Source organism: Pseudorca crassidens, chromosome 3 (genome assembly GCF_039906515.1).
Source record: "Pseudorca crassidens isolate mPseCra1 chromosome 3, mPseCra1.hap1, whole genome shotgun sequence".
NCBI classification, from domain to species: Eukaryota; Metazoa; Chordata; class Mammalia; order Artiodactyla; family Delphinidae; genus Pseudorca; species Pseudorca crassidens.
Genome location: NC_090298.1, coordinates 174511632 through 174583720, shown reverse-complemented (window position 1 = coordinate 174583720; position 72089 = coordinate 174511632).

Sequence of the window (72089 nt, the reverse complement as noted above, 5' to 3'; positions counted from 1 at the left end):
AGGTGAGTTGGGGTGCTGCATAAAACCAGAGATTGAAATGAGCACAGATAAAGTTCCTTAAGCCAAATATGAAATAGACAAGAGCTACTCCTTGCTCAACGAAATGGACTCAACACCGCATATTAAACGCCTAAGAATGTACCTGACTAGTAAGTATCTTAAAACCTATGGATTGCTATGTCTCCGAAAGAGAATCAAGCATGTGTACAGGGGCATAAACGCAGCAGTGATAGGATTGGAGAGGTTCGGTGAGCAAATGAAGACCCTTTGAAGTCATATTGCATGGTACCCATTACACGGGTTTCAACTACCCAGGTTTAAGGTATTCTACCTTCAGCTAAAACATGCATGTGGAAACTAGAGTATGATCAACCATGTGATCGGGAAACGTGTTCAAATATGTCTCAGTTTTCGTACCCTGGTACTCGGGTGCAACATTCCAGACGCTTTACTAACACCCTCCCGGCTTTGAGAGTCAGTCTCTTTAACCTCCTTTTTGGCCCAGTTTGCAATTTCTGTGGAAGATGAACAGGAATAGCGAGAACCAATGAGAGACTAGCTGGAGGTGTCTGGACGGGCAAATTTAACTCTCATTTCCCACCAGGAAGAGGAATTAACCAAAGGCTCAGTGTGCCGTGCCGGAACCAGATTAGGGCCTGAAGCCATCCTGCGGTGTTGCGGCCAGCTCAAAAGAAAGCGAGTTGAAGAAAGGAGCTCAGGGGCACTGTAATTCACAAACCTGCAGAGTTATAAATGACAGCTATCGTCCAAAAATATACTGAAGTAAGGCTGCCAAGAGGACTTGAAAGCGGGGCAGAATTGCAGGAAACCGATTTCAGGAGGTAGACTGGAATTGCATTGAAAGCATAGGAAAAGAGGCAGAACGTCCACAATGATGCACTTGGCCAAAAAGGGCGTATGCATTTTTTCCTGAATATATTCAGGAAAAAACGCATACGCCCTTTTTGGCCAACCAAGCAAGCTTGCAAAGGAAATCTGCACTACAATGAAGTCTCACTTCCCCCCGGTCAAAAGGGCCATCTGAAAAAAGTGTAAAATCCAGAAAGGCAGGACAGGCCATGGAGAACTGGGAGCCTTTTTATGCTGATGGGAGGGATGTAAATTGCCAACAGCCACTCGGGAGAAGTGTATGGTGTTTCCTGAAACATCTAAAAAACAAAGCAACAGAGCCTAGGGCACTTCCACTTATGGTCCTATAGCTTAGGGAAATTAAAATCAAAAAGACACAGCCACCCCAAAGTTTGGGACGCCTCTGTTTACAGGAACCTCATTTACCGTACAAGTTCAATATCACAGAAAGTGAAAAATGGATAAAGAAGTTGTGGTACTTACGTACAATGCAGTATCACTCAACAATGAAATCTATGTCATCAGGCCCGTAGCAGCATAATGAGTGGATTCAGGTACGATGATTCTAACTGAAATAAGTCACACAGAAAAAGAAACATCATAAGATATCACTAATACACAGAATGTAAACTTGGCTACACAGGAACTGAATTCCAAAACAGAACAGGGTCTCAAATTTAGAAAACCAACTTATGCTTGCTTAAGCGGAAAGGTGAGTTGGGGTGCTGCATAAAACCAGAGATTGAAATGAGCACAGATAAAGTTCCTTAAGCCAAATATGGAATAGACAAGAGCTACTCCTTGCTCAACGAAATGGACTCAACACCGCATATTAAACGCCTAAGAATGTACCTGACTAGTAAGTATCTTAAAACCTATGGATTGCTATGTCTCCGAAAGAGAATCAAGCATGTGTACAGGGGCATAAACGCAGCAGTGATAGGATTGGAGAGGTTCGGTGAGCAAATGAAGACCCTTTGAAGTCATATTGCATGGTACCCATTCCACGGGTTTCAACTACCCAGGTTTAAGGTATTCTACCTTCAGCTAAAACATGCATGTGGAACCCAGAGTATGATCAACCATGTGAATGGGAGACGTGTTCAAATATGTCTCAGTTTTCGTACCCTGGTACTCGGGTGCAACATTCCAGACGCTTTACTAACACCCTCCCGACTTGGAGAGTCAGTCCCTTTAACCTCCTGTTTGGCCCAGTTTGCAATTTCTGTGGAAGATGAACAGGAATAGCGAGAACCAATGAGAGACTAGCTGGAGGTGTCTGGACGGGCAAATTTAACTCTCATTTCCCACCAGGAAGAGGAATTAACCAAAGGCTCAGCTTGCCGTGCCGGAACCAGATTAGGGCCTGAAGCCATCCTGCGGTGTTGCGGCCAGCTCAAAAGAAAGCGAGTTGAAGAAAGGAGCTCAGGGTCACTGTAATTCACAAACCTGCAGAGTTATAAATGACAGCTATCGTCCAAAAATATACTGAAGTAAGGCTGCCAAGAGGACTTGAAAGCGGGGCAGAATTGCAGGAAACCGATTTCAGGAGGTAGACTGGAATTGCATTGAAAGCATAGGAAAAGAGGCAGAACGTCCACAATGATGCACTTGGCCAAAAAGGGTGTATGCGTTTTTTCCTGAATATATTCAGGAAGAAACGCATACGCACTTTTTGGCCAACCAAGCAAGCTTGCAAAGGAAATCTGCACTACAATGAAGTCTCACTTCCCCCCGGTCAAAAGGGCCATCTGAAAAAAGTGTAAAATCCAGAAAGGCAGGACAGGCCATGGAGAACTGGGAGCCTTGTTATGCTGATGGGTGGGATGTAAATTGCCAACAGCCACTGGGGAGAAGTGTATGGTGTTTCCTGAAACATCTAAAAAACAAAGCAACAGAGCCTAGGGCACTTCCACTTATGGTCCTATAGCTTAGGGAAATTAAAATCAAAAAGACACAGCCACCCCAAAGTTTGGGACGCCTCTGTTTACAAGAACCTCATTTACCTTACAAGTTCAATATCACAGAAAGTGAAAAATGGATAAAGAAGTTGTGGTACTTACGTACAATGCAGTATCACTCAACAATGAAATCTATGTCATCAGGCCCGTAGCAGCATAATGAGTGGAGTCAGGTACGATGATTCTAACTGAAATAAGTCACACAGAAAAAGAAACATCATAAGATATCAATAATACACAGAATGTAAACTTGGCTACACAGGAACTGAATTCCAAAACAGAACAGGGTCTCAAATTTAGAAAACCAACTTATGCTTGCTTAAGGGGAAAGGTGAGTTGGGGTGCTGCATAAAACCAGAGATTGAAATGAGCACAGATAAAGTTCCTTAAGCCAAATATGGAATAGACAAGAGCTACTCCTTGCTCAACGAAATGGACTCAACACCGCATATTAAATGCCTAAGAATGTACCTGACTAGTAAGTATCTTAAAACCTATGGATTGCTATGTCTCCAAAAGAGAATCAAGCGTCTGTACAGGGGGATAAACGCAGCAGTGATAGGATTGGAGAAGTTCGGTGAGCAAATGAAGACCCTTTGAAGTCATATTGCATGGTACCCATTACACGGGTCTCAACTCTCCAGGTTTAAGGTATTCTTCCTTCAGCTAAAACATGCATGTGGAACCCAGAGTATGATCAACCGTGTGAACGGGAGACGTGTTCAAATATGTCTCAGTTTTCCTCCCCTGGTACTCGGGTGCAACATTCCAGACGCTTTACTAACACCCTCCCGACTTGGAGAGTCAGTCCCTTTAACCTCCTGTTTGGCCCAGTTTGCAATTTCTGCGGAAGATGAACAGGAATAGCGAGAACCAATGAGAGACTAGCTGGAGGTGTCTGGACGGGCAAATTTAACTCTCATTTCCCACCAGGAAGAGGAATTAACCAAAGGCTCAGCTTGCCGTGCCGGAACAAGATTAGGGCCTGAAGCCATCCTGCGGTGTTGCGGCCAGCTCAAAAGAAAGCGAGTTGAAGAAAGGAGCTCAGGGACACTGTAATTCACAAACCTGCAGAGTTATAAATGACAGCTATCGTCCAAAAATATAACTGAAGTAAGGCTGCCAAGAGGACTTGAAAGCGGGGCAGAATTGCAGGAAACCGATTTCAGGAGGTAGACTGGAATTGCATTGAAAGCATAGGAAAAGAGGCAGAACGTCCACAATGATGTACTTGGCCAAAAAGGGCGTATGCGTTTTTTCCTGAATATATTCAGGAAAAAACGCATACGCCCTTTTTGGCCAACCAAGCAAGCTTGCAAAGGAAATCTGCACTACAATGAAGTCTCACTTCCCCCCGGTCAAAAGGGCCATCTGAAAAAAGTGTAAAATCCAGAAAGGCAGGACAGGCCATGGAGAACTGGGAGCCTTGTTATGCTGATGGGCGGGATGTAAATTGCCAACAGCCACTGGGGAGAAGTGTATGGTGTTTCCTGAAACATCTAAAAAACAAAGCAACAGAGCCTAGGGCACTTCCACTTATGGTCCTATAGCTTAGGGAAATTAAAATCAAAAAGACACAGCCACCCCAAAGTTTGGGACGCCTCTGTTTACAAGAACCTCGTTTACAGTACAAGTTCAACATCGCAGAAAGTGAAAAATGGATAAAGAAGTTGTGGTATTTACTTACAAAGCAATATCACTCAGCAATGAAATCTATGTCATCAGGCCCTTAGCAGCACAATGAGTGGATTCAGGTATGATGATTCTAACTGATATAAGTCACACAGAAAAAGAAACATCATAAGATATCAGTAATACACGGAATGTAAACTTGGCTACACAGGAACTGAATTACAGAACAGAACAGGGTCTCAAATTTAGAAAACCAACTTATGCTTGCTTAAGGGTAAAGGTGAGTTGGGGTGCTGCATAAAACCAGAGATTGAAATGAGCACAGATAAAGTTCCTTAAGCCAAATATGGAATAGACAAGAGCTACTCCTTGCTCAACGAAATGGACTCAACACCGCATATTAAACGCCTAAGAATGTACCTGACTAGTAAGTATCTTAAAACCTATGGATTGCTATGTCTCCGAAAGAGAATCAAGCATGTGTACAGGGGCATAAACGCAGCAGTGATAGGATTGGAGAGGTTCGGTGAGCAAATGAAGACCCTTTGAAGTCATATTGCATGGTACCCATTCCACGGGTTTCAACTACCCAGGTTTAAGGTATTCTACCTTCAGCTAAAACATGCATGTGGAACCCAGAGTATGATCAACCGTGTGAACGGGAGACGTGTTCAAATATGTGTCAGTTTTCCTCCCCTGGTACTCGGGTGCAACATTCCAGACGCTTTACTAACACCCTCCCGACTTGGAGAGTCAGTCCCTTTAACCTCCTGTTTGGCCCAGTTTGCAATTTCTGCGGAAGATGAACAGGAATAGCGAGAACCAATGAGAGACTAGCTGGAGGTGTCTGGACGGGCAAATTTAACTCTCATTTCCCACCAGGAAGAGGAATTAACCAAAGGCTCAGCGTGCCGTGCCGGAACCAGATTAGGGCCTGAAGCCATCCTGCGGTGTTGCGGCCAGCTCAAAAGAAAGTGAGTTGAAGAAAGGAGCTCAGGGGCACTGTAATTCACAAACCTGCAGAGTTATAAATGACAGCTATCGTCCAAAAATATACTGAAGTAATGCTGCCAAGAGGACTTGAAAGCGGGGCAGAATTGCAGGAAACCGATTTCAGGAGGTAGACTGGAATTGCATTGAAAGCATAGGAAAAGAGGCAGAATGTCCACAATGATGCACTTGGCCAAAAAGGGCATATGCGTTTTTTCCTGAATATATTCAGGAAAAAACGCATATGCCCTTTTTGGCCAACCAAGCAAGCTTGCAAAGGAAATCTGCACTACAATGAAGTCTCACTTCCCCCCGGTCAAAAGGGCCATCTGAAAAAAGTGTAAAATCCAGAAAGGCAGGACAGGCCATGGAGAACTGGGAGCCTTGTTATGCTGATGGGCGGGATGTAAATTGCCAACAGACACTCGGGAGAAGTGTATGGTGTTTCCTGAAACATCTAAAAAACAAAGCAACAGAGCCTAGGGCACTTCCACTTATGGTCCTATAGCTTAGGGAAATTAAAATCAAAAAGACACAGCCACCCCAAAGTTTGGGACGCCTCTGTTTACAAGAACCTCGTTTACAGTACAAGTTCAACATCGCAGAAAGTGAAAAATGGATAAAGAAGTTGTGGTATTTACTTACAAAGCAATATCACTCAGCAATGAAATCTATGTCATCAGGCCCTTAGCAGCACAATGAGTGGATTCAGGTATGATGATTCTAACTGAAATAAGTCACACAGAAAAAGAAACATCATAAGATATCAGTAATACACGGAATGTAAACTTGGCTACACAGGAACTGAATTACAGAACAGAACAGGGTCTCAAATTTAGAAAACCAACTTATGCTTGCTTAAGGGTAAAGGTGAGTTGGGGTGCTGCATAAAACCAGAGATTGAAATGAGCACAGATAAAGTTCCTTAAGCCAAATATGGAATAGACAAGAGCTACTCCTTGCTCAACGAAATGGACTCAACACCGCATATTAAACGCCTAAGAATGTACCTGACTAGTAAGTATCTTAAAACCTATGGATTGCTATGTCTCCGAAAGAGAATCAAGCATGTGTACAGGGGCATAAACGCAGCAGTGATAGGATTGGAGAGGTTCGGTGAGCAAATGAAGACCCTTTGAAGTCATATTGCATAGTACCCATTCCACGGGTTTCAACTACCCAGGTTTAAGGTATTCTTCCTTCAGCTAAAACATGCATGTGGAAACTAGAGTATGATCAACCATGTGATCGGGAAACGTGTTCAAATATGTCTCAGTTTTCGTACCCTGGTACTCGGGTGCAACATTCCAGACGCTTTACTAACACCCTCCCGACTTGGAGAGTCAGTCCCTTTAACCTCCTGTTTGGCCCAGTTTGCAATTTCTGTGGAAGATGAACAGGAATAGCGAGAACCAATGAGAGACTAGCTGGAGGTGTCTGGACGGGCAAATTTAACTCTCATTTCCCACCAGGAAGAGGAATTAACCAAAGGCTCAGCGTGCCGTGCCGGAACCAGATTAGGGCCTGAAGCCATCCTGCGGTGTTGCGGCCAGCTCAAAAGAAAGCGAGTTGAAGAAAGGAGCTCAGGGGCACTGTAATTCACAAACCTGCAGAGTTATAAATGACAGCTATCGTCCAAAAATATACTGAAGTAAGGCTGCCAAGAGGACTTGAAAGCGGGGCAGAATTGCAGGAAACCGATTTCAGGAGGTAGACTGGAATTGCATTGAAAGCATAGGAAAAGAGGCAGAACGTCCACAATGATGCACTTGGCCAAAAAGGGCGTATGCGTTTTTTCCTGAATATATTCAGGAAAAAACGCATACGCCCTTTTTGGCCAACCAAGCAAGCTTGCAAAGGAAATCTGCACTACAATGAAGTCTCACTTCCCCCCGGTCAAAAGGGCCATCTGAAAAAAGTGTAAAATCCAGAAAGGCAGGACAGGCCATGGAGAACTGGGAGCCTTGTTATGCTGATGGGCGGGATGTAAATTGCCAACAGACACTCGGGAGAAGTGTATGGTGTTTCCTGAAACATCTAAAAAACAAAGCAACAGAGCCTAGGGCACTTCCACTTATGGTCCTATAGCTTAGGGAAATTAAAATCAAAAAGACACAGCCACCCCAAAGTTTGGGACGCCTCTGTTTACAAGAACCTCGTTTACAGTACAAGTTCAACATCGCAGAAAGTGAAAAATGGATAAAGAAGTTGTGGTATTTACTTACAAAGCAATATCACTCAGCAATGGAATCTATGTCATCAGGCCCTTAGCAGCACAATGAGTGGATTCAGGTATGATGATTCTAACTGATATAAGTCACACAGAAAAAGAAACATCATAAGATATCAGTAATACACGGAATGTAAACTTGGCTACACAGGAACTGAATTACAGAACAGAACAGGGTCTCAAATTTAGAAAACCAACTTATGCTTGCTTAAGGGTAAAGGTGAGTTGGGGTGCTGCATAAAACCAGAGATTGAAATGAGCACAGGTAAAGTTCCTTAAGCCAAATATGGAATAGACAAGAGCTACTCCTTGCTCAACGAAATGGACTCAACACCGCATATTAAACGCCTAAGAATGTACCTGACTAGTAAGTATCTTAAAACCTATGGATTGCTATGTCTCCGAAAGAGAATCAAGCATGTGTACAGGGGCATAAACGCAGCAGTGATAGGATTGGAGAGGTTCGGTGAGCAAATGAAGACCCTTTGAAGTCATATTGCATAGTACCCATTCCACGGGTTTCAACTACCCAGGTTTAAGGTATTCTTCCTTCAGCTAAAACATGCATGTGGAAACTAGAGTATGATCAACCATGTGATCGGGAAACGTGTTCAAATATGTCTCAGTTTTCGTACCCTGGTACTCGGGTGCAACATTCCAGACGCTTTACTAACACCCTCCCGACTTGGAGAGTCAGTCCCTTTAACCTCCTGTTTGGCCCAGTTTGCAATTTCTGTGGAAGATGAACAGGAATAGCGAGAACCAATGAGAGACTAGCTGGAGGTGTCTGGACGGGCAAATTTAACTCTCATTTCCCACCAGGAAGAGGAATTAACCAAAGGCTCAGCGTGCCGTGCCGGAACCAGATTAGGGCCTGAAGCCATCCTGCGGTGTTGCGGCCAGCTCAAAAGAAAGCGAGTTGAAGAAAGGAGCTCAGGGGCACTGTAATTCACAAACCTGCAGAGTTATAAATGACAGCTATCGTCCAAAAATATACTGAAGTAAGGCTGCCAAGAGGACTTGAAAGCGGGGCAGAATTGCAGGAAACCGATTTCAGGAGGTAGACTGGAATTGCATTGAAAGCATAGGAAAAGAGGCAGAACGTCCACAATGATGCACTTGGCCAAAAAGGGTGTATGCGTTTTTTCCTGAATATATTCAGGATAAAACTCATACGCCCTTTTTGGCCAACCAAGCAAGCTTGCAAAGGAAATCTGCACTACAATGAAGTCTCACTTCCCCCCGGTCAAAAGGGCCATCTGAAAAAAGTGTAAAATCCAGAAAGGCAGGACAGGCCATGGAGAACTGGGAGCCTTGTTATGCTGATGGGTGGGATGTAAATTGCCAGCAGACACTCGGGAGAAGTGTATGGTGTTTCCTGAAACATCTAAAAAACAAAGCAACAGGGCCTAGGGCACTTCCACTTATGGTCCTATAGCTTAGGGAAATTAAAATCAAAAAGACACAGCCACCCCAAAGTTTGGGACGCCTCTGTTTACAAGAACCTCGTTTACCGTACAAGTTCAATATCACAGAAAGTGAAAAATGGATAAAGAACTTGTGGTACTTACGTACAATGCAGTATCACTCAGCAATGAAATCTATGTCATTAGGCCCGTAGCAGCATAATGAGTGGATTCAGGTACGATGATTCTAACTGAAATAAGTCACACAGAAAAAGAAACATCATAAGATATCACTAATACACGGAATGTAAACTTGGCTACACAGGAACTGAATTCCAAAACAGAACAGGGTCTCAAATTTAGAAAACCAACTTATGCTTGCTTAAGGGTAAAGGTGAGTTGGGGTGCTGCATAAAACCAGAGATTGAAATGAGCACAGATAAAGTTCCTTAAGCCAAATATGGAATAGACAAGAGCTACTCCTTGCTCAACGAAATGGACTCAACACCGCATATTAAATGCCTAAGAATGTACCTGACTAGTAAGTATCTTAAAACCTATGGATTGCTATGTCTCCAAAAGAGAATCAAGCATGTGTACAGGGGCATAAACGCAGCAGTGATAGGATTGGAGAGGTTCGGTGAGCAAATGAAGACCCTTTGAAGTCATATTGCATGGTACCCATTCCACGGGTCTCAACTCTCCAGGTTTAAGGTATTCTTCCTTCAGCTAAAACATGCATGTGGAACCCAGAGTATGATCAACCGTGTGAACGGGAGACGTGTTCAAATATGTCTCAGTTTTGGTCCCCTGGTACTCGGGTGCAACATTCCTGACGCTTTACTAACTCTTCCCACTTGGAGAGTCAGGGCCTTTAACCTCCTGTTTGGCCCAGTTTGCAATTTCTGCGGAAGATGAACAGGAATAGGGAGAACCAATGAGAGACTAGCTGGAGGTGTCTCGACGGGCAAATTTAACTCTTATTTCCCACCAGGAAGAGGAAATAACCAAAGGCTCAGCGTGCCGTGCCGGAACAAGATTAGGGCCTGAAGCCATCCTGCGTTGTTGCTGCAAGCTCAAAAGAAAGAGAGTTGAAGAAAGGAGCTCAGGGGCACTGTAATTCACAAACCTGCAGAGTTATAAATGACAGCTATCGTCCAAAAATATACTGAAGTAAGGCTGCCAAGAGGACTTGAAAGCGGGGCAGAATTGCAGGAAACCGATTTCAGGAGGTAGACTGGAATTGCATTGAAAGCATAGGAAAAGAGGCAGAACGTCCACAATGATGCACTTGGCCAAAAAGGGCGTATGCGTTTTTTCCTGAATATATTCAGGAAAAAACGCATACGCCCTTTTTGGCCAACCAAGCAAGCTTGCAAAGGAAATCTGCACTACAATGAAGTCTCACTTCCCCCCGGTCAAAAGGGCCATCTGAAAAAAGTGTAAAATCCAGAAAGGCAGGACAGGCCATGGAGAACTGGGAGCCTTGTTATGCTGATGGGCGGGATGTAAATTGCCAACAGACACTCGGGAGAAGTGTATGGTGTTTCCTGAAACATCTAAAAAACAAAGCAACAGAGCCTAGGGCACTTCCACTTATGGTCCTATAGCTTAGGGAAATTAAAATCAAAAAGACACAGCCACCCCAAAGTTTGGGACGCCTCTGTTTACAAGAACCTCGTTTACCGTACAAGTTCAATATCACAGAAAGTGAAAAATGGATAAAGAACTTGTGGTACTTACGTACAATGCAGTATCACTCAGCAATGAAATCTATGTCATTAGGCCCGTAGCAGCATAATGAGTGGATTCAGGTACGTTGATTCTAACTGAAATAAATCACACAGAAAAAGAAACATCATAAGATATCAGTAATACACGGAATGTAAACTTGGCTACACAGGAACTGAAGTCCAGAACAGAACAGGGTCACAAATTTAGAAAACCAACTTATGCTTGCTTAAGGGTAAAGGTGAGTTGGGGTGCTGCATAAAACCAGAGATTGAAATGAGCACAGATAAAGTTCCTTAAGCCAAATATGAAATAGACAAGAGCTACTCCTTGCTCAACGAAATGGACTCAACACCGCATATTAAACGCCTAAGAATGTACCTGACTAGTAAGTATCTTAAAACCTATGGATTGCTATGTCTCCGAAAGAGAATCAAGCATGTGTACAGGGGCATAAACGCAGCAGTGATAGGATTGGAGAGGTTCGGTGAGCAAATGAAGACCCTTTGAAGTCATATTGCATGGTACCCATTACACGGGTTTCAACTACCCAGGTTTAAGGTATTCTACCTTCAGCTAAAACATGCATGTGGAAACTAGAGTATGATCAACCATGTGATCGGGAAACGTGTTCAAATATGTCTCAGTTTTCGTACCCTGGTACTCGGGTGCAACATTCCAGACGCTTTACTAACACCCTCCCGGCTTTGAGAGTCAGTCTCTTTAACCTCCTTTTTGGCCCAGTTTGCAATTTCTGTGGAAGATGAACAGGAATAGCGAGAACCAATGAGAGACTAGCTGGAGGTGTCTGGACGGGCAAATTTAACTCTCATTTCCCACCAGGAAGAGGAATTAACCAAAGGCTCAGTGTGCCGTGCCGGAACCAGATTAGGGCCTGAAGCCATCCTGCGGTGTTGCGGCCAGCTCAAAAGAAAGCGAGTTGAAGAAAGGAGCTCAGGGGCACTGTAATTCACAAACCTGCAGAGTTATAAATGACAGCTATCGTCCAAAAATATACTGAAGTAAGGCTGCCAAGAGGACTTGAAAGCGGGGCAGAATTGCAGGAAACCGATTTCAGGAGGTAGACTGGAATTGCATTGAAAGCATAGGAAAAGAGGCAGAACGTCCACAATGATGCACTTGGCCAAAAAGGGCGTATGCATTTTTTCCTGAATATATTCAGGAAAAAACGCATACGCCCTTTTTGGCCAACCAAGCAAGCTTGCAAAGGAAATCTGCACTACAATGAAGTCTCACTTCCCCCCGGTCAAAAGGGCCATCTGAAAAAAGTGTAAAATCCAGAAAGGCAGGACAGGCCATGGAGAACTGGGAGCCTTTTTATGCTGATGGGAGGGATGTAAATTGCCAACAGCCACTCGGGAGAAGTGTATGGTGTTTCCTGAAACATCTAAAAAACAAAGCAACAGAGCCTAGGGCACTTCCACTTATGGTCCTATAGCTTAGGGAAATTAAAATCAAAAAGACACAGCCACCCCAAAGTTTGGGACGCCTCTGTTTACAGGAACCTCATTTACCGTACAAGTTCAATATCACAGAAAGTGAAAAATGGATAAAGAAGTTGTGGTACTTACGTACAATGCAGTATCACTCAACAATGAAATCTATGTCATCAGGCCCGTAGCAGCATAATGAGTGGATTCAGGTACGATGATTCTAACTGAAATAAGTCACACAGAAAAAGAAACATCATAAGATATCACTAATACACAGAATGTAAACTTGGCTACACAGGAACTGAATTCCAAAACAGAACAGGGTCTCAAATTTAGAAAACCAACTTATGCTTGCTTAAGCGGAAAGGTGAGTTGGGGTGCTGCATAAAACCAGAGATTGAAATGAGCACAGATAAAGTTCCTTAAGCCAAATATGGAATAGACAAGAGCTACTCCTTGCTCAACGAAATGGACTCAACACCGCATATTAAACGCCTAAGAATGTACCTGACTAGTAAGTATCTTAAAACCTATGGATTGCTATGTCTCCGAAAGAGAATCAAGCATGTGTACAGGGGCATAAACGCAGCAGTGATAGGATTGGAGAGGTTCGGTGAGCAAATGAAGACCCTTTGAAGTCATATTGCATGGTACCCATTCCACGGGTTTCAACTACCCAGGTTTAAGGTATTCTACCTTCAGCTAAAACATGCATGTGGAACCCAGAGTATGATCAACCATGTGAATGGGAGACGTGTTCAAATATGTCTCAGTTTTCGTACCCTGGTACTCGGGTGCAACATTCCAGACGCTTTACTAACACCCTCCCGACTTGGAGAGTCAGTCCCTTTAACCTCCTGTTTGGCCCAGTTTGCAATTTCTGTGGAAGATGAACAGGAATAGCGAGAACCAATGAGAGACTAGCTGGAGGTGTCTGGACGGGCAAATTTAACTCTCATTTCCCACCAGGAAGAGGAATTAACCAAAGGCTCAGCTTGCCGTGCCGGAACCAGATTAGGGCCTGAAGCCATCCTGCGGTGTTGCGGCCAGCTCAAAAGAAAGCGAGTTGAAGAAAGGAGCTCAGGGTCACTGTAATTCACAAACCTGCAGAGTTATAAATGACAGCTATCGTCCAAAAATATACTGAAGTAAGGCTGCCAAGAGGACTTGAAAGCGGGGCAGAATTGCAGGAAACCGATTTCAGGAGGTAGACTGGAATTGCATTGAAAGCATAGGAAAAGAGGCAGAACGTCCACAATGATGCACTTGGCCAAAAAGGGTGTATGCGTTTTTTCCTGAATATATTCAGGAAGAAACGCATACGCACTTTTTGGCCAACCAAGCAAGCTTGCAAAGGAAATCTGCACTACAATGAAGTCTCACTTCCCCCCGGTCAAAAGGGCCATCTGAAAAAAGTGTAAAATCCAGAAAGGCAGGACAGGCCATGGAGAACTGGGAGCCTTGTTATGCTGATGGGTGGGATGTAAATTGCCAACAGCCACTGGGGAGAAGTGTATGGTGTTTCCTGAAACATCTAAAAAACAAAGCAACAGAGCCTAGGGCACTTCCACTTATGGTCCTATAGCTTAGGGAAATTAAAATCAAAAAGACACAGCCACCCCAAAGTTTGGGACGCCTCTGTTTACAAGAACCTCATTTACCTTACAAGTTCAATATCACAGAAAGTGAAAAATGGATAAAGAAGTTGTGGTACTTACGTACAATGCAGTATCACTCAACAATGAAATCTATGTCATCAGGCCCGTAGCAGCATAATGAGTGGAGTCAGGTACGATGATTCTAACTGAAATAAGTCACACAGAAAAAGAAACATCATAAGATATCAATAATACACAGAATGTAAACTTGGCTACACAGGAACTGAATTCCAAAACAGAACAGGGTCTCAAATTTAGAAAACCAACTTATGCTTGCTTAAGGGGAAAGGTGAGTTGGGGTGCTGCATAAAACCAGAGATTGAAATGAGCACAGATAAAGTTCCTTAAGCCAAATATGGAATAGACAAGAGCTACTCCTTGCTCAACGAAATGGACTCAACACCCCATATTAAATGCCTAAGAATGTACCTGACTAGTAAGTATCTTAAAACCTATGGATTGCTATGTCTCCAAAAGAGAATCAAGCGTCTGTACAGGGGGATAAACGCAGCAGTGATAGGATTGGAGAAGTTCGGTGAGCAAATGAAGACCCTTTGAAGTCATATTGCATGGTACCCATTACACGGGTCTCAACTCTCCAGGTTTAAGGTATTCTTCCTTCAGCTAAAACATGCATGTGGAACCCAGAGTATGATCAACCGTGTGAACGGGAGACGTGTTCAAATATGTCTCAGTTTTCCTCCCCTGGTACTCGGGTGCAACATTCCAGACGCTTTACTAACACCCTCCCGACTTGGAGAGTCAGTCCCTTTAACCTCCTGTTTGGCCCAGTTTGCAATTTCTGCGGAAGATGAACAGGAATAGCGAGAACCAATGAGAGACTAGCTGGAGGTGTCTGGACGGGCAAATTTAACTCTCATTTCCCACCAGGAAGAGGAATTAACCAAAGGCTCAGCTTGCCGTGCCGGAACAAGATTAGGGCCTGAAGCCATCCTGCGGTGTTGCGGCCAGCTCAAAAGAAAGCGAGTTGAAGAAAGGAGCTCAGGGACACTGTAATTCACAAACCTGCAGAGTTATAAATGACAGCTATCGTCCAAAAATATAACTGAAGTAAGGCTGCCAAGAGGACTTGAAAGCGGGGCAGAATTGCAGGAAACCGATTTCAGGAGGTAGACTGGAATTGCATTGAAAGCATAGGAAAAGAGGCAGAACGTCCACAATGATGTACTTGGCCAAAAAGGGCGTATGCGTTTTTTCCTGAATATATTCAGGAAAAAACGCATACGCCCTTTTTGGCCAACCAAGCAAGCTTGCAAAGGAAATCTGCACTACAATGAAGTCTCACTTCCCCCCGGTCAAAAGGGCCATCTGAAAAAAGTGTAAAATCCAGAAAGGCAGGACAGGCCATGGAGAACTGGGAGCCTTGTTATGCTGATGGGCGGGATGTAAATTGCCAACAGCCACTGGGGAGAAGTGTATGGTGTTTCCTGAAACATCTAAAAAACAAAGCAACAGAGCCTAGGGCACTTCCACTTATGGTCCTATAGCTTAGGGAAATTAAAATCAAAAAGACACAGCCACCCCAAAGTTTGGGACGCCTCTGTTTACAAGAACCTCGTTTACAGTACAAGTTCAACATCGCAGAAAGTGAAAAATGGATAAAGAAGTTGTGGTATTTACTTACAAAGCAATATCACTCAGCAATGAAATCTATGTCATCAGGCCCTTAGCAGCACAATGAGTGGATTCAGGTATGATGATTCTAACTGATATAAGTCACACAGAAAAAGAAACATCATAAGATATCAGTAATACACGGAATGTAAACTTGGCTACACAGGAACTGAATTACAGAACAGAACAGGGTCTCAAATTTAGAAAACCAACTTATGCTTGCTTAAGGGTAAAGGTGAGTTGGGGTGCTGCATAAAACCAGAGATTGAAATGAGCACAGATAAAGTTCCTTAAGCCAAATATGGAATAGACAAGAGCTACTCCTTGCTCAACGAAATGGACTCAACACCGCATATTAAACGCCTAAGAATGTACCTGACTAGTAAGTATCTTAAAACCTATGGATTGCTATGTCTCCGAAAGAGAATCAAGCATGTGTACAGGGGCATAAACGCAGCAGTGATAGGATTGGAGAGGTTCGGTGAGCAAATGAAGACCCTTTGAAGTCATATTGCATGGTACCCATTCCACGGGTTTCAACTACCCAGGTTTAAGGTATTCTACCTTCAGCTAAAACATGCATGTGGAACCCAGAGTATGATCAACCGTGTGAACGGGAGACGTGTTCAAATATGTGTCAGTTTTCCTCCCCTGGTACTCGGGTGCAACATTCCAGACGCTTTACTAACACCCTCCCGACTTGGAGAGTCAGTCCCTTTAACCTCCTGTTTGGCCCAGTTTGCAATTTCTGCGGAAGATGAACAGGAATAGCGAGAACCAATGAGAGACTAGCTGGAGGTGTCTGGACGGGCAAATTTAACTCTCATTTCCCACCAGGAAGAGGAATTAACCAAAGGCTCAGCGTGCCGTGCCGGAACCAGATTAGGGCCTGAAGCCATCCTGCGGTGTTGCGGCCAGCTCAAAAGAAAGCGAGTTGAAGAAAGGAGCTCAGGGGCACTGTAATTCACAAACCTGCAGAGTTATAAATGACAGCTATCGTCCAAAAATATACTGAAGTAATGCTGCCAAGAGGACTTGAAAGCGGGGCAGAATTGCAGGAAACCGATTTCAGGAGGTAGACTGGAATTGCATTGAAAGCATAGGAAAAGAGGCAGAATGTCCACAATGATGCACTTGGCCAAAAAGGGCATATGCGTTTTTTCCTGAATATATTCAGGAAAAAACGCATATGCCCTTTTTGGCCAACCAAGCAAGCTTGCAAAGGAAATCTGCACTACAATGAAGTCTCACTTCCCCCCGGTCAAAAGGGCCATCTGAAAAAAGTGTAAAATCCAGAAAGGCAGGACAGGCCATGGAGAACTGGGAGCCTTGTTATGCTGATGGGCGGGATGTAAATTGCCAACAGACACTCGGGAGAAGTGTATGGTGTTTCCTGAAACATCTAAAAAACAAAGCAACAGAGCCTAGGGCACTTCCACTTATGGTCCTATAGCTTAGGGAAATTAAAATCAAAAAGACACAGCCACCCCAAAGTTTGGGACGCCTCTGTTTACAAGAACCTCGTTTACAGTACAAGTTCAACATCGCAGAAAGTGAAAAATGGATAAAGAAGTTGTGGTATTTACTTACAAAGCAATATCACTCAGCAATGAAATCTATGTCATCAGGCCCTTAGCAGCACAATGAGTGGATTCAGGTATGATGATTCTAACTGAAATAAGTCACACAGAAAAAGAAACATCATAAGATATCAGTAATACACGGAATGTAAACTTGGCTACACAGGAACTGAATTACAGAACAGAACAGGGTCTCAAATTTAGAAAACCAACTTATGCTTGCTTAAGGGTAAAGGTGAGTTGGGGTGCTGCATAAAACCAGAGATTGAAATGAGCACAGATAAAGTTCCTTAAGCCAAATATGGAATAGACAAGAGCTACTCCTTGCTCAACGAAATGGACTCAACACCGCATATTAAACGCCTAAGAATGTACCTGACTAGTAAGTATCTTAAAACCTATGGATTGCTATGTCTCCGAAAGAGAATCAAGCATGTGTACAGGGGCATAAACGCAGCAGTGATAGGATTGGAGAGGTTCGGTGAGCAAATGAAGACCCTTTGAAGTCATATTGCATAGTACCCATTCCACGGGTTTCAACTACCCAGGTTTAAGGTATTCTTCCTTCAGCTAAAACATGCATGTGGAAACTAGAGTATGATCAACCATGTGATCGGGAAACGTGTTCAAATATGTCTCAGTTTTCGTACCCTGGTACTCGGGTGCAACATTCCAGACGCTTTACTAACACCCTCCCGACTTGGAGAGTCAGTCCCTTTAACCTCCTGTTTGGCCCAGTTTGCAATTTCTGTGGAAGATGAACAGGAATAGCGAGAACCAATGAGAGACTAGCTGGAGGTGTCTGGACGGGCAAATTTAACTCTCATTTCCCACCAGGAAGAGGAATTAACCAAAGGCTCAGCGTGCCGTGCCGGAACCAGATTAGGGCCTGAAGCCATCCTGCGGTGTTGCGGCCAGCTCAAAAGAAAGCGAGTTGAAGAAAGGAGCTCAGGGGCACTGTAATTCACAAACCTGCAGAGTTATAAATGACAGCTATCGTCCAAAAATATACTGAAGTAAGGCTGCCAAGAGGACTTGAAAGCGGGGCAGAATTGCAGGAAACCGATTTCAGGAGGTAGACTGGAATTGCATTGAAAGCATAGGAAAAGAGGCAGAACGTCCACAATGATGCACTTGGCCAAAAAGGGCGTATGCGTTTTTTCCTGAATATATTCAGGAAAAAACGCATACGCCCTTTTTGGCCAACCAAGCAAGCTTGCAAAGGAAATCTGCACTACAATGAAGTCTCACTTCCCCCCGGTCAAAAGGGCCATCTGAAAAAAGTGTAAAATCCAGAAAGGCAGGACAGGCCATGGAGAACTGGGAGCCTTGTTATGCTGATGGGCGGGATGTAAATTGCCAACAGACACTCGGGAGAAGTGTATGGTGTTTCCTGAAACATCTAAAAAACAAAGCAACAGAGCCTAGGGCACTTCCACTTATGGTCCTATAGCTTAGGGAAATTAAAATCAAAAAGACACAGCCACCCCAAAGTTTGGGACGCCTCTGTTTACAAGAACCTCGTTTACAGTACAAGTTCAACATCGCAGAAAGTGAAAAATGGATAAAGAAGTTGTGGTATTTACTTACAAAGCAATATCACTCAGCAATGGAATCTATGTCATCAGGCCCTTAGCAGCACAATGAGTGGATTCAGGTATGATGATTCTAACTGATATAAGTCACACAGAAAAAGAAACATCATAAGATATCAGTAATACACGGAATGTAAACTTGGCTACACAGGAACTGAATTACAGAACAGAACAGGGTCTCAAATTTAGAAAACCAACTTATGCTTGCTTAAGGGTAAAGGTGAGTTGGGGTGCTGCATAAAACCAGAGATTGAAATGAGCACAGGTAAAGTTCCTTAAGCCAAATATGGAATAGACAAGAGCTACTCCTTGCTCAACGAAATGGACTCAACACCGCATATTAAACGCCTAAGAATGTACCTGACTAGTAAGTATCTTAAAACCTATGGATTGCTATGTCTCCGAAAGAGAATCAAGCATGTGTACAGGGGCATAAACGCAGCAGTGATAGGATTGGAGAGGTTCGGTGAGCAAATGAAGACCCTTTGAAGTCATATTGCATAGTACCCATTCCACGGGTTTCAACTACCCAGGTTTAAGGTATTCTTCCTTCAGCTAAAACATGCATGTGGAAACTAGAGTATGATCAACCATGTGATCGGGAAACGTGTTCAAATATGTCTCAGTTTTCGTACCCTGGTACTCGGGTGCAACATTCCAGACGCTTTACTAACACCCTCCCGACTTGGAGAGTCAGTCCCTTTAACCTCCTGTTTGGCCCAGTTTGCAATTTCTGTGGAAGATGAACAGGAATAGCGAGAACCAATGAGAGACTAGCTGGAGGTGTCTGGACGGGCAAATTTAACTCTCATTTCCCACCAGGAAGAGGAATTAACCAAAGGCTCAGCGTGCCGTGCCGGAACCAGATTAGGGCCTGAAGCCATCCTGCGGTGTTGCGGCCAGCTCAAAAGAAAGCGAGTTGAAGAAAGGAGCTCAGGGGCACTGTAATTCACAAACCTGCAGAGTTATAAATGACAGCTATCGTCCAAAAATATACTGAAGTAAGGCTGCCAAGAGGACTTGAAAGCGGGGCAGAATTGCAGGAAACCGATTTCAGGAGGTAGACTGGAATTGCATTGAAAGCATAGGAAAAGAGGCAGAACGTCCACAATGATGCACTTGGCCAAAAAGGGCGTATGCGTTTTTTCCTGAATATATTCAGGAAAAAACGCATACGCCCTTTTTGGCCAACCAAGCAAGCTTGCAAAGGAAATCTGCACTACAATGAAGTCTCACTTCCCCCCGGTCAAAAGGGCCATCTGAAAAAAGTGTAAAATCCAGAAAGGCAGGACAGGCCATGGAGAACTGGGAGCCTTGTTATGCTGATGGGCGGGATGTAAATTGCCAACAGACACTCGGGAGAAGTGTATGGTGTTTCCTGAAACATCTAAAAAACAAAGCAACAGAGCCTAGGGCACTTCCACTTATGGTCCTATAGCTTAGGGAAATTAAAATCAAAAAGACACAGCCACCCCAAAGTTTGGGACGCCTCTGTTTACAAGAACCTCGTTTACAGTACAAGTTCAACATCGCAGAAAGTGAAAAATGGATAAAGAAGTTGTGGTATTTACTTACAAAGCAATATCACTCAGCAATGGAATCTATGTCATCAGGCCCTTAGCAGCACAATGAGTGGATTCAGGTATGATGATTCTAACTGATATAAGTCACACAGAAAAAGAAACATCATAAGATATCAGTAATACACGGAATGTAAACTTGGCTACACAGGAACTGAATTACAGAACAGAACAGGGTCTCAAATTTAGAAAACCAACTTATGCTTGCTTAAGGGTAAAGGTGAGTTGGGGTGCTGCATAAAACCAGAGATTGAAATGAGCACAGGTAAAGTTCCTTAAGCCAAATATGGAATAGACAAGAGCTACTCCTTGCTCAACGAAATGGACTCAACACCGCATATTAAACGCCTAAGAATGTACCTGACTAGTAAGTATCTTAAAACCTATGGATTGCTATGTCTCCGAAAGAGAATCAAGCATGTGTACAGGGGCATAAACGCAGCAGTGATAGGATTGGAGAGGTTCGGTGAGCAAATGAAGACCCTTTGAAGTCATATTGCATAGTACCCATTCCACGGGTTTCAACTACCCAGGTTTAAGGTATTCTTCCTTCAGCTAAAACATGCATGTGGAAACTAGAGTATGATCAACCATGTGATCGGGAAACGTTTTCAAATATGTCTCAGTTTTCATACCCTGGTACTCGGGTGCAACATTCCAGACGCTTTACTAACACCCTCCCGACTTGGAGAGTCAGTCCCTTTAACCTCCTGTTTGGCCCAGTTTGCAATTTCTGTGGAAGATGAACAGGAATAGCGAGAACCAATGAGAGACTAGCTGGAGGTGTCTGGACGGGCAAATTTAACTCTCATTTCCCACCAGGAAGAGGAATTAACCAAAGGCTCAGCGTGCCGTGCCGGAACCAGATTAGGGCCTGAAGCCATCCTGCGGTGTTGCGGCCAGCTCAAAAGAAAGCGAGTTGAAGAAAGGAGCTCAGGGGCACTGTAATTCACAAACCTGCAGAGTTATAAATGACAGCTATCGTCCAAAAATATACTGAAGTAAGGCTGCCAAGAGGACTTGAAAGCGGGGCAGAATTGCAGGAAACCGATTTCAGGAGGTAGACTGGAATTGCATTGAAAGCATAGGAAAAGAGGCAGAACGTCCACAATGATGCACTTGGCCAAAAAGGGCGTATGCGTTTTTTCCTGAATATATTCAGGAAAAAACGCATACGCCCTTTTTGGCCAACCAAGCAAGCTTGCAAAGGAAATCTGCACTACAATGAAGTCTCACTTCCCCCCGGTCAAAAGGGCCATCTGAAAAAAGTGTAAAATCCAGAAAGGCAGGACAGGCCATGGAGAACTGGGAGCCTTGTTATGCTGATGGGCGGGATGTAAATTGCCAACAGACACTCGGGAGAAGTGTATGGTGTTTCCTGAAACATCTAAAAAACAAAGCAACAGAGCCTAGGGCACTTCCACTTATGGTCCTATAGCTTAGGGAAATTAAAATCAAAAAGACACAGCCACCCCAAAGTTTGGGACGCCTCTGTTTACAAGAACCTCGTTTACAGTACAAGTTCAACATCGCAGAAAGTGAAAAATGGATAAAGAAGTTGTGGTATTTACTTACAAAGCAATATCACTCAGCAATGGAATCTATGTCATCAGGCCCTTAGCAGCACAATGAGTGGATTCAGGTATGATGATTCTAACTGATATAAGTCACACAGAAAAAGAAACATCATAAGATATCAGTAATACACGGAATGTAAACTTGGCTACACAGGAACTGAATTACAGAACAGAACAGGGTCTCAAATTTAGAAAACCAACTTATGCTTGCTTAAGGGTAAAGGTGAGTTGGGGTGCTGCATAAAACCAGAGATTGAAATGAGCACAGGTAAAGTTCCTTAAGCCAAATATGGAATAGACAAGAGCTACTCCTTGCTCAACGAAATGGACTCAACACCGCATATTAAACGCCTAAGAATGTACCTGACTAGTAAGTATCTTAAAACCTATGGATTGCTATGTCTCCGAAAGAGAATCAAGCATGTGTACAGGGGCATAAACGCAGCAGTGATAGGATTGGAGAGGTTCGGTGAGCAAATGAAGACCCTTTGAAGTCATATTGCATAGTACCCATTCCACGGGTTTCAACTACCCAGGTTTAAGGTATTCTTCCTTCAGCTAAAACATGCATGTGGAAACTAGAGTATGATCAACCATGTGATCGGGAAACGTGTTCAAATATGTCTCAGTTTTCATACCCTGGTACTCGGGTGCAACATTCCAGATGCTTTACTAACACCCTCCCGACTTGGAGAGTCAGTCCCTTTAACCTCCTGTTTGGCCCAGTTTGCAATTTCTGTGGAAGATGAACAGGAATAGCGAGAACCAATGAGAGACTAGCTGGAGGTGTCTGGACGGGCAAATTTAACTCTCATTTCCCACCAGGAAGAGGAATTAACCAAAGGCTCAGCGTGCCGTGCCGGAACCAGATTAGGGCCTGAAGCCATCCTGCGGTGTTGCGGCCAGCTCAAAAGAAAGCGAGTTGAAGAAAGGAGCTCAGGGGCACTGTAATTCACAAACCTGCAGAGTTATAAATGACAGCTATCGTCCAAAAATATACTGAAGTAAGGCTGCCAAGAGGACTTGAAAGCGGGGCAGAATTGCAGGAAACCGATTTCAGGAGGTAGACTGGAATTGCATTGAAAGCATAGGAAAAGAGGCAGAACGTCCACAATGATGCACTTGGCCAAAAAGGGCGTATGCGTTTTTTCCTGAATATATTCAGGAAAAAACGCATACGCCCTTTTTGGCCAACCAAGCAAGCTTGCAAAGGAAATCTGCACTACAATGAAGTCTCACTTCCCCCCGGTCAAAAGGGCCATCTGAAAAAAGTGTAAAATCCAGAAAGGCAGGACAGGCCATGGAGAACTGGGAGCCTTGTTATGCTGATGGGCGGGATGTAAATTGCCAACAGACACTCGGGAGAAGTGTATGGTGTTTCCTGAAACATCTAAAAAACAAAGCAACAGAGCCTAGGGCACTTCCACTTATGGTCCTATAGCTTAGGGAAATTAAAATCAAAAAGACACAGCCACCCCAAAGTTTGGGACGCCTCTGTTTACAAGAACCTCGTTTACAGTACAAGTTCAACATCGCAGAAAGTGAAAAATGGATAAAGAAGTTGTGGTATTTACTTACAAAGCAATATCACTCAGCAATGGAATCTATGTCATCAGGCCCTTAGCAGCACAATGAGTGGATTCAGGTATGATGATTCTAACTGATATAAGTCACACAGAAAAAGAAACATCATAAGATATCAGTAATACACGGAATGTAAACTTGGCTACACAGGAACTGAATTACAGAACAGAACAGGGTCTCAAATTTAGAAAACCAACTTATGCTTGCTTAAGGGTAAAGGTGAGTTGGGGTGCTGCATAAAACCAGAGATTGAAATGAGCACAGGTAAAGTTCCTTAAGCCAAATATGGAATAGACAAGAGCTACTCCTTGCTCAACGAAATGGACTCAACACCGCATATTAAACGCCTAAGAATGTACCTGACTAGTAAGTATCTTAAAACCTATGGATTGCTATGTCTCCGAAAGAGAATCAAGCATGTGTACAGGGACATAAACGCAGCAGTGATAGGATTGGAGAGGTTCGGTGAGCAAATGAAGACCCTTTGAAGTCATATTGCATAGTACCCATTCCACGGGTTTCAACTACCCAGGTTTAAGGTATTCTTCCTTCAGCTAAAACATGCATGTGGAACCTAGAGTACGATCAACCATGTGATCGGGAAACGTGTTCAAATATGTCTCAGTTTTCGTACCCTGGTACTCGGGTGCAACATTCCAGACGCTTCACTAACACCCTCCCGACTTGGAGAGTCAGTCCCTTTAACCTCCTGTTTGGCCCAGTTTGCAATTTCTGCGGAAGATGAACAGGAATAGGGAGAACCAATGAGAGACTAGCTGGAGGTGTCTGGACGGGCAAATTTAACTCTCATTTCCCACCAGGAAGAGGAATTAACCAAAGGCTCAGCATGCCGTGCCGGAACCAGATTAGGGCCTGAAGCCATCCTGCGGTGTTGCGGCCAGCTCAAAAGAAAGCGAGTTGAAGAAAGGAGCTCAGGGGCACTGTAATTCACAAACCTGCAGAGTTATAAATGACAGCTATCGTCCAAAAATATACTGAAGTAAGGCTGCCAAGAGGACTTGAAAGCGGGGCAGAATTGCAGGAAACCGATTTCAGGAGGTAGACTGGAATTGCATTGAAAGCATAGGAAAAGAGGCAGAACGTCCACAATGATGCACTTGGCCAAAAAGGGCGTATGCGTTTTTTCCTGAATATATTCAGGAAAAAACGCATACGCCCTTTTTGGCCAACCAAGCAAGCTTGCAAAGGAAATCTGCACTACAATGAAGTCTCACTTCCCCCCGGTCAAAAGGGCCATCTGAAAAAAGTGTAAAATCCAGAAAGGCAGGGCAGGCCATGGAGAACTGGGAGCCTTGTTATGCTGATGGGCGGGATGTAAATTGCCAACAGCCACTCGGGAGAAGTGTATGGTGTTTCCTGAAACATCTAAAAAACAAAGCAACAGAGCCTAGGGCACTTCCACTTATGGTCCTATAGCTTAGGGAAATTAAAATCAAAAAGACACAGCCACCCCAAAGTTTGGGACGCCTCTGTTTACAAGAACCTCATTTACAGTACAAGTTCAACATCGCAGAAAGTGAAAAATGGATAAAGAAGTTGTGGTATTTACTTACAAAGCAATATCACTCAGCAATGGAATCTATGTCATCAGGCCCTTAGCAGCACAATGAGTGGATTCAGGTATGATGATTCTAGCTGATATAAGTCACACAGAAAAAGAAACATCATAAGATATCAGTAATACACGGAATGTAAACTTGGCTACACAGGAACTGAATTACAGAACAGAACAGGGTCTCAAATTTAGAAAACCAACTTATGCTTGCTTAAGGGTAAAGGTGAGTTGGGGTGCTGCATAAAACCAGAGATTGAAATGAGCACAGATAAAGTTCCTTAAGCCAAATATGGAATAGACAAGAGCTACTCCTTGCTCAACGAAATGGACTCAACACCGCATATTAAACGCCTAAGAATGTACCTGACTAGTAAGTATCTTAAAACCTATGGATTGCTATGTCTCCGAAAGAGAATCAAGCATGTGTACAGGGGCATAAACGCAGCAGTGATAGGATTGGAGAGGTTCGGTGAGCAAATGAAGACCCTTTGAAGTCATATTGCATGGTACCCATTCCACGGGTTTCAACTACCCAGGTTTAAGGTATTCTACCTTCAGCTAAAACATGCATGTGGAACCCAGAGTATGATCAACCATGTGAATGGGAGACGTGTTCAAATATGTCTCAGTTTTCGTACCCTGGTACTCGGGTGCAACATTCCAGACGCTTTACTAACACCCTCCCGACTTGGAGAGTCAGTCCCTTTAACCTCCTGTTTGGCCCAGTTTGCAATTTCTGTGGAAGATGAACAAGAATAGCGAGAACCAATGAGAGACTAGCTGGAGGTGTCTGGACGGGCAAATTTAACTCTCATTTCCCACCAGGAAGAGGAATTAACCAAAGGCTCAGCTTGCCGTGCCGGAACCAGATTAGGGCCTGAAGCCATCCTGCGGTGTTGCGGCCAGCTCAAAAGAAAGGGAGTTGAAGAAAGGAGCTCAGGGGCACTGTAATTCACAAACCTGCAGAGTTATAAATGACAGCTATCGTCCAAAAATATACTGAAGTAAGGCTGCCAAGAGGACTTGAAAGCGGGGCAGAATTGCAGGAAACCGATTTCAGGAGGTAGACTGGAATTGCATTGAAAGCATAGGAAAAGAGGCAGAACGTCCACAATGATGCACTTGGCCAAAAAGGGCGTATGCGTTTTTTCCTGAATATATTCAGGAAAAAACGCATACGCCCTTTTTGGCCAACCAAGCAAGCTTGCAAAGGAAATCTGCACTACAATGAAGTCTCACTTCCCCCCGGTCAAAAGGGCCATCTGAAAAAAGTGTAAAATCCAGAAAGGCAGGACAGGCCATGGAGAACTGGGAGCCTTGTTATGCTGATGGGCGGGATGTAAATTGCCAACAGACACTCGGGAGAAGTGTATGGTGTTTCCTGAAACATCTAAAAAACAAACCAACAGAGCCTAGGGCACTTCCACTTATGGTCCTATAGCTTAGGGAAATTAAAATCAAAAAGACACAGCCACCCCAAAGTTTGGGACGCCTCTGTTTACAAAAACCTCATTTACCGTACAAGTTCAATATCACAGAAAGTGAAAAATGGATAAAGAAGTTGTGGTACTTACGTACAATGCAGTATCACTCAACAATGAAATCTATGTCATCAGGCCCGTAGCAGCATAATGAGTGGATTCAGGTACGATGATTCTAACTGAAATAAGTCACACAGAAAAAGAAACATCATAAGATATCACTAATACACAGAATGTAAACTTGGCTACAGAGGAACTGAATTCCAAAAATGAACAGGGTCTCAAATTTAGAAAACCAACTTATGCTTGCTTAAGCGGAAAGGTGAGTTGGGGTGCTGCATAAAACCAGAGATTGAAATGAGCACAGATAAAGTTCCTTAAGCCAAATATGGAATAGATAAGAGCTACTCCTTGCTCAGCGAAATGGACTCAACACCCCATATTAAATGCCTAAGAATGTACCTGACTAGTAAGTATCTTAAAACCTATGGATTGCTATGTCTCCGAAAGAGAATCAAGCGTCTGTACAGGGGGATAAACGCAGCAGTGATAGGATTGGAGAAGTTCGGTGAGCAAATGAAGACCCTTTGAAGTCATATTGCATGGTACCCATTACACGGGTCTCAACTCTCCAGGTTTATGGTATTCTTCCTTCAGCTAAAACATGCATGTGGAACCCAGAGTATGATCAACCGTGTGAACGGGAGACGTGTTCAAATATGTTTCAGTTTTCCTCCCCTGGTACTCGGGTGGAACATTCCAGACGCTTTACTAACACCCTCCCGACTTGGAGAGTCAGTCCCTTTAACCTCCTGTTTGGCCCAGTTTGCAATTTCTGCGGAAGATGAACAGGAATAGCGAGAACCAATGAGAGACTAGCTGGAGGTGTCTGGACGGGCAAATTTAACTCTCATTTCCCACCAGGAAGAGGAATTAACCAAAGGCTCAGCGTGCCGTGCCGGAACCAGATTAGGGCCTGAAGCCATCCTGCGGTGTTGCGGCCAGCTCAAAAGAAAGCGAGTTGAAGAAAGGAGCTCAGGGGCACTGTAATTCACAAACCTGCAGAGTTATAAATGACAGCTATCGTCCAAAAATATACTGAAGTAAGGCTGCCAAGAGGACTTGAAAGCGGGGCAGAATTGCAGGAAACCGATTTCAGGAGGTAGACTGGAATTGCATTGAAAGCATAGGAAAAGAGGCAGAACGTCCACAATGATGCACTTGGCCAAAAAGGGCATATGCGTTTTTTCCTGAATATATTCAGGAAAAAACGCATACGCCCTTTTTGGCCAACCAAGCAAGCTTGCAAAGGAAATCTGCACTACAATGAAGTCTCACTTCCCCCCGGTCAAAAGGGCCATCTGAAAAAAGTGTAAAATCCAGAAAGGCAGGACAGGCCATGGAGAACTGGGAGCCTTGTTATGCTGATGGGCGGGATGTAAATTGCCAACAGCCACTCGGGAGAAGTGTATGGTGTTTCCTGAAACATCTAAAAAACAAAGCAACAGAGCCTAGGGCACTTCCACTTATGGTCCTATAGCTTAGGGAAATTAAAATCAAAAAGACACAGCCACCCCAAAGTTTGGGACGCCTCTGTTTACAAGAACCTCGTTTACAGTACAAGTTCAACATCGCAGAAAGTGAAAAATGGATAAAGAAGTTGTGGTATTTACTTACAAAGCAATATCACTCAGCAATGGAATCTATGTCATCAGGCCCTTAGCAGCACAATGAGTGGATTCAGGTATGATGATTCTAACTGATATAAGTCACACAGAAAAAGAAACATCATAAGATATCAGTAATACACGGAATGTAAACTTGGCTACACAGGAACTGAATTACAGAACAGAACAGGGTCTCAAATTTAGAAAACCAACTTATGCTTGCTTAAGGGTAAAGGTGAGTTGGGGTGCTGCATAAAACCAGAGATTGAAATGAGCACAGGTAAAGTTCCTTAAGCCAAATATGGAATAGACAAGAGCTACTCCTTGCTCAACGAAATGGACTCAACACCGCATATTAAACGCCTAAGAATGTACCTGACTAGTAAGTATCTTAAAACCTATGGATTGCTATGTCTCCGAAAGAGAATCAAGCATGTGTACAGGGGCATAAACGCAGCAGTGATAGGATTGGAGAGGTTCGGTGAGCAAATGAAGACCCTTTGAAGTCATATTGCATAGTACCCATTCCACGGGTTTCAACTACCCAGGTTTAAGGTATTCTTCCTTCAGCTAAAACATGCATGTGGAACCTAGAGTACGATCAACCATGTGATCGGGAAACGTGTTCAAATATGTCTCAGTTTTCGTACCCTGGTACTCGGGTGCAACATTCCAGACGCTTCACTAACACCCTCCCGACTTGGAGAGTCAGTCCCTTTAACCTCCTGTTTGGCCCAGTTTGCAATTTCTGCGGAAGATGAACAGGAATAGCGAGAACCAATGAGAGACTAGCTGGAGGTGTCTGGACGGGCAAATTTAACTCTCATTTCCCACCAGGAAGAGGAATTAACCAAAGGCTCAGCGTGCCGTGCCGGAACCAGATTAGGGCCTGAAGCCATCCTGCGGTGTTGCGGCCAGCTCAAAAGAAAGCGAGTTGAAGAAAGGAGCTCAGGGGCACTGTAATTCACAAACCTGCAGAGTTATAAATGACAGCTATCGTCCAAAAATATACTGAAGTAAGGCTGCCAAGAGGACTTGAAAGCGGGGCAGAATTGCAGGAAACCGATTTCAGGAGGTAGACTGGAATTGCATTGAAAGCATAGGAAAAGAGGCAGAACGTCCACAATGATGCACTTGGCCAAAAAGGGCGTATGCGTTTTTTCCTGAATATATTCAGGAAAAATCGCATACGCCCTTTTTGGCCAACCAAGCAAGCTTGCAAAGGAAATCTGCACTACAATGAAGTCTCACTTCCCCCCGGTCAAAAGGGCCATCTGAAAAAAGTGTAAAATCCAGAAAGGCAGGGCAGGCCATGGAGAACTGGGAGCCTTGTTATGCTGATGGGCGGGATGTAAATTGCCAACAGCCACTCGGGAGAAGTGTATGGTGTTTCCTGAAACATCTAAAAAACAAAGCAACAGAGCCTAGGGCACTTCCACTTATGGTCCTATAGCTTAGGGAAATTAAAATCAAAAAGACACAGCCACCCCAAAGTTTGGGACGCCTCTGTTTACAAGAACCTCATTTACCGTACAAGTTCAATATCACAGAAAGTGAAAAATGGATAAAGAAGTTGTGGTATTTACTTACAAAGCAATATCACTCAGCAATGGAATCTATGTCATCAGGCCCTTAGCAGCACAATGAGTGGATTCAGGTATGATGATTCTAACTGATATAAGTCACACAGAAAAAGAAACATCATAAGATATCAGTAATAAACGGAATGTAAACTTGGCTACACAGGAACTGAATTACAGAACAGAACAGGGTCTCAAATTTAGAAAACCAACTTATGCTTGCTTAAGGGTAAAGGTGAGTTGGGGTGCTGCATAAAACCAGAGATTGAAATGAGCACAGGTAAAGTTCCTTAAGCCAAATATGGAATAGACAAGAGCTACTCCTTGCTCAACGAAATGGACTCAACACCGCATATTAAACGCCTAAGAATGTACCTGACTAGTAAGTATCTTAAAACCTATGGATTGCTATGTCTCCGAAAGAGAATCAAGCATGTGTACAGGGGCATAAACGCAGCAGTGATAGGATTGGAGAGGTTCGGTGAGCAAATGAAGACCCTTTGAAGTCATATTGCATGGTACCCATTCCACGGGTTTCAACTACCCAGGTTTAAGGTATTCTACCTTCAGCTAAAACATGCATGTGGAAACTAGAGTATGATCAACCATGCGATCGGGAAACATGTTCAAATATGTCTCAGTTTTCGTACCCTGGTACTCGGGTGCAACATTCCAGACGCTTTACTAACACCCTCCCGACTTGGAGAGTCAGTCCCTTTAACCTCCTGTTTGGCCCAGTTTGCAATTTCTGTGGAAGATGAACAGGAATAGCGAGAACCAATGAGAGACTAGCTGGAGGTGTCTGGACGGGCAAATTTAACTCTCATTTCCCACCAGGAAGAGGAATTAACCAAAGGCTCAGCGTGCCGTGCCGGAACCAGATTAGGGCCTGAAGCCATCCTGCGGTGTTGCGGCCAGGTCACAAGAAAGCGAGTTGAAGAAAGGAGCTCAGGGGCACTGTAATTCACAAACCTGCAGAGTTATAAATGACAGCTATCGTCCAAAAATATACTGAAGTAAGGCTGCCAAGAGGACTTGAAAGCGGGGCAGAATTGCAGGAAACCGATTTCAGGAGGTAGACTGGAATTGCATTGAAAGCATAGGAAAAGAGGCAGAACGTCCGCAATGATGCACTTGGCCAAAAAGGGCGTATGCGTTTTTTCCTGAATATATTCAGGAAAAAACGCATACGCCCTTTTTGGCCAACCAAGCAAGCTTGCAAAGGAAATCTGCACTACAATGAAGTCTCACTTCCCCCCGGTCAAAAGGGCCATCTGAAAAAAGTGTAAAATCCAGAAAGGCAGGACAGGCCATGGAGAACTGGGAGCCTTGTTATGCTGATGGGCGGGATGTAAATTGCCAACAGCCACTCGGGAGAAGTGTATGGTGTTTCCTGAAACATCTAAAAAACAAAGCAACAGAGCCTAGGGCACTTCCACTTATGGTCCTATAGCTTAGGGAAATTAAAATCAAAAAGACACAGCCACCCCAAAGTTTGGGACGCCTCTGTTTACAAGAACCTCGTTTACAGTACAAGTTCAACATCGCAGAAAGTGAAAAATGGATAAAGAAGTTGTGGTATTTACTTACAAAGCAATATCACTCAGCAATGGAATCTATGTCATCAGGCCCTTAGCAGCACAATGAGTGGATTCAGGTATGATGATTCTAACTGATATAAGTCACACAGAAATAGAAACATCATAAGATATCAGTAATACACGGAATGTAAACTTGGCTACACAGGAACTGAATTACAGAACAGAACAGGGTCTCAAATTTAGAAAACCAACTTATGCTTGCTTAAGGGGAAAGGTGAGTTGGGGTGCTGCATAAAACCAGAGATTGAAATGAGCACAGGTAAAGTTCCTTAAGCCAAATATGGAATAGACAAGAGCTACTCCTTGCTCAACGAAATGGACTCAACACCGCATATTAAACGCCTAAGAATGTACCTGACTAGTAAGTATCTTAAAACCTATGGATTGCTATGTCTCCGAAAGAGAATCAAGCATGTGTACAGGGCATAAACGCAGCAGTGATAGGATTGGAGAGGTTCGGTGAGCAAATGAAGACCCTTTGAAGTCATATTGCATGGTACCCATTCCACGGGTTTCAACTACCCAGGTTTAAGGTATTCTTCCTTCAGCTAAAACATGCATGTGGAACCTAGAGTATGATCAATCATGTGATCGGGAGATGTGTTCAAATATGTCTCAGTTTTAGTACCCTGGTACTCGGGTGCAACATTCCAGACGCTTTACTAACACCCTCCCGACTTGGAGAGTCAGTCCCTTTAACCTCCTGTTTGGCCCAGTTTGCAATTTCTGCGGAAGATGAACAGGAATAGCGAGAACCAATGAGAGACTAGCTGGAGGTGTCTGGACGGGCAAATTTAACTCTCATTTCCCACCAGGAAGAGGAATTAACCAAAGGCTCAGCGTGCCGTGCCGGAACCAGATTAGGGCCTGAAGCCATCATGCGGTGTTGCGGCCAGCTCAAAAGAAAGCGAGTTGAAGAAAGGAGCTCAGGGGCACTGTAATTCACAAACCTGCAGAGTTATAAATGACAGCTATCGTCCAAAAATATACTGAAGTAAGGCTGCCAAGAGGACTTGAAAGCGGGGCAGAATTGCAGGAAACCGATTTCAGGAGGTAGACTGGAATTGCATTGAAAGCATAGGAAAAGAGGCAGAACGTCCACAATGATGCACTTGGCCAAAAAGGGCGTATGCGTTTTTTCCTGAATATATTCAGGAAAAAACGCATACGCCCTTTTTGGCCAACCAAGCAAGCTTGCAAAGGAAATCTGCACTACAATGAAGTCTCACTTCCCCCCGGTCAAAAGGGCCATCTGAAAAAAGTGTAAAATCCAGAAAGGCAGGACAGGCCATGGAGAACTGGGAGCCTTGTTATGCTGATGGGCGGGATGTAAATTGCCAACAGACACTCGGGAGAAGTGTATGGTGTTTCCTGAAACATCTAAAAAACAAAGCAACAGAGCCTAGGGCACTTCCACTTATGGTCCTAGAGCTTAGGGAAATTAAAATCAAAAAGACACAGCCACCCCAAAGTTTGGGACGCCTCTGTTTACAACAACCTCGTTTACAGTACAAGTTCAACATCGCAGAAAGTGAAAAATGGATAAAGAAGTTGTGGTATTTACTTACAAAGCAATATCACTCAGCAATGAAATCTATGTCATCAGGCCCTTAGCAGCACAATGAGTGGATTCAGGTATGATGATTCTAACTGATATAAGTCACACAGAAAAAGAAACATCATAAGATATCAGTAATACACGGAATGTAAACTTGGCTACACAGGAACTGAATTACAGAACAGAACAGGGTCTCAAATTTAGAAAACCAACTTATGCTTGCTTAAGGGTAAAGGTGAGTTAGGGTGCTGCATAAAACCAGAGATTGAAATGAGCACAGATAAAGTTCCTTAAGCCAAATATGGAATAGACAAGAGCTACTCCTTGCTCAACGAAATGGACTCAACACCGCATATTAAACGCCTAAGAATGTACCTGACTAGTAAGTATCTTAAAACCTATGGATTGCTATGTCTCCGAAAGAGAATCAAGCATGTGTACAGGGGCATAAACACAGCAGTGATAGGATTGGAGAGGTTCGGTGAGCAAATGAAGACACTTTGAAGTCATATTGCATGGTACCCATTCCACGGGTCTCAACTCTCCAGGTTTAAGGTATTCTTCCTTCAGCTAAAACATGCATGTGGAACCCAGAGTATGATCAACCGTGTGAACGGGAGACGTGTTCAAATATGTCTCAGTTTTGGTCCCCTGGTACCCGGGTGCAACATTCCAGACGCTTTACTAACACTCTCCCCACTTGGAGAGTCAGCGCCTTTAACCTCCTGTTTGGCCCAGTTTGCAATTTCTGCGGAAGATGAACAGGAATAGGGAGAACCAATGAGAGACTAGCTCGAGGTGTCTGGACGGGCAAATTTAACTCTCATTTCCCACCAGGAAGAGGAAATAACCAAAGGCTCAGCGTGCCGTGCCGGAACCAGATTCAGGCCTGAAGCCATCCTGCGGTGTTTCGGCCAGGTCACAAGAAAGCGAGTTGAAGAAAGGAGCTCAGGGGCACTGTAATTCACAAAACTGCAGAGTTATAAATGACAGCTATCGTCCAAAAATATACTGAAGTAAGGCTGCCAAGAGGACTTGAAAGCGGGGCAGAATTGCAGGAAACCGATTTCAGGAGGTAGACTGGAATTGCATTGAAAGCATAGGAAAAGACGCAGAACGTCCACAATGATGCACTTGGCCAAAAAGGGCATATGCGTTTTTTCCTGAATATATTCAGGAAAAAACGCATATGCCCTTTTTGGCCAACCAAGCAAGCTTGCAAAGGAAATCTGCACTACAATGATGTCTCACTTCCCCCCGGTCAAAAGGGCCATCTGAAAAAAGTGTAAAATCCAGAAAGGCAGGACAGGCCATGGAGAACTGGGAGCCTTGTTATGCTGATGGGCGGGATGTAAATTGCCAACAGACACTCGGGAGAAGTGTATGGTGTTTCCTGAAACATCTAAAAAACAAAGCAACAGAGCCTAGGGCACTTCCACTTATGGTCCTATAGCTTAGGGAAATTAAAATCAAAAAGACACAGCCACCCCAAAGTTTGGGACGCCTCTGTTTACAAGAACCTCGTTTACAGTACAAGTTCAACATTGCAGAAAGTGAAAAATGGATAAAGAAGTTGTGGTATTTACTTACAAAGCAATATCACTCAGCAATGAAATCTATGTCATCAGGCCCTTAGCAGCACAATGAGTGGATTCAAGTATGATGATTCTAACTGAAATAAGTCACACAGAAAAAGAAACATCATAAGATATCAGTAATACACGGAATGTAAACTTGGCTACACAGGAACTGAATTACAGAACAGAACAGGGTCTCAAATTTAGAAAACCAACTTATGCTTGCTTAAGGGGAAAGGTGAGTTGGGGTGCTGCATAAAACCAGAGATTGAAATGAGCACAGATAAAGTTCCTTAAGCCAAATATGGAATAGACAAGAGCTACTCCTTGCTCAACGAAATGGACTCAACACCGCATATTAAACGCCTAAGAATGTACCTGACTAGTAAGTATCTTAAAACCTATGGATTGCTATGTCTCCAAAAGAGAATCAAGCGTCTGTACAGGGTGATAAACGCAGCAGTGATAGGATTGGAGAAGTTCGGTGAGCAAATGAAGACCCTTTGAAGTCATATTGCATGGTACCCATTCCACGGGTTTCAACTACCCAGTTTTAAGGTATTCTTCCTTCAGCTAAAACATGTATGTGGAACCTAGAGTATGATCAACCATGTGATCGGGAGACGTGTTCAAATATGTCTCAGTTTTCGTACCCTGGTACTCGGGTGCAACATTCCAGACGCTTTACTAACACCCTCCCGACTTGGAGAGTCAGTCCCTTTAACCTCCTGTTTGGCCCAGTTTGCAATTTCTGCGGAAGATGAACAGGAATAGCGAGAACCAATGAGAGACTAGCTGGAGGTGTCTGGACGGGCAAATTTAACTCTCATTTCCCACCAGGAAGAGGAATTAACCAAAGGCTCAGCGTGCCGTGCCGGAACCAGATTAGGGCCTGAAGCCATCCTGCGGTGTTGCGGCCAGCTCAAAAGAAAGCGAGTTGAAGAAAGGAGCTCAGGGGCACTGTAATTCACAAACCTGCAGAGTTATAAATGACAGCTATCGTCCAAAAATATACTGAAGTAAGGCTGCCAAGAGGACTTGAAAGCGGGGCAGAATTGCAGGAAACCGATTTCAGGAGGTAGACTGGAATTGCATTGAAAGCATAGGAAAAGAGGCAGAACGTCCACAATGATGCACTTGGCCAAAAAGGGCGTATGCGTTTTTTCCTGAATATATTCAGGAAAAAACGCATACGCCCTTTTTGGCCAACCAAGCAAGCTTGCAAAGGAAATCTGCACTACAATGAAGTCTCACTTCCCCCCGGTCAAAAGGGCCATCTGAAAAAAGTGTAAAATCCAGAAAGGCAGGACAGGCCATGGAGAACTGGGAGCCTTGTTATGCTGATGGGCGGGATGTAAATTGCCAACAGACACTCGGGAGAAGTGTATGGTGTTTCCTGAAACATCTAAAAAACAAAGCAACAGAGCCTAGGGCACTTCCACTTATGGTCCTATAGCTTAGGGAAATTAAAATCAAAAAGACACAGCCACCCCAAAGTTTGGGACGCCTCTGTTTACAAGAACCTCGTTTACAGTACAAGTTCAACATCGCAGAAAGTGAAAAATGGATAAAGAAGTTGTGGTATTTACTTACAAAGCAATATCACTCAGCAATGAAATCTATGTCATCAGGCCCTTAGCAGCACAATGAGTGGATTCAGGTATGATGATTCTAACTGAAATAAGTCACACAGAAAAAGAAACATCATAAGATATCAGTAATACACGGAATGTAAACTTGGCTACACAGGAACTGAATTACAGAACAGAACAGGGTCTCAAATTTAGAAAACCAACTTATGCTTGCTTAAGGGTAAAGGTGAGTTGGGGTGCTGCATAAAACCAGAGATTGAAATGAGCACAGATAAAGTTCCTTAAGCCAAATATGGAATAGACAAGAGCTACTCCTTGCTCAACGAAATGGACTCAACACCGCATATTAAATGCCTAAGAATGTACCTGACTAGTCAGTATCTTAAAACCTATGGATTGCTATGTCTCCGAAAGAGAATCAAGCATGTGTACAGGGGCATAAACGCAGCAGTGATAGGATTGGAGAGGTTCGGTGAGCAAATGAAGACCCTTTGAAGTCATATTGCATGGTACCCATTCCACGGGTTTCAACTACCCAGGTTTAAGGTATTCTTCCTTCAGCTAAAACATGCATGTGGAACCTAGAGTATGATCAACCATGTGATCGGGAGACGTGTTCAAATATGTCTCAGTTTTCGTACCCTGGTACTCGGGTGCAACATTCCAGACGCTTTACTAACACCCTCCCGACTTGGAGAGTCAGTCCCTTTAACCTCCTGTTTGGCCCAGTTTGCAATTTCTGCGGAAGATAAACAGGAATAGCGAGAACCAATGAGAGACTAGCTGGAGGTGTCTGGACGGGCAAATTTAACTCTCATTTCCCACCAGGAAGAGGAATTAACCAAAGGCTCAGCTTACCGTGCCGGAACCAGATTAGGGCCTGAAGCCATCCTGCGGTGTTGCGGCCAGCTCAAAAGAAAGCGAGTTGAAGAAAGGAGCTCAGGGGCACTGTAATTCACAAACCTGCAGAGTTATAAATGACAGCTATCGTCCAAAAATATACTGAAGTAAGGCTGCCAAGAGGACTTGAAAGCGGGGCAGAATTGCAGGAAACCGATTTCAGGAGGTAGACTGGAATTGCATTGAAAGCATAGGAAAAGAGGCAGAACGTCCACAATGATGCACTTGGCCAAAAAGGGCGTATGCGTTTTTTCCTGAATATATTCAGGAAAAAACGCATACGCCCTTTTTGGCCAACCAAGCAAGCTTGCAAAGGAAATCTGCACTACAATGAAGTCTCACTTCCCCCCGGTCAAAAGGGCCATCTGAAAAAAGTGTAAAATCCAGAAAGGCAGGACAGGCCATGGAGAACTGGGAGCCTTGTTATGCTGATGGGCGGGATGTAAATTGCCAACAGACACTCGGGAGAAGTGTATGGTGTTTCCTGAAACATCTAAAAAACAAAGCAACAGAGCCTAGGGCACTTCCACTTATGGTCCTATAGCTTAGGGAAATTAAAATCAAAAAGACACAGCCACCCCAAAGTTTGGGACGCCTCTGTTTACAAGAACCTCGTTTACAGTACAAGTTCAACATCGCAGAAAGTGAAAAATGGATAAAGAAGTTGTGGTATTTACTTACAAAGCAATATCACTCAGCAATGAAATCTATGTCATCAGGCCCTTAGCAGCACAATGAGTGGATTCAGGTATGATGATTCTAACTGAAATAAGTCACACAGAAAAAGAAACATCATAAGATATCAGTAATACACGGAATGTAAACTTGGCTACACAGGAACTGAATTACAGAACAGAACAGGGTCTCAAATTTAGAAAACCAACTTATGCTTTCTTAAGGGTAAAGGTGAGTTGGGGTGCTGCATAAAACCAGAGATTGAAATGAGCACAGGTAAAGTTCCTTAAGCCAAATATGGAATAGACAAGAGCTACTCCTTGCTCAACAAAATGGACTCAACACCGCATATTAAATGCCTAAAAATGTACCTGACTAGTAAGTATCTTAAAACCTATGGATTGCTATGTCTCCGAAAGAGAATCAAGCATGTGTACAGGGGCATAAACGCAGCAGTGATAGGATTGGAGAGGTTCGGTGAGCAAATGAAGACCCTTTGAAGTCATATTGCATGGTACCCATTCCACGGGTTTCAACTACCCAGGTTTAAGGTATTCTTCCTTCAGCTAAAACATGCATGTGGAACCTAGAGTATGATCAACCATGTGATCGGGAGACGTGTTCAAATATGTCTCAGTTTTCGTACCCTGGTACTCGGGTGCAACATTCCAGACGCTTTACTAACACCCTCCCGACTTGGAGAGTCAGTCCCTTTAACCTCCTGTTTGGCCCAGTTTGCAATTTCTGCGGAAGATGAACAGAAATAGCGAGAACCAATGAGAGACTAGCTGGAGGTGTCTGGACGGGCAAATTTAACTCTCATTTCCCACCAGGAAGAGGAATTAACCAAAGGCTCAGCGTGCCGTGCCGGAACCAGATTAGGGCCTGAAGCCATCCTGCGGTGTTGCGGCCAGCTCAAAAGAAAGCGAGTTGAAGAAAGGAGCTCAGGGGCACTGTAATTCACAAACCTGCAGAGTTATAAATGACAGCTATCGTCCAAAAATATACTGAAGTAAGGCTGCCAAGAGGACTTGAAAGCGGGGCAGAATTGCAGGAAACCGATTTCAGGAGGTAGACTGGAATTGCATTGAAAGCATAGGAAAAGAGGCAGAACGTCCACAATGATGCACTTGGCCAAAAAGGGCGTATGCGTTTTTTCCTGAATATATTCAGGAAGAAACGCATACGCCTTTTTTGGCCAACCAAGCAAGCTTGCAAAGGAAATCTGCACTACAATGAAGTCTCACTTTCCCCCGGTCAAAAGGGCCATCTGAAAAAAGTGTAAAATCCAGAAAGACAGGACAGGCCATGGAGAACTGGGAGCCTTGTTATGCTGATGGGCGGGATGTAAATTGCCAACAGACACTCGGGAGAAGTGTATGGTGTTTCCTGAAACATCTAAAAAACAAAGCAACAGAGCCTAGGGCACTTCCACTTATGGTCCTATAGATTAGGGAAATTAAAATCAAAAAGACACAGCCACCCCAAAGTTTGGGATGCCTCTGTTTACAAGAACCTCGTTTACAGTACAAGTTCAACATCGCAGAAAGTGAAAAATGGATAAAGAAGTTGTGGTATTTACTTACAAAGCAATAACACTCATCAATGAAATCTATGTCATCAGGCCCTTAGCAGCACAATGAGTGGATTCAGGTATGATGATTCTAACTGATATAAGTCACACAGAAAAAGAAACATCATAAGATATCAGTAATACACGGAATGTAAACTTGGCTACACAGGAACTGAATTACAGAACAGAACAGGGTCTCAAATTTAGAAAACCAACTTATGCTTGCTTAAGGGGAAAGGTGAGTTGGGGTGCTGCATAAAACCAGAGATTGAAATGAGCACAGATAAAGTTCCTTAAGCCAAATATGGAATAGACAAGAGCTACTCCTTGCTCAACGAAATGGACTCAACACCGCATATTAAACGCCTAAGAATGTACCTGACTAGTAAGTATCTTAAAACCTATGGATTGCTATGTCTCCGAAAGAGAATCAAGCATGTGTACAGGGGCATAAACGCAGCAGTGATAGGATTGGAGAGGTTCGGTGAGCAAATGAAGACCCTTTGAAGTCATATTGCATGGTACCCATTCCACGGGTTTCAACTACCCAGGTTTAAGGTATTCTACCTTCAGCTAAAACATGCATGTGGAAACTAGAGTATGATCAACCATGTGATCGGGAAACGTGTTCAAATATGTCTCAGTTTTTGTACCCTGGTACTCGGGTGCAACATTCCAGACGCTTTACTAACACCCTCTCGACTTGGAGAGTCAGTCCCTTTAACCTCCTGTTTGGCCCAGTTTGCAATTTCTGCGGAAGATGAACAGGAATAGCGAGAACCAATGAGAGACTAGCTGGAGGTGTCTGGACGGGCAAATTTAACTCTCATTTCCCACCAGGAAGAGGAATTAACCAAAGGCTCAGTGTGCTGTGCCGGAACCAGATTAGGGTCTGAAGCCATCCTGCGGTGTTGCGGCCAGCTCAAAAGAAAGCGAGTTGAAGAAAGGAGCTCAGGGGCACTGTAATTCACAAACCTGCAGAGTTATAAATGACAGCTATCGTCCAAAAATATACTGAAGTAAGGCTGCCAAGAGGACTTGAAAGCGGGGCAGAATTGCAGGAAACCGATTTCAGGAGGTAGACTGGAATTGCATTGAAAGCATAGGAAAAGAGGCAGAACGTCCACAATGATGCACTTGGCCAAAAAGGGTGTATGCGTTTTTTCCTGAATATATTCAGGAAGAAACGCATACGCCTTTTTTGGCCAACCAAGCAAGCTTGCAAAGGAAATCTGCACTACAATGAAGTCTCACTTTCCCCCGGTCAAAAGGGCCATCTGAAAAAAGTGTAAAATCCAGAAAGACAGGACAGGCCATGGAGAACTGGGAGCCTTGTTATGCTGATGGGCGGGATGTAAATTGCCAACAGACACTCGGGAGAAGTGTATGGTGTTTCCTGAAACATGTAAAAAACAAAGCAACAGAGCCTAGGGCACTTCCACTTATGGTCCTATAGATTAGGGAAATTAAAATCAAAAAGACACAGCCACCCCAAAGTTTGGGACGCCTCTGTTTACAACAACCTCGTTTACAGTACAAGTTCAACATCGCAGAAAGTGAAAAATGGATAAAGAAGTTGTGGTATTTACTTACAAAGCAATAACACTCATCAATGAAATCTATGTCATCAGGCCCTTAGCAGCACAATGAGTGGATTCAGGTATGATGATTCTAACTGATATAAGTCACACAGAAAAAGAAACATCATAAGATATCAGTAATACACGGAATGTAAACTTGGCTACACAGGAACTGAATTACAGAACAGAACAGGGTCTCAAATTTAGAAAACCAACTTATGCTTGCTTAAGGGTAAAGGTGAGTTGGGGTGCTGCATAAAACCAGAGATTGAAATGAGCACAGATAAAGTTCCTTAAGCCAAATATGGAATAGACAAGAGCTACTCCTTGCTCAACGAAATGGACTCAACACCGCATATTAAACGCCTAAGAATGTACCTGACTAGTAAGTATCTTAAAACCTATGGATTGCTATGTCTCCGAAAGAGAATCAAGCATGTGTACAGGGGCATAAACGCAGCAGTGATAGGATTGGAGAGGTTCGGTGAGCAAATGAAGACCCTTTGAAGTCATATTGCATGGTACCCATTCCACGGGTTTCAACTACCCAGGTTTAAGGTATTCTACCTTCAGCTAAAACATGCATGTGGAAACTAGAGTATGATCAACCATGTGATCGGGAAACGTGTTCAAATATGTCTCAGTTTTCGTACCCTGGTACTCGGGTGCAACATTCCAGACGCTTTACTAACACCCTCTCGACTTGGAGAGTCAGTCCCTTTAACCTCCTGTTTGGCCCAGTTTGCAATTTCTGCGGAAGATGAACAGAAATAGCGAGAACCAATGAGAGACTAGCTGGAGGTGTCTGGACGGGCAAATTTAACTCTCATTTCCCACCAGGAAGAGGAATTAACGAAAGGCTCAGTGTGCTGTGCCGGAACCAGATTAGGGTCTGAAGCCATCCTGCGGTGTTGCGGCCAGCTCAAAAGAAAGCGAGTTGAAGAAAGGAGCTCAGGGGCACTGTAATTCACAAACCTGCAGAGTTATAAATGACAGCTATCGTCCAAAAATATACTGAAGTAAGGCTGCCAAGAGGACTTGAAAGCGGGGCAGAATTGCAGGAAACCGATTTCAGGAGGCAGACTGGAATTGCATTGAAAGCATAGGAAAAGAGGCAGAACGTCCACAATGATGCACTTGGCCAAAAAGGGCGTATGCGTTTTTTCCTGAATATATTCAGGAAGAAACGCATACGCCCTTTTTGGCCAACCAAGCAAGCTTGCAAAGGAAATCTGCACTACAATGAAGTCTCACTTTCCCCCGGTCAAAAGGGCCATCTGAAAAAAGTGTAAAATCCAGAAAGGCAGGACAGGCCATGGAGAACTGGGAGCCTTGTTATGCTGATGGGCGGGATGTAAATTGCCAACAGACACTCGGGAGAAGTGTATGGTGTTTCCTGAAACATCTAAAAAACACAGCAACAGAGCCTAGGGCACTTCCACTTATGGTCCTATAGCTTAGGGAAATTAAAATCAAAAAGACACAGCCACCCCAAAGTTTGGGACGCCTCTGTTTACAAGAACCTCGTTTACAGTACAAGTTCAACATCGCAGAAAGTGAAAAATGGATAAAGAAGTTGTGGTATTTACTTACAAAGCAATATCACTCAGCAATGAAATCTATGTCATCAGGCCCTTAGCAGCACAATGAGTGGATTCAGGTATGATGATTCTAACTGAAATAAGTCACACAGAAAAAGAAACATCATAAGATATCAGTAATACACGGAATGTAAACTTGGCTACACAGGAACTGAATTACAGAACAGAACAGGGTCTCAAATTTAGAAAACCAACTTATGCTTGCTTAAGGGTAAAGGTGAGTTGGGGTGCTGCATAAAACCAGAGATTGAAATGAGCACAGATAAAGTTCCTTAAGCCAAATATGGAATAGACAAGAGCTACTCCTTGCTCAACAAAATGGACTCAACACCCCATATTAAACGCCTAAGAATGTACCTGACTAGTAAGTATCTTAAAACCTATGGATTGCTATGTCTCCGAAAGAGAATCAAGCATGTGTACAGGGGCATAAACGCAGCAGTGATAGGATTGGAGAGGTTCGGTGAGCAAATGAAGACCCTTTGAAGTCATATTGCATGGTACCCATTCCACGGGTTTCAACTACCCAGGTTTAAGGTATTCTTCCTTCAGGTAAAACATGCATGTGGAACCTAGAGTATGATCAACCATGTGATCGGGAGACGTGTTCAAATATGTCTCAGTTTACGTACCCTGGTACTCGGGTGCAACATTCCAGACGCTTTACTAACACCCTCCCGACTTGGAGAGTCAGTCCCTTTAACCTCCTGTTTGGCCCAGTTTGCAATTTCTGCGGAAGATGAACAGGAATAGCGAGAACCAATGAGAGACTAGCTGGAGGTCTCTGGACGGGCAAATTTAACTCTCATTTCCCACCAGGAAGAGGAATTAACCAAAGGCTCAGCGTGCCGTGCCGGAACCAGATTAGGGCCTGAAGCCATCCTGCGGTGTTGCGGCCAGCTCAAAAGAAAGCGAGTTGAAGAAAGGAGCTCAGGGGCACTGTAATTCACAAACCTGCAGAGTTATAAATGACAGCTATCGTCCAAAAATATACTGAAGTAAGGCTGCCAAGAGGACTTGAAAGCGGGGCAGAATTGCAGGAAACCGATTTCAGGAGGTAGACTGGAATTGCATTGAAAGCATAGGAAAAGAGGCAGAACGTCCACAATGATGCACTTGGCCAAAAAGGGCGTATGCGTTTTTTCCTGAATATATTCAGGAAGAAACGCATACGCCCTTTTTGGCCAACCAAGCAAGCTTGCAAAGGAAATCTGCACTACAATGAAGTCTCACTTCCCCCCGGTCAAAAGGGCCATCTGAAAAAAGTGTAAAATCCAGAAAGACAGGACAGGCCATGGAGAACTGGGAGCCTTGTTATGCTGATGGGCGGGATGTAAATTGCCAACAGACACTCGGGAGAAGTGTATGGTGTTTCCTGAAACATCTAAAAAACAAAGCAACAGAGCCTAGGGCACTTCCACTTATGGTCCTATAGCTTAGGGAAATTAAAATCAAAAAGACACAGCCACCCCAAAGTTTGGGACGCCTCTGTTTACAAGAACCTCGTGTACAGTACAAGTTCAACATCGCAGAAAGTGAAAAATGGATAAAGAAGTTGTGGTATTTACTTACAAAGCAATATCACTCAGCAATGAAATCTATGTCATCAGGCCCTTAGCAGCACAATGAGTGGATTCAGGTATGATGATTCTAACTGAAATAAGTCACACAGAAAAAGAAACATCATAAGATATCAGTAATACACGGAATGTAAACTTGGCTACACAGGAACTGAATTACAGAACAGAACAGGGTCTCAAATTTAGAAAACCAACTTATGCTTGCTTAAGGGTAAAGGTGAGTTGGGGTGCTGCATAAAACCAGAGATTGAAATGAGCACAGATAAAGTTCCTTAAGCCAAATATGGAATAGACAAGAGCTACTCCTTGCTCAACGAAATGGACTCAACACCCCATATTAAACGCCTAAGAATGTACCTGACTAGTAAGTATCTTAAAACCTATGGATTGCTATGTCTCCGAAAGAGAATCAAGCATGTGTACAGGGGCATAAACGCAGCAGTGATAGGATTGGAGAGGTTCGGTGAGCAAATGAAGACCCTTTGAAGTCATATTGCATGGTACCCATTCCACGGGTTTCAACTACCCAGGTTTAAGGTATTCTTCCTTCAGGTAAAACATGCATGTGGAACCTAGAGTATGATCAACCATGTGATCGGGAGACGTGTTCAAATATGTCTCAGTTTTCGTACCCTGGTACTCGGGTGCAACATTCCAGACGCTTTACTAACACCCTCTCGACTTGGAGAGTCAGTCCCTTTAACCTCCTGTTTGGCCCAGTTTGCAATTTCTGCGGAAGATGAACAGGAATAGCGAGAACCAATGAGAGACTAGCTGGAGGTCTCTGGACGGGCAAATTTAACTCTCATTTCCCACCAGGAAGAGGAATTAACCAAAGGCTCAGCGTGCCGTGCCGGAACCAGATTAGGGCCTGAAGCCATCCTGCGGTGTTGCGGCCAGCTCAAAAGAAAGCGAGTTGAAGAAAGGAGCTCAGGGGCACTGTAATTCACAAACCTGCAGAGTTATAAATGACAGCTATCGTCCAAAAATATACTGAAGTAAGGCTGCCAAGAGGACTTGAAAGCGGTGCAGAATTGCAGGAAACCAATTTCAGGAGGTAGACTGGAATTGCATTGAAAGCATAGGAAAAGAGGCAGAACGTCCACAATGATGCACTTGGCCAAAAAGGGCGTATGCGTTTTTTCCTGAATATATTCAGGAAAAAACGCATACGCCCTTTTTGGCCAACCAAGCAAGCTTGCAAAGGAAATCTGCACTACAATGAAGTCTCACTTGCCCCCGGTCAAAAGGGCCATCTGAAAAAAGTGTAAAATCCAGAAAGGCAGGACAGGCCATGGAGAACTGGGAGCCTTGTTATGCTGATGGGCGGGATGTAAATTGCCAACAGACACTCGGGAGAAGTGTATGGTGTTTCCTGAAACATCTAAAAAACAAAGCAACAGAGCCTAGGGCACTTCCACTTATGGTCCTATAGCTTAGGGAAATTAAAATCAAAAAGACACAGCCACCCCAAAGTTTGGGACGCCTCTGTTTACAAGAACCTCGTTTACAGTACAAGTTCAACATCGCAGAAAGTGAAAAATGGATAAAGAAGTTGTGGTATTTACTTACAAAGCAATATCACTCAGCAATGAAATCTATGTCATCAGGCCCTTAGCAGCACAATGAGTGGATACAGGTATGATGATTCTAACTGAAATAAGTCACACAGAAAAAGAAACATCATAAGATATCAGTAATACACGGAATGTAAACTTGGCTACACAGGAACTGAATTACAGAACAGAACAGGGTCTCAAATTTAGAAAACCAACTTATGCTTGCTTAAGGGGAAAGGTGAGTTGGGGTGCTGCATAAAACCAGAGATTGAAATGAGCACAGATAAAGTTCCTTAAGCCAAATATGGAATAGACAAGAGCTACTCCTTGCTCAACGAAATGGACTCAACACCGCATATTAAATGCCTAAGAATGTACCTGACTAGTAAGTATCTTAAAACCTATGGATTGCTATGTCTCCGAAAGAGAATCAAGCATGTGTACAGGGGCATAAACGCAGCAGTGATAGGATTGGAGAGGTTCGGTGAGCAAATGAAGACCCTTTGAAGTCATATTGCATGGTACCCATTCCACGGGTTTCAACTACCCAGGTTTAAGGTATTCTTCCTTCAGCTAAAACATGCATGTGGAACCTAGAGTATGATCAACCATGTGATCGGGAGACGTGTTCAAATATGTCTCAGTTTTCGTACCCTGGTACTCGGGTGCAACATTCCAGACGCTTTACTAACACCCTCCCGACTTGGAGAGTCAGTCCCTTTAACCTCCTGTTTGGCCCAGTTTGCAATTTCTGCGGAAGATGAACAGGAATAGCGAGAAACAATGAGAGACTAGCTGGAGGTGTCTGGACGGGCAAATTTAACTCTCATTTCCCACCAGGAAGAGGAATTAACCAAAGGCTCAGCGTGCCGTGCCGGAACCAGATTAGGGCCTGAAGCCATCCTGCGGTGTTGCGGCCAGCTCAAAAGAAAGCGAGTTGAAGAAAGGAGCTCAGGGGCACTGTAATTCACAAACCTGCAGAGTTATAAATGACAGCTATCGTCCAAAAATATACTGAAGTAAGGCTGCCAAGAGGACTTGAAAGCGGGGCAGAATTGCAGGAAACCGATTTCAGGAGGTAGACTGGAATTGCATTGAAAGCATAGGAAAAGAGGCAGAACGTCCACAATGATGCACTTGGCCAAAAAGGGCGTATGCGTTTTTTCCTGAATATATTCAGGAAAAAACGCATACGCCCTTTTTGGCCAACCAAGCAAGCTTGCAAAGGAAATCTGCACTACAATGAAGTCTCACTTCCCCCCGGTCAAAAGGGCCATCTGAAAAAAGTGTAAAATCCAGAAAGGCAGGACAGGCCATGGAGAACTGGGAGCCTTGTTATGCTGATGGGCGGGATGTAAATTGCCAACAGACACTCGGGAGAAGTGTATGGTGTTTCCTGAAACATCTAAAAAACAAAGCAACAGAGCCTAGGGCACTTCCACTTATGGTCCTATAGCTTAGGGAAATTAAAATCAAAAAGACACAGCCACCCCAAACATTGGGACGCCTCTGTTTACAAGAACCTCGTTTACAGTACAAGTTCAACATCGCAGAAAGTGAAAAATGGATAAAGAAGTTGTGGTATTTACTTACAAAGCAATATCACTCAGCAATGAAATCTATGTCATCAGGCCCTTAGCAGCACAATGAGTGGATTCAGGTATGATGATTCTAACTGAAATAAGTCACACAGAAAAAGAAACATCATAAGATATCAGTAATACACGGAATGTAAACTTGGCTACACAGGAACTGAATTACAGAACAGAACAGGGTCTCAAATTTAGAAAACAAACTTATGCTTGCTTAAGGGGAAAGGTGAGTTGGGGTGCTGCATAAAACCAGAGATTGAAATGAACACAGATAAAGTTCCTTAAGCCAAATATGGAATAGAAAAGAGCTACGCCTTGCTCAACGAAATGGACTCAACACCGCATATTAAACGCCTAAGAATGTACCTGACTAGTAAGTATCTTAAAACCTATGGATTGCTATGTCTCCGAAAGAGAATCAAGCATGTGTACAGGGGCATAAACACAGCAGTGATAGGATTGGAGAGGTTCGGTGAGCAAATGAAGACCCTTTGAAGTCATATTGCATGGTACCCATTCCACGGGTTTCAACTACCCAGGTTTAAGGTATTCTTCCTTCAGCTAAAACATGCATGTGGAACCTAGAGTATGATCAACCATGTGATCGGGAGACGTGTTCAAATATGTCTCAGTTTTCGTACCCTGGTACTCGGGTGCAACATTCCAGACGCTTTACTAACACCCTCCCGACTTGGAGAGTCAGTCCCTTTAACCTCCTGTTTGGCCCAGTTTGCAATTTCTGCGGAAGATGAACAGGAATAGCGAGAACCAATGAGAGACTAGCTGGAGGTGTCTGGACGGGCAAATTTAACTCTCATTTCCCACCAGGAAGAGGAATTAACCAAAGGCTCAGCGTGCCGTGCCGGAACCAGATTAGGGCCTGAAGCCATCCTGCGGCGTTGCGGCCAGCTCAAAAGAAAGCGAGTTGAAGAAAGGAGCTCAGGGGCACTGTAATTCACAAACCTGCAGAGTTATAAATGACAGCTATCGTCCAAAAATATACTGAAGTAAGGCTGCCAAGAGGACTTGAAAGCGGGGCAGAATTGCAGGAAACCGATTTCAGGAGGTAGACTGGAATTGCATTGAAAGCATAGGAAAAGAGGCAGAACGTCCACAATGATGCACTTGGCCAAAAAGGGCGTATGCGTTTTTTCCTGAATATATTCAGGAAAAAACGCATACGCCCTTTTTGGCCAACCAAGCAAGCTTGCAAAGGAAATCTGCACTACAATGAAGTCTCACTTCCCCCCGGTCAAAAGGGCCATCTGAAAAAAGTGTAAAATCCAGAAAGGCAGGACAGGCCATGGAGAACTGGGAGCCTTGTTATGCTGATGGGCGGGATGTAAATTGCCAACAGACACTCGGGAGAAGTGTATGGTGTTTCCTGAAACATCTAAAAAACAAAGCAACAGAGCCTAGGGCACTTCCACTTATGGTCCTATAGCTTAGGGAAATTAAAATCAAAAAGACACAGCCACCCCAAAGTTTGGGACGCCTCTGTTTACAAGAACCTCGTTTACAGTACAAGTTCAACATCGCAGAAAGTGAAAAATGGATAAAGAAGTTGTGGTATTTACTTACAAAGCAATATCACTCAGCAATGAAATCTATGTCATCAGGCCCTTAGCAGCACAATGAGTGGATTCAGGTATGATGATTCTAACTGAAATAAGTCACACAGAAAAAGAAACATCATAAGATATCAGTAATACACGGAATGTAAACTTGGCTACACAGGAACTGAATTACAGAACAGAACAGGGTCTCAAATTTAGAAAACCAACTTATGCTTGCTTAAGGGGAAAGGTGAGTTGGGGTGCTGCATAAAACCAGAGATTGAAATGAGCACAGATAAAGTTCCTTAAGCCAAATATGGAATAGACAAGAGCTACTCCTTGCTCAACGAAATGGACTCAACACCGCATATTAAACGCCTAAGAATGTACCTGACTAGTAAGTATCTTAAAACCTATGGATTGCTATGTCTCCGAAAGAGAATCAAGCATGTGTACAGGGGCATAAACGCAGCAGTGATAGGATTGGAGAGGTTCGGTGAGCAAATGAAGACCCTTTGAAGTCATATTGCATGGTACCCATTCCACGGGTTTCAACTACCCAGGTTTAAGGTATTCTACCTTCAGCTAAAACATGCATGTGGAACCCAGAGTATGATCAACCATGTGAATGGGAGACGTGTTCAAATATGTCTCAGTTTTCGTACCCTGGTACTCGGGTGCAACATTCCAGACGCTTTACTAACACCCTCCCGACTTGGAGAGTCAGTCCCTTTAACCTCCTGTTTGGCCCAGTTTGCAATTTCTGTGGAAGATGAACAGGAATAGCGAGAACCAATGAGAGACTAGCTGGAGGTGTCTGGACGGGCAAATTTAACTCTCATTTCCCACCAGGAAGAGGAATTAACCAAAGGCTCAGCGTGCCGTGCCGGAACCAGATTAGGGCCTGAAGCCATCCTGCGGTGTTGCGGCCAGCTCAAAAGAAAGCGAGTTGAAGAAAGGAGCTCAGGGGCACTGTAATTCACAAACCTGCAGAGTTATAAATGACAGCTATCGTCCAAAAATATACTGAAGTAAGGCTGCCAAGAGGACTTGAAAGCGGGGCAGAATTGCAGGAAACCGATTTCAGGAGGTAGACTGGAATTGCATTGAAAGCATAGGAAAAGAGGCAGAACGTCCACAATGATGCACTTGGCCAAAAAGTGCGTATGCGTTTTTTCCTGAATATATTCAGGAAAAAACGCATACGCACTTTTTGGCCAACCAAGCAAGCTTGCAAAGGAAATCTGCACTACAATGAAGTCTCACTTCCCCCCGGTCAAAAGGGCCATCTGAAAAAAGTGTAAAATCCAGAAAGGCAGGACAGGCCATGGAGAACTGCGAGCCTTGTTATGCTGATGGGCGGGATGTAAATTGCCAACAGCCACTCGGGAGAAGTGTATGGTGTTTCCTGAAACATCTAAAAAACAAAGCAACAGAGCCTAGGGCACTTCCACTTATGGTCCTATAGCTTAGGGAAATTAAAATCAAAAAGACACAGCCACCCCAAACATTGGGACGCCTCTGTTTATAAGAACCTCGTTTACAGTACAAGTTCAACATCGCAGAAAGTGAAAAATGGATAAAGAAGTTGTGGTATTTACTTACAAAGCAATATCACTCAGCAATGAAATCTATGTCATCAGGCCCTTAGCAGCACAATGAGTGGATTCAGGTATGATGATTCTAACTGAAATAAGTCACACAGAAAAAGAAACATCATAAGATATCAGTAATACACGGAATGTAAACTTGGCTACACAGGAACTGAATTACAGAACAGAACAGGGTCTCAAATTTAGAAAACAAACTTATGCTTGCTTAAGGGGAAAGGTGAGTTGGGGTGCTGCATAAAACCAGAGATTGAAATGAACACAGATAAAGTTCCTTAAGCCAAATATGGAATAGAAAAGAGCTACGCCTTGCTCAACGAAATGGACTCAACACCGCATATTAAATGCCTAAGAATGTACCTGACTAGTAAGTATCTTAAAACCTATGGATTGCTATGTCTCCGAAAGAGAATCAAGCATGTGTACAGGGGCATAAACACAGCAGTGATAGGATTGGAGAGGTTCGGTGAGCAAATGAAGACCCTTTGAAGTCATATTGCATGGTACCCATTCCACGGGTTTCAACTACCCAGGTTTAAGGTATTCTTCCTTCAGCTAAAACATGCATGTGGAACCTAGAGTATGATCAACCATGTGATCGGGAGACGTGTTCAAATATGTCTCAGTTTTCGTACCCTGGTACTCGGGTGCAACATTCCAGACGCTTTACTAACACCCTCCCGACTTGGAGAGTCAGTCCCTTTAACCTCCTGTTTGGCCCAGTTTGCAATTTCTGCGGAAGATGAACAGGAATAGCGAGAACCAATGAGAGACTAGCTGGAGGTGTCTGGACGGGCAAATTTAACTCTCATTTCCCACCAGGAAGAGGAATTAACCAAAGGCTCAGCGTGCCGTGCCGGAACCAGATTAGGGCCTGAAGCCATCCTGCGGCGTTGCGGCCAGCTCAAAAGAAAGCGAGTTGAAGAAAGGAGCTCAGGGGCACTGTAATTCACAAACCTGCAGAGTTATAAATGACAGCTATCGTCCAAAAATATACTGAAGTAAGGCTGCCAAGAGGACTTGAAAGCGGGGCAGAATTGCAGGAAACCGATTTCAGGAGGTAGACTGGAATTGCATTGAAAGCATAGGAAAAGAGGCAGAACGTCCACAATGATGCACTTGGCCAAAAAGGGCGTATGCGTTTTTTCCTGAATATATTCAGGAAAAAACGCATACGCCCTTTTTGGCCAACCAAGCAAGCTTGCAAAGGAAATCTGCACTACAATGAAGTCTCACTTCCCCCCGGTCAAAAGGGCCATCTGAAAAAAGTGTAAAATCCAGAAAGGCAGGACAGGCCATGGAGAACTGGGAGCCTTGTTATGCTGATGGGCGGGATGTAAATTGCCAACAGACACTCGGGAGAAGTGTATGGTGTTTCCTGAAACATCTAAAAAACAAAGCAACAGAGCCTAGGGCACTTCCACTTATGGTCCTATAGCTTAGGGAAATTAAAATCAAAAAGACACAGCCACCCCAAAGTTTGGGACGCCTCTGTTTACAAGAACCTCGTTTACAGTACAAGTTCAACATCGCAGAAAGTGAAAAATGGATAAAGAAGTTGTGGTATTTACTTACAAAGCAATATCACTCAGCAATGAAATCTATGTCATCAGGCCCTTAGCAGCACAATGAGTGGATTCAGGTATGATGATTCTAACTGAAATAAGTCACACAGAAAAAGAAACATCATAAGATATCAGTAATACACGGAATGTAAACTTGGCTACACAGGAACTGAATTACAGAACAGAACAGGGTCTCAAATTTAGAAAACCAACTTATGCTTGCTTAAGGGTAAAGGTGAGTTGGGGTGCTGCATAAAACCAGAGATTGAAATGAGCACAGATAAAGTTCCTTAAGCCAAATATGGAATAGACAAGAGCTACTCCTTGCTCAACGAAATGGACTCAACACCGCATATTAAATGCCTAAGAATGTACCTGACTAGTAAGTATCTTAAAACCTATGGATTGCTATGTCTCCGAAAGAGAATCAAGCATGTGTACAGGGGCATAAACGCAGCAGTGATAGGATTGGAGAGGTTCGGTGAGCAAATGAAGACCCTTTGAAGTCATATTGCATGGTACCCATTCCACGGGTTTCAACTACCCAGGTTTAAGGTATTCTACCTTCAGCTAAAACATGCATGTGGAACCCAGAGTATGATCAACCATGTGAATGGGAGACGTGTTCAAATATGTCTCAGTTTTCGTACCCTGGTACTCGGGTGCAACATTCCAGACGCTTTACTAACACCCTCCCAACTTGGAGAGTCAGTCCCTTTAACCTCCTGTTTGGCCCAGTTTGCAATTTCTGTGGAAGATGAACAGGAATAGCGAGAACCAATGAGAGACTAGCTGGAGGTGTCTGGACGGGCAAATTTAACTCTCATTTCCCACCAGGAAGAGGAATTAACCAAAGGCTCAGCGTGCCGTGCCGGAACCAGATTAGGGCCTGAAGCCATCCTGCGGTGTTGCGGCCAGCTCAAAAGAAAGCGAGTTGAAGAAAGGAGCTCAGGGGCACTGTAATTCACAAACCTGCAGAGTTATAAATGACAGCTATCGTCCAAAAATATACTGAAGTAAGGCTGCCAAGAGGACTTGAAAGCGGGGCAGAATTGCAGGAAACCGATTTCAGGAGGTAGACTGGAATTGCATTGAAAGCATAGGAAAAGAGGCAGAACGTCCACAATGATGCACTTGGCCAAAAAGGGCGTATGCGTTTTTTCCTGAATATATTCAGGAAAAAACGCATACGCCCTTTTTGGCCAACCAAGCAAGCTTGCAAAGGAAATCTGCACTACAATGAAGTCTCACTTCCCCCCGGTCAAAAGGGCCATCTGAAAAAAGTGTAAAATCCAGAAAGGCAGGACAGGCCATGGAGAACTGGGAGCCTTGTTATGCTGATGGGCGGGATGTAAATTGCCAACAGCCACTCGGGAGAAGTGTATGGTGTTTCCTGAAACATCTAAAAAACAAAGCAACAGAGCCTAGGGCACTTCCACTTATGGTCCTATAGCTTAGGGAAATTAAAATCAAAAAGACACAGCCACCCCAAACATTGGGACGCCTCTGTTTACAAGAACCTCGTTTACAGTACAAGTTCAACATCGCAGAAAGTGAAAAATGGATAAAGAAGTTGTGGTATTTACTTACAAAGCAATATCACTCAGCAATGAAATCTATGTCATCAGGCCCTTAGCAGCACAATGAGTGGATTCAGGTATGATGATTCTAACTGAAATAAGTCACACAGAAAAAGAAACATCATAAGATATCAGTAATACACGGAATGTAAACTTGGCTACACAGGAACTGAATTACAGAACAGAACAGGGTCTCAAATTTAGAAAACCAACTTATGCTTGCTTAAGGGGAAAGGTGAGTTGGGGTGCTGCATAAAACCAGAGATTGAAATGAGCACAGATAAAGTTCCTTAAGCCAAATATGGAATAGACAAGAGCTACTGCTTGCTCAACGAAATGGACTCAACACCGCATATTAAATGCCTAAGAATGTACCTGACTAGTAAGTATCTTAAAACCTATGGATTGCTATGTCTCCGAAAGAGAATCAAGCATGTGTACAGGGGCATAAACACAGCAGTGATAGGATTGGAGAGGTTCGGTGAGCAAATGAAGACCCTTTGAAGTCATATTGCATGGTACCCATTCCACGGGTTTCAACTACCCAGGTTTAAGGTATTCTTCCTTCAGCTAAAACATGCATGTGGAACCTAGAGTATGATCAACCATGTGATCGGGAGACGTGTTCAAATATGTCTCAGTTTTCGTACCCTGGTACTCGGGTGCAACATTCCAGACGCTTTACTAACACCCTCCCGACTTGGAGAGTCAGTCCCTTTAACCTCCTGTTTGGCCCAGTTTGCAATTTCTGCGGAAGATGAACAGGAATAGCGAGAACCAATGAGAGACTAGCTGGAGGTGTCTGGACGGGCAAATTTAACTCTCATTTCCCACCAGGAAGAGGAATTAACCAAAGGCTCAGCGTGCCGTGCCGGAACCAGATTAGGGCCTGAAGCCATCCTGCGGCGTTGCGGCCAGCTCAAAAGAAAGCGAGTTGAAGAAAGGAGCTCAGGGGCACTGTAATTCACAAACCTGCAGAGTTATAAATGACAGCTATCGTCCAAAAATATACTGAAGTAAGGCTGCCAAGAGGACTTGAAAGCGGGGCAGAATTGCAGGAAACCGATTTCAGGAGGTAGACTGGAATTGCATTGAAAGCATAGGAAAAGAGGCAGAACGTCCACAATGATGCACTTGGCCAAAAAGGGCGTATGCGTTTTTTCCTGAATATATTCAGGAAAAAACGCATACGCCCTTTTTGGCCAACCAAGCAAGCTTGCAAAGGAAATCTGCACTACAATGAAGTCTCACTTCCCCCCGGTCAAAAGGGCCATCTGAAAAAAGTGTAAAATCCAGAAAGGCAGGACAGGCCATGGAGAACTGGGAGCCTTGTTATGCTGATGGGCGGGATGTAAATTGCCAACAGACACTCGGGAGAAGTGTATGGTGTTTCCTGAAACATCTAAAAAACAAAGCAACAGAGCCTAGGGCACTTCCACTTATGGTCCTATAGATTAGGGAAATTAAAATCAAAAAGACACAGCCACCCCAAAGTTTGGGACGCCTCTGTTTACAAGAACCTCGTTTACAGTACAAGTTCAACATCGCAGAAAGTGAAAAATGGATAAAGAAGTTGTGGTATTTACTTACAAAGCAATAACACTCATCAATGAAATCTATGTCATCAGGCCCTTAGCAGCACAATGAGTGGATTCAGGTATGATGATTCTAACTGATATAAGTCACACAGAAAAAGAAACATCATAAGATATCAGTAATACACGGAATGTAAACTTGGCTACACAGGAACTGAATTACAGAACAGAACAGGGTCTCAAATTTAGAAAACCAACTTATGCTTGCTTAAGGGGAAAGGTGAGTTGGGGTGCTGCATAAAACCAGAGATTGAAATGAGCACAGATAAAGTTCCTTAAGCCAAATATGGAATAGACAAGAGCTACTCCTTGCTCAACGAAATGGACTCAACACCGCATATTAAACGCCTAAGAATGTACCTGACTAGTAAGTATCTTAAAACCTATGGATTGCTATGTCTCCGAAAGAGAATCAAGCATGTGTACAGGGGCATAAACGCAGCAGTGATAGGATTGGAGAGGTTCGGTGAGCAAATGAAGACCCTTTGAAGTCATATTGCATGGTACCCATTCCACGGGTTTCAACTACCCAGGTTTAAGGTATTCTACCTTCAGCTAAAACATGCATGTGGAAACTAGAGTATGATCAACCATGTGATCGGGAAACGTGTTCAAATATGTCTCAGTTTTCGTACCCTGGTACTCGGGTGCAACATTCCAGACGCTTTACTAACACGCTCTCGACTTGGAGAGTCAGTCCCTTTAACCTCCTGTTTGGCCCAGTTTGCAATTTCTGCGGAAGATGAACAGGAATAGCGAGAACCAATGAGAGACTAGCTGGAGGTGTCTGGACGGGCAAATTTAACTCTCATTTCCCACCAGGAAGAGGAATTAACCAAAGGCTCAGTGTGCTGTGCCGGAACCAGATTAGGGTCTGAAGCCATCCTGCGGTGTTGCGGCCAGCTCAAAAGAAAGCGAGTTGAAGAAAGGAGCTCAGGGGCACTGTAATTCACAAACCTGCAGAGTTATAAATGACAGCTATCGTCCAAAAATATACTGAAGTAAGGCTGCCAAGAGGACTTGAAAGTGGGGCAGAATTGCAGGAAACCGATTTCAGGAGGCAGACTGGAATTGCATTGAAAGCATAGGAAAAGAGGCAGAACGTCCACAATGATGCACTTGGCCAAAAAGGGCGTATGCGTTTTTTCCTGAATATATTCAGGAAGAAACGCATACGCCCTTTTTGGCCAACCAAGCAAGCTTGCAAAGGAAATCTGCACTACAATGAAGTCTCACTTCCCCCCGGTCAAAAGGGCCATCTGAAAAAAGTGTAAAATCCAGAAAGGCAGGACAGGCCATGGAGAACTGGGAGCCTTGTTATGCTGATGGGCGGGATGTAAATTGCCAACAGACACTCGGGAGAAGTGTATGGTGTTTCCTGAAACATCTAAAAAACAAAGCAACAGAGCCTAGGGCACTTCCACTTATGGTCCTATAGCTTAGGGAAATTAAAATCAAAAAGACACAGCCACCCCAAAGTTTGGGACGCCTCTGTTTACAAGAACCTCGTTTACAGTACAAGTTCAACATCGCAGAAAGTGAAAAATGGATAAAGAAGTTGTGGTATTTACTTACAAAGCAATATCACTCAGCAATGAAATCTATGTCATCAGGCCCTTAGCAGCACAATGAGTGGATTCAGGTATGATGATTCTAACTGAAATAAGTCACACAGAAAAAGAAACATCATAAGATATCAGTAATACACGGAATGTAAACTTGGCTACACAGGAACTGAATTACAGAACAGAACAGGGTCTCAAATTTAGAAAACCAACTTATGCTTGCTTAAGGGTAAAGGTGAGTTGGGGTGCTGCATAAAACCAGAGATTGAAATGAGCACAGATAAAGTTCCTTAAGCCAAATATGGAATAGACAAGAGCTACTCCTTGCTCAACGAAATGGACTCAACACCCCATATTAAACGCCTAAGAATGTACCTGACTAGTAAGTATCTTAAAACCTATGGATTGCTATGTCTCCGAAAGAGAATCAAGCATGTGTACAGGGGCATAAACGCAGCAGTGATAGGATTGGAGAGGTTCGGTGAGCAAATGAAGACCCTTTGAAGTCATATTGCATGGTACCCATTCCACGGGTTTCAACTACCCAGGTTTAAGGTATTCTTCCTTCAGGTAAAACATGCATGTGGAACCTAGAGTATGATCAACCATGTGATCGGGAGACGTGTTCAAATATGTCTCAGTTCTCGTACCCTGGTACTCGGGTGCAACATTCCAGACGCTTCACTAACACCCTCCCGACTTGGAGAGTCAGTCCCTTTAACCTCCTGTTTGGCCCAGTTTGCAATTTCTGCGGAAGATGAACAGGAATAGCGAGAACCAATGAGAGACTAGCTGGAGGTGTCTGGACGGGCAAATTTAACTCTCATTTCCCACCAGGAAGAGGAATTAACCAAAGGCTCAGCGTGCCGTGCCGGAACCAGATTAGGGCCTGAAGCCATCCTGCGGTGTTGCGGCCAGCTCAAAAGAAAGCGAGTTGAAGAAAGGAGCTCAGGGGCACTGTAATTCACAAACCTGCAGAGTTATAAATGACAGCTATCGTCCAAAAATATACTGAAGTAAGGCTGCCAAGAGGACTTGAAAGCGGGGCAGAATTGCAGGAAACCGATTTCAGGAGGTAGACTGGAATTGCATTGAAAGCATAGGAAAAGAGGCAGAACGTCCACAATGATGCACTTGGCCAAAAAGGGCGTATGCGTTTTTTCCTGAATATATTCAGGAAAAAACGCATACGCCCTTTTTGGACAACCAAGCAAGCTTGCAAAGGAAATCTGCACTACAATGAAGTCTCACTTCCCCCCGGTCAAAAGGGCCATCTGAAAAAAGTGTAAAATCCAGAAAGGCAGGGCAGGCCATGGAGAACTGGGAGCCTTGTTATGCTGATGGGCGGGATGTAAATTGCCAACAGACACTCGGGAGAAGTGTATGGTGTTTCCTGAAACATCTAAAAAACAAAGCAACAGAGCCTAGGGCACTTCCACTTATGGTCCTATAGCTTAGGGAAATTAAAATCAAAAAGACACAGCCACCCCAAAGTTTGGGACGCCTCTGTTTACAAGAACCTCATTTACCGTACAAGTTCAATATCACAGAAAGTGAAAAATGGATAAAGAAGTTGTGGTATTTACTTACAAAGCAATATCACTCAGCAATGGAATCTATGTCATCAGGCCCTTAGCAGCACAATGAGTGGATTCAGGTATGATGATTCTAACTGATATAAGTCACACAGAAAAAGAAACATCATAAGATATCAGTAATAAACGGAATGTAAACTTGGCTACACAGGAACTGAATTACAGAACAGAACAGGGTCTCAAATTTAGAAAACCAACTTATGCTTGCTTAAGGGTAAAGGTGAGTTGGGGTGCTGCATAAAACCAGAGATTGAAATGAGCACAGGTAAAGTTCCTTAAGCCAAATATGGAATAGACAAGAGCTACTCCTTGCTCAACGAAATGGACTCAACACCGCATATTAAACGCCTAAGAATGTACCTGACTAGTAAGTATCTTAAAACCTATGGATTGCTATGTCTCCGAAAGAGAATCAAGCATGTGTACAGGGGCATAAACGCAGCAGTGATAGGATTGGAGAGGTTCGGTGAGCAAATGAAGACCCTTTGAAGTCATATTGCATAGTACCCATTCCACGGGTTTCAACTACCCAGGTTTAAGGTATTCTTCCTTCAGCTAAAACATGCATGTGGAACCTAGAGTACGATCAACCATGTGATCGGGAAACGTGTTCAAATATGTCTCAGTTTTCGTACCCTGGTACTCGGGTGCAACATTCCAGACGCTTTACTAACACCCTCCCGACTTGGAGAGTCAGTCTCTTTAACCTCCTGTTTGGCCCAGTTTGCAATTTCTGCGGAAGATGAACAGGAATAGCGAGAACCAATGAGAGACTAGCTGGAGGTGTCTGGACGGGCAAATTTAACTCTCATTTCCCACCAGGAAGAGGAATTAACCAAAGGCTCAGCGTGCCGTGCCGGAACCAGATTAGGGCCTGAAGTCATCCTGCGGTGTTGCGGCCAGGTCACAAGAAAGCGAGTTGAAGAAAGGAGCTCAGGGGCACTGTAATTCACAAACTTGCAGAGTTATAAATGACAGTTATCGTCCAAAAATATACTGAAGTAAGGCTGCCAAGAGGACTTGAAAGCGGGGCAGAATTGCAGGAAACCGATTTCAGGAGGTAGACTGGAATTGCATTGAAAGCATAGGAAAAGAGGCAGAACGTCCACAATGATGCACTTGGCCAAAAAGGGCGTATGCGTTTTTTCCTGAATATATTCAGGAAAAAACGCATACGCCCTTTTTGGCCAACCAAGCAAGCTTGCAAAGGAAATCTGCACTACAATGAAGTCTCACTTCCCCCCGGTCAAAAGGGCCATCTGAAAAAAGTGTAAAATCCAGAAAGGCAGGGCAGGCCATGGAGAACTGGGAGCCTTGTTATGCTGATGGGCGGGATGTAAATTGCCAACAGCCACTCGGGAGAAGTGTATGGTGTTTCCTCAAACATCTAAAAAACAAAGCAACAGAGCCTAGGGCACTTCCACTTATGGTCCTATAGCTTAGGGAAATTAAAATCAAAAAGACACAGCCACCCCAAAGTTTGGGACGCCTCTGTTTACAAGAACCTCATTTACCGTACAAGTTCAATATCACAGAAAGTGAAAAATGGATAAAGAAGTTGTGGTACTTACGTACAATGCAGTATCACTCAACAATGAAATCTATGTCATCAGGCCCGTAGCAGCATAATGAGTGGATTCAGGTACGATGATTCTAACTGAAATAAGTCACACAGAAAAAGAAACATCATAAGATATCAGTAATACACGGAATGTAAACTTGGCTACACAGGAACTGAATTACAGAACAGAACAGGGTCTCAAATTTAGAAAACAAACTTATGCTTGCTTAAGGGGAAAGGTGAGTTGGGGTGCTGCATAAAACCAGAGATTGAAATGAACACAGATAAAGTTCCTTAAGCCAAATATGGAATAGAAAAGAGCTACGCCTTGCTCAACGAAATGGACTCAACACCGCATATTAAATGCCTAAGAATGTACCTGACTAGTAAGTATCTTAAAACCTATGGATTGCTATGTCTCCGAAAGAGAATCAAGCATGTGTACAGGGGCATAAACACAGCAGTGATAGGATTGGAGAGGTTCGGTGAGCAAATGAAGACCCTTTGAAGTCATATTGCATGGTACCCATTCCACGGGTTTCAACTACCCAGGTTTAAGGTATTCTTCCTTCAGCTAAAACATGCATGTGGAACCTAGAGTATGATCAACCATGTGATCGGGAGACGTGTTCAAATATGTCTCAGTTTTCGTACCCTGGTACTCGGGTGCAACATTCCAGACGCTTTACTAACACCCTCCCGACTTGGAGAGTCAGTCCCTTTAACCTCCTGTTTGGCCCAGTTTGCAATTTCTGCGGAAGATGAACAGGAATAGCGAGAACCAATGAGAGACTAGCTGGAGGTGTCTGGACGGGCAAATTTAACTCTCATTTCCCACCAGGAAGAGGAATTAACCAAAGGCTCAGCGTGCCGTGCCGGAACCAGATTAGGGCCTGAAGCCATCCTGCGGCGTTGCGGCCAGCTCAAAAGAAAGCGAGTTGAAGAAAGGAGCTCAGGGGCACTGTAATTCACAAACCTGCAGAGTTATAAATGACAGCTATCGTCCAAAAATATACTGAAGTAAGGCTGCCAAGAGGACTTGAAAGCGGGGCAGAATTGCAGGAAACCGATTTCAGGAGGTAGACTGGAATTGCATTGAAAGCATAGGAAAAGAGGCAGAACGTCCACAATGATGCACTTGGCCAAAAAGGGCGTATGCGTTTTTTCCTGAATATATTCAGGAAAAAACGCATACGCCCTTTTTGGCCAACCAAGCAAGCTTGCAAAGGAAATCTGCACTACAATGAAGTCTCACTTCCCCCCGGTCAAAAGGGCCATCTGAAAAAAGTGTAAAATCCAGAAAGGCAGGACAGGCCATGGAGAACTGGGAGCCTTGTTATGCTGATGGGCGGGATGTAAATTGCCAACAGACACTCGGGAGAAGTGTATGGTGTTTCCTGAAACATCTAAAAAACAAAGCAACAGAGCCTAGGGCACTTCCACTTATGGTCCTATAGCTTAGGGAAATTAAAATCAAAAAGACACAGCCACCCCAAAGTTTGGGACGCCTCTGTTTACAAGAACCTCGTTTACAGTACAAGTTCAACATCGCAGAAAGTGAAAAATGGATAAAGAAGTTGTGGTATTTACTTACAAAGCAATATCACTCAGCAATGAAATCTATGTCATCAGGCCCTTAGCAGCACAATGAGTGGATTCAGGTATGATGATTCTAACTGAAATAAGTCACACAGAAAAAGAAACATCATAAGATATCAGTAATACACGGAATGTAAACTTGGCTACACAGGAACTGAATTACAGAACAGAACAGGGTCTCAAATTTAGAAAACCAACTTATGCTTGCTTAAGGGTAAAGGTGAGTTGGGGTGCTGCATAAAACCAGAGATTGAAATGAGCACAGATAAAGTTCCTTAAGCCAAATATGGAATAGACAAGAGCTACTCCTTGCTCAACGAAATGGACTCAACACCGCATATTAAATGCCTAAGAATGTACCTGACTAGTAAGTATCTTAAAACCTATGGATTGCTATGTCTCCGAAAGAGAATCAAGCATGTGTACAGGGGCATAAACGCAGCAGTGATAGGATTGGAGAGGTTCGGTGAGCAAATGAAGACCCTTTGAAGTCATATTGCATGGTACCCATTCCACGGGTTTCAACTACCCAGGTTTAAGGTATTCTACCTTCAGCTAAAACATGCATGTGGAACCCAGAGTATGATCAACCATGTGAATGGGAGACGTGTTCAAATATGTCTCAGTTTTCGTACCCTGGTACTCGGGTGCAACATTCCAGACGCTTTACTAACACCCTCCCAACTTGGAGAGTCAGTCCCTTTAACCTCCTGTTTGGCCCAGTTTGCAATTTCTGTGGAAGATGAACAGGAATAGCGAGAACCAATGAGAGACTAGCTGGAGGTGTCTGGACGGGCAAATTTAACTCTCATTTCCCACCAGGAAGAGGAATTAACCAAAGGCTCAGCGTGCCGTGCCGGAACCAGATTAGGGCCTGAAGCCATCCTGCGGTGTTGCGGCCAGCTCAAAAGAAAGCGAGTTGAAGAAAGGAGCTCAGGGGCACTGTAATTCACAAACCTGCAGAGTTATAAATGACAGCTATCGTCCAAAAATATACTGAAGTAAGGCTGCCAAGAGGACTTGAAAGCGGGGCAGAATTGCAGGAAACCGATTTCAGGAGGTAGACTGGAATTGCATTGAAAGCATAGGAAAAGAGGCAGAACGTCCACAATGATGCACTTGGCCAAAAAGGGCGTATGCGTTTTTTCCTGAATATATTCAGGAAAAAACGCATACGCCCTTTTTGGCCAACCAAGCAAGCTTGCAAAGGAAATCTGCACTACAATGAAGTCTCACTTCCCCCCGGTCAAAAGGGCCATCTGAAAAAAGTGTAAAATCCAGAAAGGCAGGACAGGCCATGGAGAACTGGGAGCCTTGTTATGCTGATGGGCGGGATGTAAATTGCCAACAGCCACTCGGGAGAAGTGTATGGTGTTTCCTGAAACATCTAAAAAACAAAGCAACAGAGCCTAGGGCACTTCCACTTATGGTCCTATAGCTTAGGGAAATTAAAATCAAAAAGACACAGCCACCCCAAACATTGGGACGCCTCTGTTTACAAGAACCTCGTTTACAGTACAAGTTCAACATCGCAGAAAGTGAAAAATGGATAAAGAAGTTGTGGTATTTACTTACAAAGCAATATCACTCAGCAATGAAATCTATGTCATCAGGCCCTTAGCAGCACAATGAGTGGATTCAGGTATGATGATTCTAACTGAAATAAGTCACACAGAAAAAGAAACATCATAAGATATCAGTAATACACGGAATGTAAACTTGGCTACACAGGAACTGAATTACAGAACAGAACAGGGTCTCAAATTTAGAAAACCAACTTATGCTTGCTTAAGGGGAAAGGTGAGTTGGGGTGCTGCATAAAACCAGAGATTGAAATGAGCACAGATAAAGTTCCTTAAGCCAAATATGGAATAGACAAGAGCTACTGCTTGCTCAACGAAATGGACTCAACACCGCATATTAAATGCCTAAGAATGTACCTGACTAGTAAGTATCTTAAAACCTATGGATTGCTATGTCTCCGAAAGAGAATCAAGCATGTGTACAGGGGCATAAACACAGCAGTGATAGGATTGGAGAGGTTCGGTGAGCAAATGAAGACCCTTTGAAGTCATATTGCATGGTACCCATTCCACGGGTTTCAACTACCCAGGTTTAAGGTATTCTTCCTTCAGCTAAAACATGCATGTGGAACCTAGAGTATGATCAACCATGTGATCGGGAGACGTGTTCAAATATGTCTCAGTTTTCGTACCCTGGTACTCGGGTGCAACATTCCAGACGCTTTACTAACACCCTCCCGACTTGGAGAGTCAGTCCCTTTAACCTCCTGTTTGGCCCAGTTTGCAATTTCTGCGGAAGATGAACAGGAATAGCGAGAACCAATGAGAGACTAGCTGGAGGTGTCTGGACGGGCAAATTTAACTCTCATTTCCCACCAGGAAGAGGAATTAACCAAAGGCTCAGCGTGCCGTGCCGGAACCAGATTAGGGCCTGAAGCCATCCTGCGGCGTTGCGGCCAGCTCAAAAGAAAGCGAGTTGAAGAAAGGAGCTCAGGGGCACTGTAATTCACAAACCTGCAGAGTTATAAATGACAGCTATCGTCCAAAAATATACTGAAGTAAGGCTGCCAAGAGGACTTGAAAGCGGGGCAGAATTGCAGGAAACCGATTTCAGGAGGTAGACTGGAATTGCATTGAAAGCATAGGAAAAGAGGCAGAACGTCCACAATGATGCACTTGGCCAAAAAGGGCGTATGCGTTTTTTCCTGAATATATTCAGGAAAAAACGCATACGCCCTTTTTGGCCAACCAAGCAAGCTTGCAAAGGAAATCTGCACTACAATGAAGTCTCACTTCCCCCCGGTCAAAAGGGCCATCTGAAAAAAGTGTAAAATCCAGAAAGGCAGGACAGGCCATGGAGAACTGGGAGCCTTGTTATGCTGATGGGCGGGATGTAAATTGCCAACAGACACTCGGGAGAAGTGTATGGTGTTTCCTGAAACATCTAAAAAACAAAGCAACAGAGCCTAGGGCACTTCCACTTATGGTCCTATAGATTAGGGAAATTAAAATCAAAAAGACACAGCCACCCCAAAGTTTGGGACGCCTCTGTTTACAAGAACCTCGTTTACAGTACAAGTTCAACATCGCAGAAAGTGAAAAATGGATAAAGAAGTTGTGGTATTTACTTACAAAGCAATAACACTCATCAATGAAATCTATGTCATCAGGCCCTTAGCAGCACAATGAGTGGATTCAGGTATGATGATTCTAACTGATATAAGTCACACAGAAAAAGAAACATCATAAGATATCAGTAATACACGGAATGTAAACTTGGCTACACAGGAACTGAATTACAGAACAGAACAGGGTCTCAAATTTAGAAAACCAACTTATGCTTGCTTAAGGGGAAAGGTGAGTTGGGGTGCTGCATAAAACCAGAGATTGAAATGAGCACAGATAAAGTTCCTTAAGCCAAATATGGAATAGACAAGAGCTACTCCTTGCTCAACGAAATGGACTCAACACCGCATATTAAACGCCTAAGAATGTACCTGACTAGTAAGTATCTTAAAACCTATGGATTGCTATGTCTCCGAAAGAGAATCAAGCATGTGTACAGGGGCATAAATGCAGCAGTGATAGGATTGGAGAGGTTCGGTGAGCAAATGAAGACCCTTTGAAGTCATATTGCATGGTACCCATTCCACGGGTTTCAACTACCCAGGTTTAAGGTATTCTACCTTCAGCTAAAACATGCATGTGGAAACTAGAGTATGATCAACCATGTGATCGGGAAACGTGTTCAAATATGTCTCAGTTTTCGTACCCTGGTACTCGGGTGCAACATTCCAGACGCTTTACTAACACGCTCTCGACTTGGAGAGTCAGTCCCTTTAACCTCCTGTTTGGCCCAGTTTGCAATTTCTGCGGAAGATGAACAGGAATAGCGAGAACCAATGAGAGACTAGCTGGAGGTGTCTGGACGGGCAAATTTAACTCTCATTTCCCACCAGGAAGAGGAATTAACCAAAGGCTCAGTGTGCTGTGCCGGAACCAGATTAGGGTCTGAAGCCATCCTGCGGTGTTGCGGCCAGCTCAAAAGAAAGCGAGTTGAAGAAAGGAGCTCAGGGGCACTGTAATTCACAAACCTGCAGAGTTATAAATGACAGCTATCGTCCAAAAATATACTGAAGTAAGGCTGCCAAGAGGACTTGAAAGTGGGGCAGAATTGCAGGAAACCGATTTCAGGAGGCAGACTGGAATTGCATTGAAAGCATAGGAAAAGAGGCAGAACGTCCACAATGATGCACTTGGCCAAAAAGGGCGTATGCGTTTTTTCCTGAATATATTCAGGAAGAAACGCATACGCCCTTTTTGGCCAACCAAGCAAGCTTGCAAAGGAAATCTGCACTACAATGAAGTCTCACTTCCCCCCGGTCAAAAGGGCCATCTGAAAAAAGTGTAAAATCCAGAAAGGCAGGACAGGCCATGGAGAACTGGGAGCCTTGTTATGCTGATGGGCGGGATGTAAATTGCCAACAGACACTCGGGAGAAGTGTATGGTGTTTCCTGAAACATCTAAAAAACAAAGCAACAGAGCCTAGGGCACTTCCACTTATGGTCCTATAGCTTAGGGAAATTAAAATCAAAAAGACACAGCCACCCCAAAGTTTGGGACGCCTCTGTTTACAAGAACCTCGTTTACAGTACAAGTTCAACATCGCAGAAAGTGAAAAATGGATAAAGAAGTTGTGGTATTTACTTACAAAGCAATATCACTCAGCAATGAAATCTATGTCATCAGGCCCTTAGCAGCACAATGAGTGGATTCAGGTATGATGATTCTAACTGAAATAAGTCACACAGAAAAAGAAACATCATAAGATATCAGTAATACACGGAATGTAAACTTGGCTACACAGGAACTGAATTACAGAACAGAACAGGGTCTCAAATTTAGAAAACCAACTTATGCTTGCTTAAGGGTAAAGGTGAGTTGGGGTGCTGCATAAAACCAGAGATTGAAATGAGCACAGATAAAGTTCCTTAAGCCAAATATGGAATAGACAAGAGCTACTCCTTGCTCAACGAAATGGACTCAACACCCCATATTAAACGCCTAAGAATGTACCTGACTAGTAAGTATCTTAAAACCTATGGATTGCTATGTCTCCGAAAGAGAATCAAGCATGTGTACAGGGGCATAAACGCAGCAGTGATAGGATTGGAGAGGTTCGGTGAGCAAATGAAGACCCTTTGAAGTCATATTGCATGGTACCCATTCCACGGGTTTCAACTACCCAGGTTTAAGGTATTCTTCCTTCAGGTAAAACATGCATGTGGAACCTAGAGTATGATCAACCATGTGATCGGGAGACGTGTTCAAATATGTCTCAGTTCTCGTACCCTGGTACTCGGGTGCAACATTCCAGACGCTTCACTAACACCCTCCCGACTTGGAGAGTCAGTCCCTTTAACCTCCTGTTTGGCCCAGTTTGCAATTTCTGCGGAAGATGAACAGGAATAGCGAGAACCAATGAGAGACTAGCTGGAGGTGTCTGGACGGGCAAATTTAACTCTCATTTCCCACCAGGAAGAGGAATTAACCAAAGGCTCAGCGTGCCGTGCCGGAACCAGATTAGGGCCTGAAGCCATCCTGCGGTGTTGCGGCCAGCTCAAAAGAAAGCGAGTTGAAGAAAGGAGCTCAGGGGCACTGTAATTCACAAACCTGCAGAGTTATAAATGACAGCTATCGTCCAAAAATATACTGAAGTAAGGCTGCCAAGAGGACTTGAAAGCGGGGCAGAATTGCAGGAAACCGATTTCAGGAGGTAGACTGGAATTGCATTGAAAGCATAGGCAAAGAGGCAGAACGTCCACAATGATGCACTTGGCCAAAAAGGGCGTATGCGTTTTTTCCTGAATATATTCAGGAAAAAACGCATACGCCCTTTTTGGACAACCAAGCAAGCTTGCAAAGGAAATCTGCACTACAATGAAGTCTCACTTCCCCCCGGTCAAAAGGGCCATCTGAAAAAAGTGTAAAATCCAGAAAGGCAGGGCAGGCCATGGAGAACTGGGAGCCTTGTTATGCTGATGGGCGGGATGTAAATTGCCAACAGACACTCGGGAGAAGTGTATGGTGTTTCCTGAAACATCTAAAAAACAAAGCAACAGAGCCTAGGGCACTTCCACTTATGGTCCTATAGCTTAGGGAAATTAAAATCAAAAAGACACAGCCACCCCAAAGTTTGGGACGCCTCTGTTTACAAGAACCTCATTTACCGTACAAGTTCAATATCACAGAAAGTGAAAAATGGATAAAGAAGTTGTGGTATTTACTTACAAAGCAATATCACTCAGCAATGGAATCTATGTCATCAGGCCCTTAGCAGCACAATGAGTGGATTCAGGTATGATGATTCTAACTGATATAAGTCACACAGAAAAAGAAACATCATAAGATATCAGTAATAAACGGAATGTAAACTTGGCTACACAGGAACTGAATTACAGAACAGAACAGGGTCTCAAATTTAGAAAACCAACTTATGCTTGCTTAAGGGTAAAGGTGAGTTGGGGTGCTGCATAAAACCAGAGATTGAAATGAGCACAGGTAAAGTTCCTTAAGCCAAATATGGAATAGACAAGAGCTACTCCTTGCTCAACGAAATGGACTCAACACCGCATATTAAACGCCTAAGAATGTACCTGACTAGTAAGTATCTTAAAACCTATGGATTGCTATGTCTCCGAAAGAGAATCAAGCATGTGTACAGGGGCATAAACGCAGCAGTGATAGGATTGGAGAGGTTCGGTGAGCAAATGAAGACCCTTTGAAGTCATATTGCATAGTACCCATTCCACGGGTTTCAACTACCCAGGTTTAAGGTATTCTTCCTTCAGCTAAAACATGCATGTGGAACCTAGAGTACGATCAACCATGTGATCGGGAAACGTGTTCAAATATGTCTCAGTTTTCGTACCCTGGTACTCGGGTGCAACATTCCAGACGCTTTACTAACACCCTCCCGACTTGGAGAGTCAGTCTCTTTAACCTCCTGTTTGGCCCAGTTTGCAATTTCTGCGGAAGATGAACAGGAATAGCGAGAACCAATGAGAGACTAGCTGGAGGTGTCTGGACGGGCAAATTTAACTCTCATTTCCCACCAGGAAGAGGAATTAACCAAAGGCTCAGCGTGCCGTGCCGGAACCAGATTAGGGCCTGAAGTCATCCTGCGGTGTTGCGGCCAGGTCACAAGAAAGCGAGTTGAAGAAAGGAGCTCAGGGGCACTGTAATTCACAAACTTGCAGAGTTATAAATGACAGTTATCGTCCAAAAATATACTGAAGTAAGGCTGCCAAGAGGACTTGAAAGCGGGGCAGAATTGCAGGAAACCGATTTCAGGAGGTAGACTGGAATTGCATTGAAAGCATAGGAAAAGAGGCAGAACGTCCACAATGATGCACTTGGCCAAAAAGGGCGTATGCGTTTTTTCCTGAATATATTCAGGAAAAAACGCATACGCCCTTTTTGGCCAACCAAGCAAGCTTGCAAAGGAAATCTGCACTACAATGAAGTCTCACTTCCCCCCGGTCAAAAGGGCCATCTGAAAAAAGTGTAAAATCCAGAAAGGCAGGGCAGGCCATGGAGAACTGGGAGCCTTGTTATGCTGATGGGCGGGATGTAAATTGCCAACAGCCACTCGGGAGAAGTGTATGGTGTTTCCTCAAACATCTAAAAAACAAAGCAACAGAGCCTAGGGCACTTCCACTTATGGTCCTATAGCTTAGGGAAATTAAAATCAAAAAGACACAGCCACCCCAAAGTTTGGGACGCCTCTGTTTACAAGAACCTCATTTACCGTACAAGTTCAATATCACAGAAAGTGAAAAATGGATAAAGAAGTTGTGGTACTTACGTACAATGCAGTATCACTCAACAATGAAATCTATGTCATCAGGCCCGTAGCAGCATAATGAGTGGATTCAGGTACGATGATTCTAACTGAAATAAGTCACACAGAAAAAGAAACATCATAAGATATCACTAATACACAGAATGTAAACTTGGCTACACAGGAACTGAATTCCAAAACAGAACAGGGTCTCAAATTTAGAAAACCAACTTATGCTTGCTTAAGGGGAAAGGTGAGTTGGGGTGCTGCATAAAACCAGAGATTGAAATGAGCACAGATAAAGTTCCTTAAGCCAAATATGGAATAGACAAGAGCTACTCCTTGCTCAACGAAATGGACTCAACACCGCATATTAAACGCCTAAGAATGTACCTGACTAGTAAGTATCTTAAAACCTATGGATTGCTATGTCTCCGAAAGAGAATCAAGCATGTGTACAGGGGCATAAACGCAGCAGTGATAGGATTGGAGAGGTTCGGTGAGCAAATGAAGACCCTTTGAAGTCATATTGCATGGTACCCATTCCACGGGTTTCAACTACCCAGGTTTAAGGTATTCTACCTTCAGCTAAAACATGCATGTGGAAACTAGAGTATGATCAACCATGTGATCGGGAAACGTGTTCAAATATGTCTCAGTTTTCGTACCCTGGTACTCGGGTGCAACATTCCAGACGCTTTACTAACACCCTCCCGACTTGGAGAGTCAGTCCCTTTAACCTCCTGTTTGGCCCAGTTTGCAATTTCTGTGGAAGATGAACAGGAATAGCGAGAACCAATGAGAGACTAGCTGGAGGTGTCTGGACGGGCAAATTTAACTCTCATTTCCCACCAGGAAGAGGAATTAACCAAAGGCTCAGCGTGCCGTGCCGGAACCAGATTAGGGCCTGAAGCCATCCTGCGGTGTTGCGGCCAGGTCACAAGAAAGCGAGTTGAAGAAAGGAGCTCAGGGGCACTGTAATTCACAAACCTGCAGAGTTATAAATGACAGCTATCGTCCAAAAATATACTGAAGTAAGGCTGCCAAGAGGACTTGAAAGCGGGGCAGAATTGCAGGAAACCGATTTCAGGAGGTAGACTGGAATTGCATTGAAAGCATAGGAAAAGAGGCAGAACGTCCGCAATGATGCACTTGGCCAAAAAGGGCGTATGCGTTTTTTCCTGAATATATTCAGGAAAAAACGCATACGCCCTTTTTGGCCAACCAAGCAAGCTTGCAAAGGAAATCTGCACTACAATGAAGTCTCACTTCCCCCCAGTCAAAAGGGCCATCTGAAAAAAGTGTAAAATCCAGAAAGGCAGGACAGGCCATGGAGAACTGGGAGCCTTGTTATGCTGATGGGTGGGATGTAAATTGCCAACAGCCACTGGGGAGAAGTGTATGGTGTTTCCTGAAACATCTAAAAAACAAAGCAACAGAGCCTAGGGCACTTCCACTTATGGTCCTATAGCTTAGGGAAATTAAAATCAAAAAGACACAGCCACCCCAAAGTTTGGGACGCCTCTGTTTACAAGAACCTCGTTTACAGTACAAGTTCAACATCGCAGAAAGTGAAAAATGGATAAAGAAGTTGTGGTATTTACTTACAAAGCAATATCACTCAGCAATGGAATCTATGTCATCAGGCCCTTAGCAGCACAATGAGTGGATTCAGGTATGATGATTCTAACTGATATAAGTCACACAGAAAAAGAAACATCATAAGATATCAGTAATACACGGAATGTAAACTTGGCTACACAGGAACTGAATTACAGAACAGAACAGGGTCTCAAATTTAGAAAACCAACTTATGCTTGCTTAAGGGGAAAGGTGAGTTGGGGTGCTGCATAAAACCAGAGATTGAAATGAGCACAGGTAAAGTTCCTTAAGCCAAATATGGAATAGACAAGAGCTACTCCTTGCTCAACGAAATGGACTCAACACCGCATATTAAACGCCTAAGAATGTACCTGACTAGTAAGTATCTTAAAACCTATGGATTGCTATGTCTCCGAAAGAGAATCAAGCATGTGTACAGGGCATAAACGCAGCAGTGATAGGATTGGAGAGGTTCGGTGAGCAAATGAAGACCCTTTGAAGTCATATTGCATGGTACCCATTCCACGGGTTTCAACTACCCAGGTTTAAGGTATTCTTCCTTCAGCTAAAACATGCATGTGGAACCTAGAGTATGATCAACCATGTGATCGGGAGATGTGTTCAAATATGTCTCAGTTTTTGTACCCTGGTACTCGGGTGCAACATTCCAGACGCTTTACTAACACCCTCCCGACTTGGAGAGTCAGTCCCTTTAACCTCCTGTTTGGCCCAGTTTGCAATTTCTGCGGAAGATGAACAGGAATAGCGAGAACCAATGAGAGACTAGCTGGAGGTGTCTGGACGGGCAAATTTAACTCTCATTTCCCACCAGGAAGAGGAATTAACCAAAGGCTCAGCGTGCCGTGCCGGAACCAGATTAGGGCCTGAAGCCATCATGCGGTGTTGCGGCCAGCTCAAAAGAAAGCGAGTTGAAGAAAGGAGCTCAGGGGCACTGTAATTCACAAACCTGCAGAGTTATAAATGACAGCTATCGTCCAAAAATATACTGAAGTAAGGCTGCCAAGAGGACTTGAAAGCGGGGCAGAATTGCAGGAAACCGATTTCAGGAGGTAGACTGGAATTGCATTGAAAGCATAGGAAAAGAGGCAGAACGTCCACAATGATGCACTTGGCCAAAAAGGGCGTATGCGTTTTTTCCTGAATATATTCAGGAAAAAACGCATACGCCCTTTTTGGCCAACCAAGCAAGCTTGCAAAG